The 72089-nt window shown below is 38.3% G+C and overlaps 1 long non-coding RNA gene across 1 annotated transcript; it reads right to left on the bottom strand.

Annotated features, from left to right (window-relative positions):
* Nucleotides 1-42618: 42618 nt before the first annotated feature.
* LOC125696119 (uncharacterized) lies at nt 42619-71261 on the bottom strand. The gene is made up of 3 exons (XR_007378194.1): nt 71189-71261; nt 70341-70428; nt 42619-44381 (listed from the first exon to the last, which is right to left on the bottom strand). It is a non-coding gene; the product is annotated as an uncharacterized LOC125696119 (long non-coding RNA).
* Nucleotides 71262-72089: the final 828 nt, after the last annotated feature.

Raw genomic sequence — 72089 nt, 5'->3', positions numbered from 1 at the left:
TTGTTTTAATTAAAAAATGTATCAGACAACAAAATAGGTTTTGTTGTTTATACACATGAACTATATTATATATTTTACGTGTGGCCCAAGACAATTCTTTTCATTCAGTGGAGACCAGGCATACAAAAAGTGGACACCTATGGACTAGAAGGAAGTGTTAGATGACAGAACCAAGAGCCCATCCTTACAGCAAGTCCTTTTGGCACAAAGAACAATCTTGAGATGTGTCATTTTGTGTTTAGCGAAAAAAAACAAAAAAAAAACAAAAAAAAAAAAAACCAAACAAATCAAGTCTACAGTCTCTGTTGAAAATGAAATTACATCTGAAAAAGTAATAAAATGTGGACTGCCCTGTTGGACACGGGGTATTTGCTTTCTCTGGATTGTCCATTTTTGCAAGGAAGGACTGTTTTGTCATTTAGTTTCACAGAATTTGTCCTTTTCAATTTTGTTATGAATATTAAGAGAACCAGCACCCAAAGTCCTGAGGCTGAGGCAGAGAGAGATTCATTTGTTCATCAGCTTTTGATGGACGCTGAGCAGCCCTGTTTTCACACTGCAGTGACAGCACTACAGCCAGCATTCTCACCAGGAGAGCAGATTGGCAGGCATTTGAAATGAAGGATTATCTTGTGGTTGAGCAGAGGAGTAGGGCTCCAGAGACCTTGATTTCTGTTCTTTGATCAGTCACACAAACCCTGCAGGACACCAGGCAAGCCAATTAATAGCGGTGTCACAGTTCTTCAGCAAAAATTGTAGGGAGGGCTGTTTCCTTCCTTTTACTTCTGCTTTCTTTTCTTCTCACAGATAGCCAGCTCTGCAATTTGTTTCTTATTGATTGGAACTGTAAAGACCTGATTTGCACTATGCCTCACAACGTTGTCACACTCAGGATCTGTTTTTACATGAATACTGAACAGTGACCAAGTACCATTTTTATAAATTTCACTTAGGGATTTCATCATTATTTTTTCACTATTATAATTTTTTTATGCATATCTAACAATGACAGTAAGCCCTGGGGGAAAAAAAAGGGAGGGAAAAATGATTTTACAAACACAATCTATACACACTACACCTATGGATGAGAGAAAGATTAAAAAATAGCATTATCTTTACTGCACCCAAAGGAGTCCAAGGCTATACACAAAGCAAGTGTTCTAGAGAGCCATATCATTCCTAGACCATCCATGTGAACTAGACAGCACAGGGAGGGTACCAAATAAACAAACCCGCATTCAAGTAACTTCAGGCACACACAGTTCTCAGGATGGGAATCTAGAAGTATCTATCGAAAATTGAGAAGTCAAGCCATCTGCCCTCCTGCTCTCATCTCCCACCATAAAAAGCACCAGTACCTGTGCTGAAGTACCAGCAAGCGGGTAGATACCAACCTCCTACAAACACTGCATCTGTGCACATGACATTAATATATGAGTAGCTATTACAGCAGCAGGGGAGAAGAGTTCATTCTCATTTTCTCATCCCCACACCAGAGCTGACAGCTCCTCACTTGAGCTGCAGTGATGGACGGTGATTGTGCCATGCTTTCCTTTCAACTTTGCTTACACAAGATGCTGATTATTTGGACAGTTCAGCATCAGAGAGGAGTAATGTACTGCTTTGCTCCTCAATCCTACTGTATCAACCCTCATTTCACTGCAGCTTACCCTACTGAAAAGAAAACATATTCTAATTTTCTACATGTTTACAGGAGAGAATCATTGTTGCAGTTATGATTTAATAAACACTGCCTTGGGCTTGGGCCAAGATAATAGATGGGTGCCAGGCTTAGCCACAGGAGAAGCATAAGAACTTCTATTTTTCAGGTTTAGAAAAAGCTTAATGCAGCAGGACATCAAACAACGTGTTCCCTTGTTCCCCATTTGCTTCTAATGAGACAACCTCAGAACAGATTTTCATCTGGAATCATACAGGTGCTCAGCTTATCCTACCTGCCATTGTGCTCCTGGCCCCTGCCAGAAGGAGACATCACAGCCTATTTGCTGTTCTTTCCAACAGTATTTCAGAGGACAAAGCCATCTGCAGAGAGTTGTACTAATGGAAAAGAAACCAAGGTATTTCTAATTGGTGGGGAGACATAGCCACTGTTCATGTCTAGATTTGAAGCTAACTTGACAATGACCTTTTGTTTAATGTTGTTAATTTTGCTTCTGGCAGTTTTTCATTAAAGGAGGATAATGAAGATACAAGCCCATAGATGTAAATCATTAAGGGCTCTAACTAGCAGTACAATCGCAAAAGGTAGATCCTTCCCTGCCTATTTTTTTCTTGTTCATATTTATGTGCACAGTTTTGATAGTGGAAGACTCTGTGTCTTAAGAAAATAAACACATCACAAGACACCACACAATAGTTCGTAAGAAGCCACTGTTCTATTGTGTTCTATTGCCAGTGGTGAAATTCAGATTAGTCTGCAGCTGAAGTACTTTTGAATGAAGACCTCATGCACAAGCAGAACGGCACTGTCCGGAAAGCCAATGCTGTCATTCAGGACTGAACCACATCAGCAGTGTTGGACACATACAAGAGCTTTTATCACTACAATGCTCTGAGATGATTGTTACTATCAACTTCCTGACATACTACTGCTGAAGCAGAGCACATACAAGGTATTGCTTGCTAAGGAATCATTTGTGTGCACCCTTTAATGCACTGCAGACCAACCTGCTGTCAAGAAAATGCATTTCACAGGTGCCTTATAAGCAATCTGTATACACATTAGATGAGAAAATTGCAATGATTTTGAATCAGGAGGAGCTTCATGCTGCATTATCACTATCAGATATACTTTGAAGACCACATATTCCTTCACCAATATTAGAAAACGTTTTCTCACTCAGTCTTCACTGAGAGACCAACACCCCCAGGTTTGTTTCTTCCACACAGTCTTCCAGCTGCTCTGTCCCAAGCCTGTAGTATTACCTGGAGTTGTTGTAGCCAAAGTGCGGGACCCAACACTTGGACTTGTTGAACTTCATCCCATCTATCCACACTGTCCAGATTGCTCTGTAGGGCCTTCCTACTGCCAGGCAGATCAGCACTTCCTGCCAACTTGGTGTATTCCGCAGACTTACTGAGGGTGAACTCAAGCCCTCATCCAGATGACCCAAAGAGACACTGAACAGGACAGGCCCCAGTACTGACCCCTGAGGAGCACCACTTGTTACCAGCTCACCACCAAGCTCTTAGCCTGGCCACCCAGCCAGTTTTTCATTCAGTAAAGAGTGTAACTGTCCAAACCATGGGCTGTCCAAGCTTTTCCAGGAAAACGTCAAACTTTGTTTCACTGTTTTGTTATTTCAGGATTCTCGTTGCCTGTAGCAATGGAACTGCTACCTCAGATATTCTGTGGGTGAAGTAGGCTAACCTAAGTATACCTGTGAGAAACAAATAAATAGAACAGGAACTGTAACCTTAAGCTGTCCTTTTGTGACATTGTAAAGTTTCCATCAGGAAGGAATTTGTCAATCTCTAATATCTGTAAGCCAATTCTAATAAATAATTACAAAATACCAAAATGTTTTCAGGAAAAAAACAAATCTACAGACAACTGACACTTCCAGTTTGTTCAATAATCTGGATATTGCCCTGAAATTTATTAAAAATACAGCAGGTTAGAAGTGGCTGAAGATGTGCAAATTGAGCCCAAAGGAGAGCTGTGTCCTTCAAGAATCATTTTAAATGACAAGGGTGAGTTAGCATTCAAACACACAGCACAAAACCATTCAGGGTGCAGAGTGCAGAAGCATTTTGCATGATCTAACTATTCCTATTGCAACTAGCAATAAAACTGGCAAACTTAGAGCAAAGTTTCAGCAGTTGCTAATCTTGATCTTGCCTACCATCTTCCTATGGTCTACTATTGATTTTGTGTTTTGTTGATTGCTTTTTTTTCCCTGTATGAAGGCCTTAAGATTTTGGTATGATGTTGTGGAGTGTTTTGTAGCTTTTGTGGTCTTCAGTGTCACCCTATGGTATGTCTGTTCCATGGTTTTCAGTGAAGTAAGAGAGAAGACCCTATGACACAGCACATATTTCCAGCTCAGTGCTCCTAGATACACAGGGAAATGCCAATAAAATTCTCTCCCCAGATGTTATGAACAGAAAGCAATAAGCAACACTGTTGGATGTCTGTGAATTCTTAAATATCATATATGGGCAAAAGGCTGGACTAACTTTCCTGATGTTCACACCCTACTTAGGCAATGCTTTTGCTGAAACCCATGGCAGCTTTGACTGAATAAGAGCAGCAAGATTTGGTCCCATGACAATAAAAATCTAAATTTAAAATGAGGTGTGTGCTAACAAAGCTCACAAAAATCACTTGTAGGAGAAGTTTGTCATCTTTTTTTATAAAGAAAGAACAACATGGCAGAGAAACAGACTGTCAGACACTTTCAGAGCCAGTATTTCTAGTACAACAAATACTTGTTTTATACAGTCGAGTACAAAGCTATGAATCATCTTGCATATGAAGTGCAAAATCAAGAAAAAGTCATGAATATAGTTACTTGCTTTAATCTCAAGTCATTCCAGTCTTAGTGGTAATAACTCCTGGGTTAGTTTCATATTCAATGGGATAACAATTTTTAAAGGGATTTTTAGATGAATAATATTGTTGGTTTTTTAGCTCCGATTTCATTTTTTCTATCTGACTTCAAGTGTTACAGAAGTTACTAGCCACATAAAGCAAGAATGAAGACATTGCTATAACAGATCAACTTGCAGTGCTTTATCTGCACCTTATTACCAGCAAATAGCAGTTTCTGTAATGGCGGAAGGCACAGGAAGGCTTAATTATGGAACAACTATAGAAAGATCATTTCAGTTTTTACTTGGACAAAGCAACAAAGCTATTCTGTAGGCTGCACTGGCTATAAGGTGGGAGAAAGTGGCAGAGGCCACAATCAAGACAGTTCAAGATGAGGAACTAAAAAGTCACAAAGACATCAGTCCAAAGAGTGAAATTGTTAGTAACTTGAACTATAACAATATTGAACTGCCCAGAGGCAGCTACTTGGGTGTTACTCTGCAACACCAGCAATGATGGATAGTAACCAATACAAAGCACAGAGCTTCCAGCTCTTCTGCAAACTGCCAGAAAGACTTTGCATACACTGCCAGTTACTGGTATCTAACTTCAACGTCCAGACCTGTGCAGAGTAACACCCAAGTAGCTGCCTCTGGGCAGTTCAATTTCTTCATGTCTTAGAGTTTTCCCTGGTATTTCCTACAGCACCATGCTGAGAGTCCCTAAGTCCCTAAGGCAGCCACATCAGAAACAGTAATGCTCGTAAGGGCAGCATGTGCACATCCAGAGATGTAAGAAAACAGACTCTGAAGGCTCCTAGACAGCTAATACACATCAAGATCTCTAGCCTGTAACTGAGGCAGTGTTTTATTAAATTAAGATTATAATCCAAATGTAATTTTTAGGATGAACTTGTTTTTCTGTCGATTGCAGTGTTTAACAATCAGCTGAGCATTAGATGTGCCCAGAATGTGTTCCTGAGACTGGTAAAATCTTTGGGCTGGATAGACAGGTGCCAAATCAGGATCCGAATTTTAATCTTTAATTAGTAGGGAAATACAAATAAAATAACAATTTTCTCTTCTCTCAGAACGGGTGTGCACACATATGCGTTCCCCTTCTGGTGAGTAAATATCACACCCTGACTTTGGGCCATCATCTGCCATATGATGTGTGAGAACATTTTGTTGCTCTCTTTTAGGATTTATTCCTATTTGGAAGAAAATGGAGGTGCAGCACTGCTGACAAATCTGCTAAGCCAAGTGTTTTGTTCCTCATGAGCAAGTAAGATGAAGTGAAATGTGCAGAGTGGGAGCAGCAGGCTGAGGCCCTGAATAGATGGCTATTAGGAAAACTACTTGAATTTTTGGAGGCATTTTGAATGGGCACTGCTCTGTGATTCATTACTTCTCTTTTAGTCTCTCTCACCTGTAAGTCACCAATCTGTCTGGCTGACAGCAAACTGAACTGTAAATCTCATAGTAGCACAGCTCTTGTATTCCCTGTTTTGCCTTGAAGTTGCTTTAAAACATACATTTAGAGTTTTTTGGAAAGCATTAAAGACAACATACTAAATCATAAGTGGAAAAATTAAAAAAAAAAAAAGTGGGAGGGGGGCAGACCACTCAATTTTGATAAATTTGACAATTATATGCAGGTTTTCTTACTTTCTGTTATATCATACTGGTGGTGCTCAAAGTCCAGTGAAGAAACCACTGTGGTAATGGATTTCAAGGATTTCTCCAGGCTCTGTGAGGACTCTGCATTGCCCTGGAAGCCTGAGCGGAAGCAATGTTTTTGCTTTAGGAAAGCTTCGTAGTTCTCTTGTGCTTCTGCTGAGGGTGAGCACTACATACTTCCTACTGATACTCATCTCATTCCACTCAGATTCCTCCAGGGGAAAATACCTCATTGGGTAGTTGATGTTTGAGCATTTCCACAGCATATCTGCATTTCCCACAGCCAGGTCAAACAGTGTACTCTGCCTTCTCTGCTATTCAGGTAAATCTATCATATTTAATAGGGAGTCTATTGCTGGTCATTCAGAAACAAAAGTTAAATATGCATCTTTTTTATTCCTGCAGCCAGAATATGCTACTTCACTACAGATCAGAGTCAGCAACAGAAGAGAACAAACATTTCTGGTGAATAATAACATCATTTCAGTTTGTGAAATGTTATGCAACAAAGTAATAATCACGGCCTTCCTTGAAGGACAGTTAGGTAACACATTCATTAGAGCTTAGTGGAAGAAGCCTCTCAAAGATCAAAGACTTCATCTGCAGCATTCAGTAATTCCTGCAAAAGTGACATTCAGAACTTCTAGATATTTTTATATATTGTACTTAGTAATTTTCCTTGCAGAAAAAGGAGACATACACAGCAAAACCCAGTCAAGTTTCCCTACATTTCATCTTCAAATGATCTCAAATTAAGCATGCAAATATTCATACAAAAACACATAAAGCTACATACACAAACTGAACAAGTAAAAAACAAATGATAAACAATATTGAAGCATACGTCTGACACCTATCACCATGGCAAATATTTCCTGTACAGTTCAAAGACCTGTGAGTCTGCACACCTAAGCTCTTTTCAAAGGAACCTAATGTCATTACATGCCAGAAGTCACTGATCCTCTTTTTAAGGATTTATTCCTGCCTGAATAAGAAGCAAAAAAAAAAAAAAAAGAAAAATCTTTTTTTTTTTGCTTCCAGAACAGCCATTTTCTGTTGTAACTTAAAAGACAGAAAATGGTATGGGGTTGATTCATTCAGTAGTGAATATGTCTTCCAATCTTCCTCCTGACAATGGTATGGGAATACTTCAGATATAGGACAAATGTGATTTATCACTAAGTGCATCCACTTGTCATAGGACAAGGGTATGAGTACACACATGATGGAGACCACTGTTATCTCTTCCACTGTCTCACTATTCTCTTTGTTTCACACAGACAGGGCAGCAGGAAGGAATGTGCAAAGAAAGGCTCCTACCCCACTGCTCCTCACACCATCACCAGGCAGTTGGTGAGAACACACAGCTCTCATTAACATACAATCATTAAGGTTGGAAGAGACGACTAAGATTGTCTAGTGCAACTATCAACCCATCATCACCACATCCACAAACCCATGTCACTCAGTGCCATATCTACATGTTTCTTGTAAACAACATCTTTCCATATTCTCATATCCAGGGTGACAAAGGGGATCAAAAGTTGTAAGGATGGCCTCTTTCCAGCTTGCCAAAGATTATGGATGCATGAACTACCCCAGATTATCATTCATCTGCTTTTTCTGCCTGCTAAGAGTAGAATTTATGAATGAAACCCCTGGAGGAGGAACTTCGCCTGTTATTCAAGTATATTTTTCTGAGGAAAAAAAAAAATTATTTAAGCTAAACCAATCAGTATATGCCACAGCACCAAACACAGATGGCACAAGGGGACTTTTGACAGATAGCCACTAATGAGCTCCCTGATGGATATCATGCTAGTTAGGTTATCAGGGACTAGAGTGTCTTGGTAGTTTTATCAGCATCACTCACACAGGGAAAGGAAGAAAAAGGGGAGAAAAGCTGAATGGGAGTAAGAGAATGAGAACATAACCAGGTGGTTGGAATTGAACATTTAATAATACAGTCATTGCATTAGATGTTGCTCCAGGAAGCACTTCAAGAAAAGGGAAAAGGGAAAAGGGAAAAGGGAAAAGGGAAAAGGGAAAAGGGAAAAGGGAAAAGGAAAAGGAGGGGAGAGAAGAAGAGAAGTAATGCAAAAGAACGACAGAGCCTTGTGAACAACAAAAATCTTTCTTTTTCCATTACTTGAATGAGCAAAATAAAGTCTATCTGGCAGCTTTACTGCTATCTGGCAACACATCCTTTTCTTGCAACACACAATACAGTACTACGGTAGTTCAGTTTTTCCCAGAAATTATAAGACAGATCAGTATTTCATTATTCTAGTGCAGTAAAAACACAAAGAAATACTGTTGCAACACAGTGTTAATGGTATGAGGAAGATAAAGGGTGAAAGAAAAGAATCACCACTTATAAGAGAGAGAAATGAGGGAGCGGTATACTGTAATCATGATTGCAAGTGGTAAGTGTATGTACTGTTCTGTCTGCTACTTGGGGAGAAAAAGAGCACTAACCCCATACCTTTGATCAGCCAAACCTAATGGAGAGACAAAAATGCTGAAAGAAAATAAAATCTTCCTGAAATCACTGACACAATTCTAAAATTTATCTTTCAAAGAAATACTAAAGGTAAAATGAAATGCCTCTGAGAACACTGCATCAGTATGGCAAAAAGAAACAAAAAAATCACACGCAGATAAAATCTGAGAGTTAATCTAGAAATGACTTTTCAGCGCAGAATTGTTTTCCAGTGGAAGACACATCAGCAGTTTCTAAAAATCTGCTTTACCTTCACATTCAAAAGACCAGAAGAGAAGTATTTAATCTCCTGACCTGAGGGCACTTACCTCAAAAACCAACACTTGCAACCAGTTTATCTTCACAGCAGCTTGAAAACATAACATGCCTCAGCACTTCAGTACCTGCTGGGCATTCCAGGGATGAATGCTATATGCCGAAATAATGCCCTGAGGATGGTCGCGGCACTGTTAGTTAATTTTCTCTAAGGTAATGCTAGCACTTCCTCTCTGGTACAATCATTCACAGAATAGCTTGAGAAACCTACACTGCAGGAAACGTATCTGTTACCTTCTGACAATAAGAGAAAGCTATAACCACTTTGTTTCTCTTGCCATATTTCAAAATGTTACACAGTAGTAATCAGGCTGAAGTGTCATAGGAACTGCCATCCTGGTATTGTAATACTGAGGAGTTGTCTCTCCAAAGCCATCCCTTCAGGACATTTCAGTACCGGCGCTGTTTTAAAGTGGCTGAATGAAAAACATCTGGCATATGCTCTTCAGGGCCTTCAGGTTTTTTGATTTTTTTATAGCATAAAACAAACTGTTAGAAGGATCCCTGCCATAGAATAGAATCATAGAATTGTTTGAGTTTTAAGGAACCCTTAAAGGTCATCTAGTCCAACTCCCCTGTAATGAACAGGGTCACCTACAGCTACATCACGTAGCTCAGAGCCCCATTCAGCCTGACCTTGAATGTCTCCAGGAATGAGGCATCCATCACCTTTGTGGGCAACTTCTTCCACTGCCTCACCATCCTCACTGTAAAAAACTTTTTTTTTAATATCCAGTCTAAATCTCCCGTTTTAGTTTGAAATCATTTCCCTTTATCCTATCACCACAGACCCTGCTAAAGAGTCTGTCTCCTTTCTTGTAGCTCTTCTTTCAATACTGAAAGATCATTTTCAGGTCTCACTGGAGCCTTCTCTTCTCCAGGCTGAACAGCTCCAGCTTTCTCAGCCTGTCCTTGTAGAGGAGGTGTTCCACCCCGGGATCATTTTTGTGGCCTTCTTCTGGATGTGCTTCAACAGGTCCATGTCTCTCCTGTACTGAGGACTCCACATCTGGACACAGTACTACAGGTGAGGCCTCACCAGCACAGAGTAGAGGGGCAGGATCACCTCCCTCAACCTGCTGGACATGATTCTTTTGATGCAGCCCAGGATACAGTTGGCTTTCTGGGCTGAGGACACACTGCTGGCTCATGTCCAGCTTGCCATCCACCAGCATCCCCAAGTCCATTTCATCAGGGCTGCACTCAATCCTTTCATCCTCCAGCTTGCGTTGATAGTGGGGTTTGCTGCATCTCAGTTGGAAAACCTTGCACTTGTCTTTGTTGAACCTCATGAGGTTCTCCTTGGCTTACTGTATGCAAATACTCTTATTAGGATAAACCAGTATTTCCCAGTGCAGCACACACAGAACATGCATATATGCCTGTGTATCTGGTGAAAAAATGTAGGAAGAGTCTAAAATTAGATAATAGTACAGAGCAATAAAAACTGTTGATGAAGGTGGGAAAGGAAATCCTCACTGAGAAGATACAGAATGTATCAATAAACTAAAGAAACATAGTTCTGATTGTTGTCACTTATACAGTAAAAACAGGACCAAGAAATATCCCAGCATATCTGAGATGTTTCTGAGTACATCTTTCTTATGATAAGCACTCATTCGATGTTAGTGGAACTCAGTCGCAGGCTGCACATTAGGAATTAAGCTATAGGAGAGGTATGAGGTGTGAATCATTCTCCACGCACATATTCTCTTTCAAAAGACAGAGCTTTTCCATAGTTGTTTTTTTTTTTCCCCACCTAACATGACACATTTGCTTGAAGTCTACTTCAGTACTATATATATAGTTCATGCTCCTTTAATAGTCCAGAGAAAGGCGTAGGTTTCCCAAACATGTAACTAAATTCTGCAGACACCTAGGAGGATTTACAACAAAACTTATGGCAAATATGGTTGCATCTCAAAGGCAAACACTGAGCATGGCACAACATGCCTGGTCATCCTGACTACCTAGATGAAAAGAACTGTTTGGTAGCTCAGATTGGTTTCCCACTTAGGTATCGCTGTACCATAACATAAGAGAAGTGCATGTGTAGGTGTTACCTGAGTAAAAAGGGATGCAGCCTGACTTCTTCAGACTTGCTGTGCAGAGGCATACTATGCACCTTACCTAGTGTAAAAACCAAAATTTTGCCAGCCAAAAATGAGCCTTTGAGTATAATCTGTATCTAGAGCAGTTCTAGCACTGCACTGCTCCCACCAACATCCATTTTGCCTGCCTTACGTAAAGATGTCTACCTACATATGCATACAGAGACAGAAACTGAAGTGATTAAATGCATACACAGTGGAAAAGCAAAAGCAAAATACATAAATAAAGTACATTGCCTTTCAAAACCTGTTTTAAAATCCATGTGGGTTTCCTCTGATCTTCTCTCTGCCTCACCTTTTTCCCCTGTTAGTACAATCGAATGAAGAATGAAAAACAACACCAAATTTCAAACGTGTCATTTTAACTGCCTGAAGCACTTTTAACTTTGTGTGTAGATGGTACAGCTAAAACAGAATCTGATAATGCCAAGCAGTCTATCATCATAGGTTGCACCAAAGGATTAACTGAAGATTTATGCTGTAGATTGCTATGCTATTCTTATAAACAAAACTTGTTACCTCAGTTACTGAGGCTGTAAGTTTTGAGTTCAGGGATTTGCATTTTTCATACAGTCTTAATGAGTAAGGAGGGTAGAACAAGCTTCAGGGCACTGCTGTGCTGGAAACACTTTACATTTCATTACAGATTGTTTTTCCTTCTTAAAAAAAAATACAGGTAAGACTGAAGGGAAAAACCAAAATCAGTATCAGTGCCGTGTTCATTTTGTTCCCTGTTTCCTCTTCCCACAGACCTCTTGGCAACCAGTCTTATCTTAATTCACAAAATATATTCCCTCTAATCCCTTCTAAATTTTTCTAGAAGTCTTGTTTCACTTTTCTTCACACAGATTTTTCTCCTTCTGTCAAGAAGCCTCAAGATCTCAAGGACAGGATTCTCTTAGTTTCAGGCTACTATGCTCCCAAAATATCGCCATCAGTGAACACAGACTGATTATGCAGGTTAATAGTGAGTATAATGCAGAAAATTGCTGAAATCATGTTGAAATGTAATTCTATGTTTACACTTATCTGGCAACAACTTTGGAGAAGTCTGAACCATTTTGTTGTTTTTGCTGTGGTTGCTTGCTTCCTTTTTTGATTGCAGACATGACTCAAAGAAGGGAAACATGGCTTGAAGAGAAAAGCGCTACAGAATATTTGTTCTTTTGTCTAATCAGACCCAGACTACAGAAAGGCAAATAAAAATGACTTTGTATGAGGAGCTACAAATTACTGCTGTTGCATGCACTTGAAAGTATACAGTTCTGCATCAAAACTTCTGCTCTAGGAAAAGTTTGTTAATGTTTGAGTGAGCGATCATAGAATGGTTTGAGTTGGAAGGGACATCTAAAGGTCAGTCTCGTCCAACTCTCCTGAAACAAACAGGGACTTAATGTACACATGATGCACACTTCAGGAGAGGGAGGGAAAAATACACAAAGCTGTCTGCATTTTGTGGTGTTTTAGCTTCAGCCCTTGCACCATTCTGTACTTGTGTCTGGTGTAGGACTGTGACAGTGAAATTTACATCTTGGGCTTCACTGCATGACATTGAGATTGCTTGAAATAAGGACTCAGACAATATTTATCTTCATAAAACTAAATGGGAGAGAGCAAGCTCTTCACTTTGTGGTTTGGCAAAGTGCTAGTGAGTATTAGAGAGGGTGTTGAACATCATCACATCTCTGACCTCTCTTCACACCACTCTGGCAGTCTAATCAAAACTTGTCTCTTCTTTGTCTAATGTCTCAGTGGGTACAAATCCTGTGACAAGACTGACATAATCTTTTTTAAACACATTAGATCATAGGATAGGAGAGCACAGTCTGCTGCAAGTCATGCTGTATATGAGCCAGCTCAGGCCAAGCTCAACCAAAAGCAAGCTTCTTCCTTCCTCCAGGGCCAAGTTTTCTTGCAAAGGGGCTCAGTTAACTTTAAAGAGTTCAGCAGCAGATCACCAGATTAACTCTGGAGGACTCAGCAAGAGAGATGTCAAGCCACTGCAGCAATGCTTGGCTCACAGGAAGATGCAGTTGTAAAGTATTTGTTTATGCCTTAACATCTAAACAATTTCATGCTTTGCCTCTACTCCTGCCACGCAGCAGAAGAAAGTGGTGTGACCAATCTTTGATGACAAAAATTAGCATCCTCCCACATCACAGTAGTACTAAGCCACAGAATATAGCCCTGTTCCTGCCAGTCTGTCACTAGCAATCATTGTGCTAAGGAAAACATAATTTTGTATTGTTCAGAGCGTTCCAAACAAAACATATGCCATTCTTATGCAATAAACCCTGAACTGCTTAGTTTCAATTATGTCACTGTTGTACAGAAGAATGGGGTGCAAATACCTGACGGTAGATTATTGTATAACTGAGGTACAGTGGGGATTTCCCAACCATTTAGCATTCCAGCAGTGCACCTTCCTTGCTATGTTACAATAGGTCAAACAAAAGACCTGTCTTGAACACTGCCAACTTGCAGATATATAATTGAGGATTTTCTTATAAAACCTATGTGTAGGACTGTCATTCACACAGTAAATTGTGTAAGTGATGATACATCTGCCAACAGGGATAACCATTCTGTGTGGAGGTTCTCCTACAGAACCAGTACTCAATGATAGCTGAAGAAGAACAAAAGGTTTGGGGGCTTTGAGAAGCGCTTCCAAATCAATCACCACAAAACTTATGAAAGCCACTTCCTTTAACATCCATGGCTACTCTGCCATTGGCTTGTTTCATTTCAAGGGAGATCATCAAACCTAACATAGTTGTTGCCTTGTAGGACAAAAACTAGTTACAAATTCCCCCTCTGGGGATTTTTTTTTTTTTTTTTTTTTTTTAAATCAGTGAAGGGTTGTGAGCACACCTTGATTACTATATCCTTAAGGAAACTGCTCCTACACAGTGGATGAAAATTAATTTATTTTAGCCACTGTCCATTTTTCTAGTTCCTTATATTATAAAAAGAAACTGTTTTGTTAAAGGAAAGGAAAATCGAGGGATTTAAAATTATAAGTTACTTAAAGAACAGTCGTACTAAGGAGAACAGCAATGGATGCATGAGATCCATGGCAAATGCATGCAATGCTGTTCTTGTACTTCCAAAAATCTTCTTAAAGTAATATGATCAACAATGCTAACACAAGATATTCCTGATACTGTGTATTCAAGGGAAAAGATGACATTAAACACATGGGTTCTGGGGAGAAGAAGGAAAAGAGAAGAGGGAAAGTTGTAAAGAGATAAGACAGTAATGCCGGAGCCAAAATCCTTTTGATATCTATATAGCTAAAAAAAAAGTTGGGACTGTCATTACATAGAGAACAGGTTGTAGAAAACCATTACATAGAGAACAGGCTGTAGCACTCTGCATGAGGACAAAATTGGATGGGTTAACTCAAATTGAAAAGGGGGAGCAACCCGTTTTAACACCATTCCTAGGAGAAGAGAAAGTGCAAACCTAAGCCAATGTTTCATAATGCCTTCTGCCAGCTATTTCACTCTAAAATATGATGAAAAAGCTTTTCAATGTTTTCTTTTATTATGTTATTCAGACTGATGGCAACGTAAAGAAGTATGAGTTGATATGAAATTCGGTTGCTGTTGTTAATTTACCATGTGATGCATTTTTTCTCAGTTTCAGATAATAACATAAGCAAAGGAGATAATAAATAATTGAAATACCAAATACCCATGAAAGTAATATTTTCAACTTTATGATCACCTAGTACAAAAATATTCTTTAATGTATTCTGCAATTGTATTTTAAAAGGTTGAAGACTAATGAGGTGAACTGAGCAATTCTTTGATGTTTAAAGTTCAAGACTCCTTCTAGAATCCCATTATTATTGTCAGGGCAAAATGAAATGTCAATCAATGTATTCAAAAGAAGACTGAAGTCATCTGGCAAGCTAATTAATTCAAGTATAATGCCACAGTCTACATTCAGAGCATTATTACGGAATATACAATAGCTACTGTAAAGTTATCTGAGCTTTACTGAGCTAATTCACAAAATCCTTGCTGAATCACAGGATCATAGAATGGCTTGGGTTGGAAGGGACATCAGACATCATCTAGTTCCAAACCCCCTGCATGAATGCATATAGAAACCTTTTTTTCATAAATGTCTTGTAAGATTAAATCACAGTGACATTTTCCCATTGGAAATTGTCTCATTGGCTCATGCTACAGAGTCAGATCGAGAATTGGTAGGATGGAAGAAACCAAATATCACTGTGTCTGGGAAGACCTATGAGTTGATATACCAGCTACCCAGATCTGTTTATTTGATGGACTTGTATGGTGTCAAATGAAAAAACATCTCTATCCTTGAATATCACATCTTTGCAAAAGCAAGCTCCATTCAGGCACCTTGTAGTTCTCACAGTGCTTTAAATGTCCAGGGTGTTATTTGCAAAAGTTCACAAGCAGGTCAATAGTTATCTTTAACTTCCATTCAAACCTAATATGAATTGTATGTATGTATGCATGTAACTCAAGTTCTATGCTCTTTTTATAACATACTAAATGTTACTCTGAGAGAGATATTTCCTTTATTGTGTTGTTTCTTACAAAACCTCAAAAAGGCACCAACTTTTTCATATGTAGAACTCTAAATACCTTTATAAACCTAATTTTATCAACTTATTTTATAAAAAAGTCTATCTTGTCACCTTTCGTGATTTGAAAGACTATGAAAAATTATTATTCAAAAAATATTGAAGGTGTAAGACTTGCCATAAGATAGCTCATTACCATACATGATCTGTGTTTAAATCCCTGTCTGCTGTTCTTAAAATGACATGTAATTCTCAACAGTAGAGTCACTTTCTTCTAAGGAGATCTGCAGTTAGCCAAGCACGATCCTTTTTTCTGCAGGTGAGTCCTTGTCTCAAAGGAGTTTGCAGGTCAAGGCAAATAGAAGTGGAAAACATATTCCTTATATGCAGAATGAATAATCCAGTAGTGCCAAATCCCATTTTCTTCCACACTGTTTTTTTCTTTTTGCTTGTGTCTATTTATACAATAATACAGAGGTGAGCTTGTTCAGCAAGAGAGCAGGAGCTCAGGCATGAAGGTTTGCGAAAAGTTGGGGCAAAAAGTGCATGAGAACTCAAAGGAGATGAGATTTCCTTCTTAGTGACACTGCAGAAGTAATTTCTCTCTTTGTAGCACAGCATGGGAGCCCTAACTCACCTCCAAAGAGTTTACTGTGCCATGGTAGCCTGATGCAATACTAAGAATTTTGTGGAGAATATAAGTAAATTCTGTCATAATTTTTTGTATTGGCATATTTTGGAAGAACCACTGGTAATCACAACTAAGGCAGTATAGAATAAATTCTTCTTGCAAAATAAAAAGGAACGCATCAAAAAATCAGGTTTTCACCTTCTGAGAATACTTTTTTCCTTCTTGTAATAGACTACATGTGCACTACTGGCTATTAGTAGGGCCTTGTCCGACTGAAAAATAGAAATTTCATTCATATGATTTAGGTCGAACAGTATTCATGTGTCTACTGCTATTTTTCCTTCTATGTTTGTCAGATTGAGCATATATATCAATAGAATATTACAGCAGGTAGAAACAGTGCAGAGCAGTTTTGTATAGACCTGTTAATATTTGCAAAGTTGGTCCTTTTCTCCTATTAAATGAGTCCTGATGATTGTGCTTCACAAGATTATTTTTCTTTTACATTTTAAACTCATTAAATTTAATGAATGTTTTAAAGGTCAGATGCACAAAGTAAGCACTACAGAACAATGTGACAAACCTGAAAAATACCAGCAGTAATGAATGCAGGCAAGAGACTTCTAATGACATTATGTTATTTAAGGCCATTTTTTCTCGATTTGAACTATGTATTTTGCTGAAAATAATACTAAGTCTAAAATGAGGCAACATAGCACAGACTGCAAATAAACCATAATTAGGGGAAATCTAGAAGGAATAATTCAAAAGTCTAAAATAAAATGTACCATCAGCCAACACTAAGAGAAACAACTGATTATCAATATATATTACTACACAATTATTTTTCCTTTTTTTAAAATTATTGCTTACTTGCTTCCTATTCAGGACATATCTCAGTATGCAAAGATAAAAGAAAGTTCAGAGCACAATAATGATGTTATTTTCCAAAGAAAATTTGTAACACCTTGGAGATTTTCTTGAGCTTCTGAACTTGATCCAACGTGGTCTTTCACATATGGATGTTATAAAATTGCACTCTGCACTTTGAATGTGGGGCTGGTTATATTCACCACTATGTTTTGCCTTCCTATAGAACTTGAGCCCATTGAAGAGCATGAAAAATATTTTTGCTTAGCACAAAGCTACTTAAAACATAGAACACTTGTAATCACCTCTTGGTTGTACAGAAATGTTGCCTGATGGCAAATCATCCACTCAATAGGAACATCAAGTTCAGCAATTACTAGATGAGAAATGAATAAGAAAGAGAGACTCAAAAGATATGTGGGGAAGACAGAGAAATTAGGATATCATTTTTAAAGCTCTGGTGTAGAAGTTGTGTGCAGGAAGGGAACATGGGGTACACCTTGAACTATTGTGTGAATCTTGTATCAACGCCTTATTGATAGCACAGCATCCCACCTGACCTGCTGTGTTGTGAACATGCCACAGAATACAATTAGAAAGGATGGAGCATGCCAGGACACACCAAGAGCATCGATGGCAGAAAACTTTTTTTAGTTCATAAAGACAGAATAGACCTTGTCTGTCTTCAGTCAGGTAGAAGTCAGTTGGCTAATCTAAGCCATAAATCACACAGCAGTCCTTAGTATATTACATAGAACGAAATGCAAAAATATGTAGTAAAAAATAACACTATTATTTAGTGTTTTGGCTTTTAAAAGGCCATAATCCAGAACACAAGACTGACTGGAAGATCTTAGCAGATACGTTTTTGTCATTACACAGATTAGGATAACTGTCATTAACAGTCATTAGTAGTATTTGGATTAAACATCTCAACGTTAGAAATGAATAAGAGAAAGGATGTGCTCTGCAATGCAATTTCATTTGCTCGGATATCATGTCTGAACAAATCCTCCAATTTACAAACGCTCCGTGGTTTTCCCTGCAGAGTCAGTCTCTCAGTTAAGGTAACAATTATGAAGAGATTAGTTAAGTGAGATAAGTTGAGCCATAAATTAACAAGGTACATAATTTCTAGTTAATATTCCTTCTGGCAGATTAGTAAATTATTGCTGAATTTTGATGTTGAACAGCAAGCTTCCATGAGTCATTTTTGTAAAATCAGACCCATCAGGTAATGGCAAATAAAACAGATCTAATCCTCAGAGTGCAATCTCTCAGGCCAAATACATTTTAATCTTCTTGATTCTAATTAGAATCAAACTTTTCCTCCTCTCTAAATAGCCAAAGGTTTGCTTATCAACAAAAATACTTCTTCCCATTCATAAAGCAAGTTCTGATATTCGTAAAGCCTAACTTCAAGAACATAAGCAATTGCAAAAAGCATAATATGGCAGGAAGCGATGAATGTAAGCCCTTCATTTCTGAAGCTCTCGGTACTTAGAAATGGAACCCTTTCTTTGTTCTGTAATGATATTTTCTGTTTTTTATCACTGAGATAACCATGCTTGGTTCCAAATTGAAAATCTCTTTTTTGATATTAAACCAGCAAATTAGAAGATACAAAAGAAAAGGACTATTGCACAGAGCACCCTGGACTCTGAAAGTGACTTCATACAGTCTAAGGCATTCCAAAAGCCCTCCTCAACTATTTTTAATTGCTAGACATAAATTGATCCGTTAAATGAAGCATCTCTGCCTGACAATGGAGGCAAGGAAATCCCTAACATATTTCTTTCCTTCTAGCTCAGACACAAGACTCTGAAGTCCTAGAAATTCCGCTGACTCAAAATAAAGTTACTAATACTGGTGAGAAACTACTTTGCTGAATATTTGTTTCTTAAAAAGACTTGTTCTCCTATATTTCATGAGTCACCTATGCCATAGTTAAGTGAAGCTAAAAACCAGTGTAGAAAGAGTACACATCTATAGCTAAACCAAAGCACTTCTGACAAAACTGAAAACCAGGATGGTGTATTGGAGATTATATTAGCATCTACAGAATTCTGGTAGATATCCAAGGTGATAAACTGCCCCTTACACTCCCTTTATTGTGGTTTTGAGCAATCAATTACATATGCAGTTAAAGCTATTCTCAAAATTTCATTATGAAAGATCTAAATGATTGCTTATTATTAATGGATTTAATATTCAACAGATTATTATGGACAGTAGTACGGAGAAAACAAGAAATAAGTCAACTTCTTTCCTGAAGACTTCAAAAACCTTCAGTGACAAGCTTATCTGTAAGAATGATGTAACCTTTTAAACTGATAAAAACTCAGAATGCCAAGAATTTAAATAAATTTGAATGTTCTAATTAAAATTCTGTCACAGCTGTCCTTTACAACTTCTCAAAAGCTGTAAAAACTCTCCTATATTAGAGCATATGCAGAACGTCAGCTCTGTGTGACAGTAAGGGCAGCGTGGCTTCTTCACACATTGATGATGATGAACCTGCTACAAAATATTACTTTATGTGCAGAAAGTTTTCTAAGCCGGCAGGATGCTCTGCATCAGAAACTACCATTTTTGTGTTCCATCTCAGATGGAAATCACTACCATCAGTAGAAGCTGGGAGATGTAAGAACTGAGTGCAGCCCTGTTGAAAAGAACTTGGGAATACTGGTCAAGAGCCAGCAATCCTCAGCCCAGAAAGCCAATTACATGCTGGGCTGCACCAAAAGAAGCGTGGCCAGTAGGGCAAGAGAGGTGATCCTACCCCTCTACTTTGTGTTCGTGAGGTCTCACCTGGAGTCCTCAGTACATAAGAGATACGGACCTGATGGAGCACATCCAGAGGAGGACTACAGAAATGATCCCAGGGATGGAGTACCTCCCCTACAAAGACAGGCTGAGAGACCTGGAGCTGTTCAGAGTGGAGAAGAGAAGGCTTCAGAGAGACCTGAAAGTGACATTGCATTATATAAGGGGAGCTATAAGAAAAAAAGGGGTCAGATTCTTTAGCAGAGTCTTATATGATAGGACAAGGGGAAATGGTTTCAGACCTAAAGAAGGTAAATTTAGGTTGGATATAAGGAAAAAGCCTAGAGACATTCAAGGTCAGGCTGAATGGGGTTCTGAGCAACGTAATGTAGCTGTAGATGACCCTGTTAATTGCAGGGGAGTTGGACTAGATGACCTTTAAGCACCGCTTTCAATTCTTTGATTGTATTACATGGAATACCTATGGAAAAACATGACACCTGTTCAGCCTTCAGTGTTTTAAATGAAAAGAGCTAAATCTTTCCTGGAAGCATATCTAGGGATACAAACTTTTATTTTTCCTGAGGATGATCTCTTTTTATTTATAGTGACTTGGTGAATATCTGCAAAGTATCCAGCTTTTGAAAATGTTACCATCTTCTCATGCATCTGCTGATAGGGCTGTGGTTGCTCGACCTGACTCTATTTGTCTTAAAGATTGAATCTTCCTACACTTCCTTCTTATCCACACTTCAAGGGTTTTCAGTGCTGAGCTAGTCCTCTATGACTAATACATGAACTGATTCACTTTCCTTATCCACTCAGACACTCACCTCTTTTTTGGCAAGATTTGATATTAAAGAAGGTCCTTAGGCTATCCCAGTGGCAAACATTTGGATTTTCAAAGTACAGAAGATGATGCTAAATGTCCAAAGCATGAAACTGTGTCACTGTTGATCAAAAGGTATTATCTGAGGAAGGAAAAGAATGAGAAAGCAGACGGATTTTTTTTCTCTTTTGTCCCTTCAGTGCATGACTGCAGTGCAGCTGCAGAACTGCACTTCACAGACAGTGTAGTATGGAACTCTGACTCTCTTATGTGACTCACTTATGTGTCATAAGTTTGACAGACTCTCACTTAAGATTTGACCATGTAGTGCTTCAAGTATGTTCTGAAGTATGGTGAAATCCTGACTGGAAAAGAAATCTTACAAGGAAGAGATAGCTTCTATTTTAGAGTGTCCTCTTACCCTACTCTTCAAATTCTCTTAAGATCTATTTTTTCCACTTGTGTTTCTTTCCCCCTTTGGAAATCCTTTTTTTTTTTTTTTTTTTTTTTTTTTTTAAGCTCTAGACATGTATTGAAATGTCCCTTTCACAGTCAGTCTGAAAATTCATATTTAACAAGGAGTAACAGGAAGTTTTAGCATGTCTTATATCAAGCACTAACAAGCTCCTAGTAAGGTGTAAAGAATGATCTGAGGGCATGGGTTTAGATGGGAAGACATCAACATAGTGAAAGTGTTTTTACAGCTACATATGTGTCTCTTTTGGGACTCCACTGGGAATTCCATGTCTACTCCAACCACGCAAGATGTAATCTTTTCTCTTTACTAAGTTAAAGGCAAACACTGTGTGGCAATGACCAACATTATTCTGAGGACATGTATGTCTGCAATCAGGACGTGCTTCTGGTCATCACACTACTGATCAGGTGTTAAGTTGTAACATATGATAGATGCTGGTCATCTATCACTAGTCAGTCTGAAAAAATACTCTTTCCAGCATCCTTACATTTCCCATATCATCAGTCTCGTAGAGCAGAATTCTTATTGATAATAAAACTTTTACACACTTCTACGCACTTAAGAAAGAACATGCCATCTTTCCCTCTATACCTCTACAGCACACCAAGAGGAGTGATTGTGTACCCAGGGGACAAATCCAGGTCTCACTTCTGTGCATCAGTATTTGATGCACAGAAACACAAGGGGCCAGGCAGGATCCAATCTTCTAATTAGAAAAAAAAACACAAAACACAATGAATTGTTCTTTCAATACAGAGGAGGAAGACAAATGAAAATCACCCACAAACTCAAAAAAACATCATTTCACAGTCTCTTTGCTAGGAAATCTTTTCCCTAAACCCCCTCTTGTTTCATCCTTGCTGTCCTGCAGGTGTGGGTTACGCAGGAAAACAAGTTCATCAGTGAATTAGGAAGTTGGTACATGACCTAGCCGCTCATTCAATCCACCTTAATGCCACTGAACCCTTTCTCCATGGACTAGAAGTGCAAAACACTATAGAAACTCAAATATATATTTTATTCTACAGCACAGTAGGTTGGAGGCAGAGATTTCCTCTGCCATACTTTTGCACACTGTTTCCATGAACAGGAAGAAAAACTTAGTACCAGATACTTTTTCTGAATAAAAACCATCTGAGGGGATGTAGAAAAACAAAAGAGCTCAATAAAGCCTGTTAATTCATTCTAATCTATATAAACAAAGAAAAGAAGAAAAGTTCTAAGAATGAGTTAAAGCTTCAGTATTTCTAACGCTCAATGCAATGTTCAGGAGCAGAGATTTATCTCAGGAAATTTAAAACATTATTTCCAAGCCCATTCTTCACTGGTTGTGGATCCATTTGTTTCTACCAGGGATGACAAACAGCTGCTATTCAAGGTCTGGAAAGTTTTCAAGTGAGGAGATGAGCCAAAGGATGTATGCAATCTCAGTTACTCCTATTAACAGCTTTCGTATCCAATACACAGTATTGGATTGTGGTTAGGTACTTGGTTTCTTAATGTAACATATTTTAGATATTTTTTTCATTACTAGAGAAGAACACTTAGACCCCTGAGAAGTTAGAGTAACTAAACATAGTCTTTAACCACAAAACAATAGGCTATGATTTTCCTCATTAAAAATGTCATCTTCAAAATAGCATTACCTTGCATTTAATGATTTTTTTTTTTTTTTAATATGAGGGAGGGAAAAACGCTTACATTAAAAAAGCCTAAAAACATGACCTTCAGAGGCAAGTAACACATGAAAGAGTACAAACATAAATGTATTCGTAGGAAAAAAAATGTATATAAAAAATGAGAGAAAAGATTACAAGAAGCATAGATCTTAAATAAGGATGGATGCACAGACGTGCTGAAATATTTATAAGATTTTATGGCGTCAGACTTTTACTCACTAAGCCTTGAAAAGTATGAAGCTATGAAAAGTGGAGTCTTACGATATATGCTTGAAGAGGATGAAAGCATTCATTTTCACTGCAAGACAAATACTGGTGACATCATTCCATAGGGCTCTGAGGTCATTTTACATTTTTGTCACTATTCCTGAAATGCTTTTGTCCTCTGTTTCCATGAGAACATTTACCTTGCAGTAATTTCAGTTTAGTAACAGATAATGGGAAATCCGAACAAATAATTCCTGTGAAATCCTAAATCAACAGTCTCTATACCCTTTATTTGCAGGGTGGGTTACACTGCTGTTTTGTTGTTGTTGTTGTTGTTTTGGATTGGTTTTTATTTGTTTGTTTTTGTTGTTCCTCCCCACTTTCAAAAAACAGTTGAATCACAGTCTAATATCACACAAAAATTTTCCAGTCTGAAAGTTAATGTATGGAGAAGAATAGAGGTGATGCTTTCATGTAGACCAGCTTACAGCTCGTCTGAAAACTTGTCAAAAGGCAGAAATCTTGCAGCTTGTCTGGCCAGTCCCAGCCAGCATGTGCTTCCTCAGATGAGAAAATTAGAGAATGATGTTTCAAGCAGATATTTAGAAAGACATTCCGAGGAAGAAATCTCCAGGAATACAGAGGGTATACCAACAGCCTAGACACGTATTTTACCAAAAAGAACACTGCTTCATGCTGTGGAAATAGTGTATGTAGAAAGACAGGGAACTTTAATTAAGGCTGAAATGCTGTCAATGCAAGGATAAGAAAGTAAAGTGGCAGCAGGAATGAGGAAATTAAACTGTACCTCTCCTTTTCATCTACAGCTATCGGTGCCTAACAAATCCAATCTGTACTTTACATAACGGGGCATTGTTAACTAACTCAACAGGCTTTCTCACATGGATTCAAGACCAGGAGACTTTCTTTTCCTAGTTTACTGACAGAAGTCTAAGGCACAGCAGGATCTTGGAGTACGGCCTTCTCATCACGTGCTGCCTGCAATCAAGCATTCCTCCTCCCCAAGATCCTAAAATTACATCACTACATGCACTGCCACTACGCTAATGCATATGTACATCTTCTGTGTGAATTCAGCAGCATGTTCATGAAAGATATCAGAATTCCATATAAGTTCCAGTGAATTTCAGAACTCTCAGTTCTCCTGTTTGGGGTACTTAAAATAAGAAAGCAGTGTGGAATAATAAGAAATAAGTTAGTGCAAACTTGATACCCTAGAAAGTAATTCACTGTCCAAACTTTGTAAAGAAAAAGTGAACTGTGGGTTGAAAAAAACATTAACGTGCATATTTCTCTTATAGACATTGAAAATCTTAGGAGTAAAATATCATGACTAGAAAAAGCTCTGGACATTATTGATAGGACTCAGGCGTCTAGTACCATCATAGACACACGTAGGAATATCAGCAGCCATCCAGATGCCTCTACAGCACTGTGCAGTTGCCCAAAAGTATCAGTGCCAGATACCTGTCATCAGACAGCTGAATTCCCTGTTTAGGAATGGAAGTTTCAAATTCCAGGATACAGTGCGGTCTGATTGATTTTAAACTCTTCTTCAAAAGGGGAAAGATAGTGATTGCTATAGGACAAATGACTTAGAAAAGGCACTCTCAGGACCTTTAGTGTCACATCAAATCTCTTCAAGCAACCTTTCAGGCACTGCATGCAGGTATCATCAGCAGGTCCTCATTTCTATCTTCATGTTGCAAGCACTGTGTTTGAAGGAACTGGGACACGAATAAGCTGGAAAATTTGATACTAAGATTGAGCCATGTAACGAGAAATCTACAAATGAGGAAAGTATTGAGGCAAGGAAGGTTGGGAATTTTGCCTCTAAAATATGCAATAAATCAACTAGCAGACAACAAAACATTGGTACCTGTGACTTAAGAAGGTATTTCCACTAAAGTCAACAAAGGCTTCAGCCCAGTGTGACTCACTGCAGACTAGAGCAGAATTGAAATCAATCAATTATGCATCAATTTATGCTCTAAGGTAATAATGAAAATAAACTTTTCTTCCAGTGGCATTACCAGTACTTAAGCTCAAGCAAAAATTGTTGCGGTAATCAAACATCTACATTTTTAATACCAGAAATATACAGAAGGAATGTTTTCATTAATATAATTTCATTCTCTTCAGGAGGAATTTCACATAGTATTTGGGAAGGATATTCTCCTTCTTCCAACAAGAACTCGGTACTATTTATAGTACCTCAGTTTTACATTTCAGTTTGATCACAAACACTTTTTCCAGCCACTGCTGGAGGCTAAGAAATGACTCAAAGGAAATTTTTGATGCTGATCCTTCACAAGCTGTCAGTACATACTGCTGTGTTTTGAAAAACGCATGTGTGAGCACAAATGGACATGTGGTTGTGGGTGTGAATATCACTCCCTGCAGTGCCTCTCTTCCAAAACTATCTGACAAAGGACAGGCACTCTTAATAATAACTCTCATTGCCAACATCATTTTACACCTCTTCTATTTCAGGTTACGTACATGTTACTATTACACTGCCTGATGCATTTCAGAGTATTTGTACTTTGGAAAAGAGGTAAAAGAAACAAAATCATTTTACTACCTTTCATTTGGCTGCCAGAGGATATTTTGAGACATTTTGTAACTGGATATCTGAGGGGTTTCAATGAAGGAAAAAAAGAAAATAGATGTTCAATGAAAACTAAGGACTGAAATACCATTCAGGGTACTTTTGTGCATTGACTGAACTCATACGTATCGGTCACTGAAAAAAATCCATTAAGGGATTGGCTTGAACTGCTTCATAAAATCTTTTTTTATACATATCTGAAGATAGTAACAGGATTTTCACTGTGGCTTCAATTCTCTTCAGCTGGGTAATTTGTATAGCACTCTTTCAAAGCACCCACCAGCTAAATAGCTGTAACTTCTGGTTTTAATGTGTCTCAAAACACAATTGCACTCATCACAGTTCATGTGCTAGAAAGCAAGAAAAAAATGTTTTAATTTGACAAAGTAGGCACTGCCTCCTCAAGACAATCTAATATTTATAGACATTCTGACAGGCTAATGAATAGATAGGTACATTAGAAAGAAGGGCAAGTACTAGTTTCTAAATGAAAGAACAGAACAATATGATAAAACACCAAAAGAAAGAAAAATATGCATGCAAGTTCTGATCATACAACCTGAGTATATGGAGAAAAGGAAGTAATTCATTAGCCATGTCTTAAGGAGACAATTCAACGATCAAAATGCTGTGAAAGTGTCACCACATCTTGAACAATTTTTGGACTCTGCTGGGGCTAGTAATATTTTTTTGTTGCCAGTGGAAAGGTAACTTTAAATTGAAAAAAAATTGTACGCCTTCAAAAATCCAGCATCCCCCTGGGTGAGGTGCTTTAATTTTAAATAGCAGCTAAAGATATCCAATATTTAATTTGTGATTATATTCTCACGTAGGAAAAATCTGACCTTATTGTTATGCAGTCCCCAGCAGAATCATTATTCTATCCTCCTTTCATGCAAACTTATACTGTCATCATCAATGGGAAAATTGGTATAATGGAGACTGTAAGGAGAGACCATTTAATTAAAAAAAAAAAATCTGTCATCTAATCAGAAGTAAATAAATAATGGAATGTTCAAAATCTGGCAGGGTAATTAAAGCATTGGTATGCTTATGTGAGAAGTGAGCTGGAACAACTTCTTTATTGGTAGGTCTTTTATGAGCTTTAACAAAATACAACAAAGTGAAAAGTACTTCATAAAGAATATGTTTATAAGATGCCTTGGAGACTCTGGCTGTGAATAAACAGACTTGCTAGGAAAGCCATAGAGATAGTAGCCTAGGTATTTGGTCTGCAGGGATCCTGATGGGTTTTGATTAGCACCATAAATAGGAGTTTCTGTCAGAGAAGTTATTAAAGTGTGTAAAGACTTTTAAAGAACTTTGTTTATCAAAGACAGAAATTACAACTTTATAAGGATGACTAGCCATTATCAGGACAGAAATAAAAATATAACAGGAAAGGGTCTTCAAGGAGTGTTCTGCAACCCTTACTTGCTCTAAGTTGCAATCATTCTTTCAAGGAGGTCACACTTAATATGAAGGAGGGACAAACTGAATATGAAAACTGTTATAGAAGTGTGCTTAATAGCACAATAAATTCAATAGGTGTCTCCCTCTTGGTTTAGGGCAACCAGCTTCAGTTTCCTTCAAAATTGAGAGAATGAACTAGGAGAGTTACTCCCCAGATGAGGCAGAACTATTTACTTCTTGCTCTTGATTTTCACACAGGGACTGAATAACATACTAAAACCCACGCTTAGTTTTCAGCATGTAAGGAGTCACAAAGGAGAAAACAGGACTCAGAAGCACAGCACTTATTAAATACTTTGCTGCGTGTGGGGACTATGGAGATACAGCTAATGAGGGTGACAGTGTTGACCGGACATGCTAATGTGATTTGGTTTCACTCATGGAGTAGTAGGGAGACGTATGTGATGCAGGAATGCCTCAGAGTAGAGCAGACTTTACCACAGTCCTGATAGAAGCCTTCTGCTTGGAGGATAGTAAGTATTTTATCTCAACAGCAAGACAGGAGATTATACCACACACATACTCACATACCACACACAAGCATAAGAAAATAATACAGCAACTTTTTAATATCAATTAGCAAGACTAGTACTGCAAGAAGCAGTGTTTTCCCCATGAGTATCTTGGACCAGAAGACCATGAGGTGACATAGGAGAAATAGGAGCTAATGATAAACCACCCCTTCCTCAAACTCATTCTTATCATGGGTTCACTATATGAATAGCCCCATCACAACTTCTGAGTCACCAAAGTCCTAAGCTCCTTTGTTTCTACTCTTTTTACTCTTTGTTTTCATCGTAGTTTCCTGAAAATCATACAAACATTTCTTATAGGATTATTATATTAGTATGCCATCTGATATTGCCCATTTAGTCATTTTCCCATAATTTATTCTCTGTTCCTGGTTAATCTAACATATCTTCCACAAGACATTCACTTTCATAAGCACAGGCTCTACCACTAGAGCTCCTTAAATTAGACCTTATCGGTTAACTGAGACATACCTGAGTGACCCAAACATCTCTATAGATGACAGAGATGCATTACTGACTTACACTTCCATTAGCTCTAGAACAGAGTTATCTTATGAAATTAAATTTCTAGGGTAAATGGATCTTGGAATGAGCACCTCTGAGATTTTATCAACTTAAAACTCAAGTGAAAAAGAAAAGGCATTTCTAAAAAGGAGCGACCTTTCCTAGGAACAGCACCCCCACCTGGCAGTACAAGTTTCCAGGAACACAAGCTGATATCAGCATCTTCCTCTAGCACTTGGTCTTTGTGTATGATATCCAAGAACAAGAATAGACTCCACCTATTTCTACTGTTCTCGATATAGCTCTGTAGCACAACAGACTTCATGCTTACATAAATATTACAGCCAGTAAGTCATGGATATTACTGAGAGTTTCAAGATTAGCAAATGCTGGAGACATAAGGAAGAGATAGGGCATTGTTCTGGACATAGCTGGATTCTGCTGCTATAGTTAGTCATTACAAAAACACCACAGACATATAAAAGCAAAACATGGCACCAGGTTAAGGGTGATGGAAGTGTGGGCTTCCTTCCAGGTGCTAAAGCTGAAAACTTCCTCCAAAGTTAGCCTTACAGTTTGTATATAATTACTTTTCTATATTTTGAAAATCCAAATCTGAACTCTTATTATCCAAATAATTTATTTTTTTTTTTCAGCTTGATAAATAATTTTACTACATCCTTTTAAAGTCTGTAAAATTGTTCAGAAGCCCAACTCAGACAAAGGAAATGGTGACAGTGAGTCTTCTTGTTCTGTGGACAAATGAGTTGGCCTTACTCCAGAGGAAGGAAGAAAAACAAAAAAGGATTTAGTTCACCTAGGCTACATAAGTGAAAAACAAGGGTAGTGTCTATGGTAATATGTACTGCTGGTAGGGAAAGAAGGGGGCAAGTCAGTCATCTTTCCACCCAAAACCTCATTAGTTCCCAGAACATCAAGTTGCAGAACTGCTTCCACCAGTCCAAAATATTGCCTGTCTGAAGCTATTCTTCCAACCTCATCAGCTACTCTCAATCATCATTTCACATGAAAGTGGATGAATAGAGCTAGAAATTAACTGTGAATCTTTTCCTTCCCTGTATATTTGAGGATTTTCATGTTCTGTTTTCACCCTTTCTCTTGAAACCCAGAAAATAATTAGTATAATAACAAACATAGTGCAAATTCAAATCATTTCACTTGAAATTTGACACATAGTAACACCCTCATAGAAGACTTACACAATAGTAGATGAGTTTATCCTCAGGATAAACATCAGTTAAAAGAACTGTCACTTTCCCTTAGGCCTAAAGGTACTGTCACCTGGACCACAATCCTTGCCATCACGGGACTGTTCTGGAAGAAAAGCATACTTTCCATACCTGTGCCTTTACACCCTGAAGTTATTCCATTTCACTGAAATTTCTAAATTCAAGACAATTTGGGCAACCAGTGGCACCATGTGAATTTGCATCTCTGGTACAAAGCAAAAGTATGTTTGTTGCTCTCTTTAGATGAACATTTCACATCCCACCTGAAACACAACGGGTTTGAGACTATAGGACTAAGATCAAATGTCATGTTCTGATTACAAAAATACAGGCAGTGACTAATTAGTTTTTTTCACTTTTAATGAATCATCTAGTATGAAAGGTTAAGCTTGTGAACATTATGTTTTCATTGAGTACTTGGGTACAGATTTCTAAGAGGAACCTCAAGTGCCAAAGTTAAGCTTTATGTCATCATCTGCTTTTCCAGTTCTCCTGCTGACCTTCAGTAATTCATCTCCTTTAATAATACCAAAATATATACAAGCAATGAGCACCAAAAAAGAATCTGTATGCTTATTTCTATAAAAATTTCCAGCAAATGGATTTTTAAAAATACTTCGAAAGTTCAAATATACATCTTGGCAAAATACATAAGCAAAAAAAAAGAAGACAGTATCTTCCTCAACTTTTATCTTAAAACTTGAACGTTTCTGAAACTAGCCTTTTCTGTTTCTGCATATATCTCATCTACAGATATAAGAAAGACAGGTTACCTCATTCAGAAACCAGCTTAATGACCATAATTATATACATAAAGTGCTCCAAAGTTAACTGAACTATAATTCTGGATCAAACACTCCTATTGCTTACATGCACGTGGTATCCTGTTTTATCAGGATACTAATTATCAAGGGAGCTGCCAGTCACCGGCAGTATTTTATATCATTTTATTAAGTTTGGAAGGAAATGAGTTTGCCAAGTTTGCCTTTCCCTGCATGAAACAACAATTTCAAGCAAAGATGAGAAAGACATTCTTCTTTTGTTGTTTTAAGCTAATTTTACTATATTTATACAAATTTATTGTTGGTTAAGAATTGTGATCACTGCCTTCCATGCAGCAGCTTCAGCTGCTGGCAGGTTTATTCCTAGATCTAGACATATTTGGAGAATTGACCTGGTTATTGTGAACTTCACCTTGACCTTGCATATTTTGCATGAATTCTTATCATTTAGGGTTTCTGTTAATCTCTGCATCTGAAACAAGACACAGTGGAAACTCATGAGGCTATGTATGTTACTCTTCAATTTCAAGCAAGCAAGCAAGAACAAAAAGATTCCATTATGAGCAGCATACTATACAGTTTCATATACGTTACTCCATCTGAATAAAAATAGCACACACACATTTGTAGAGAGATGCTGGTGACGGCTATTAGTGATACAGCCAATTGACACCTAATCTGACTGTCTCCCCTGGTTTCATCAGCATCCAGAAGCAATAAGACAAACAAACAAGCTCTTTGGATACTGTAAGTATTTAATATCATTGTTTAAACAAAGAATTAAGAATTGTTGACTGGATAGATAGAACACATGGAAAGCCTTGGTTCATTTTCCAGGTTGTACCTTACTGACAACCCCTACAGAAGTCAAATACTACAGATGGAAATGGTGAGGAAAAAAAGTAAAGATTCACAGGAATGTATCAGAAATTAGGCAATTAAATAGAATGTCAGCCTGTTGAGGAAGAAAGCAGGTGAAAAACAAATTAAGAAATAAGGAGATGAGATTCATAACAAAGCTGCAAGCAGAAAGTATAGTGGAGAAAAAGAGGAAATTATAATGGTTCCTACAATAGGAGCATAAGAGAATAACTTGAACATTTATCTTTGGAGTCTATTGTTAAATATACTGGAGGCTAGCTGTACAGATAATTAGCAAGAATCCAACTCAGAATGCCATCAGATCTGCCTGCATACAGACTCTGTTGATTTCTGTAGAGCTGTTTGTGGAAAAGGAATCAAAGCTATATAGAGTTCTATCTTTGCATTAAGTTTACTAAAATAGAAAATATAAAACCTCTGCAACTTCATAGATATCTGTTGCTTTAAACCAATAAACAAACAAACAAAAAACAAAAACAACCATTACAGTCCTAATGATGAAAATAATAAAGTGACTTTCATATGTATGAAAGCCCTAGCGAAGACAGCAGAAAAATGATGCCCATTGCTAACACCAACTGATGCATGCCACACATCAGAAAGAGGATGACAAACATTAGATGACAATAACTTCTAATTCTTACATATTTTTCATTCCTCAAAATGATACACTGCTGTCTGCTCGTATTCCACAGTGGCCTCATACCAACACACTACTCGTTTTCCAACTGCTTTCAAATCCCGTGGAATTCTAGCCAGCAGCACTGATACCCCAACGGACTTATTCAACAATACTGCATTTTCAAACTGTACTTTTCATTTTTTTCCTTTGCACTGTCCTTTTTCCCTCTCAGAAATCAGACACAAGAGCCTGCACCTTATAGTCTGAATGAAGGACTCTATTACCATGCAAAACCTTTTTCAGGCTGAAGTTCTTAATCACTTCAGTAGCTGCACTAAGTATGAAACAGAAGATCAAAGTGAGAGGGCCAGCTAAGCAAGCTAGAGTAGTACATCTGAGTTCAGTTCAAAGGGATGGTACTACAAGCTTTCAACCAACCCACTCAGAAAATCAGTGTTCCTGCCCTGTGACCATAATGCTACAGTGAAATATTTTAACAAGCACCTGAGGCAATTTCAGAAGGTGCTCAGCTACATCAGAACGGACTGGTGAGAGCCAGAACACACGCTAGAAGGCTCCTACATTGAACGGGATTCATAGGGATTTGCTTTGCAAAGGTACAAGACTGTGCTTCTCTCAATAAAGGAATAAAAGAAGGAAAAAAGGAAGAAACAATAGAAAATAAATGTGGAACAATGCTATTTTGTGCTTTCTCTTGCTCCAAGACAAAATCAACTGCATCAGTGTCAGCCTGACTGGTTGGGTGCAGACAGTGATACTAGTCAACTTTTATGAATAAGTCTATAAGTCTTTTACTCCAACAAGTGAAAAATCACCTTACTTGTAATTGAATGAATTCAGTTATAGCTTTTAAAACTTATGCTTTCTCTTGATGAATAATGCAACAATCTGTATTTTGTTATCAACTACTTCTATATTTATTTAGATAAACCAAAAAGTTGGAGACTAATTTCCTGCTATGTAACTTGTCAGGAGGACAAGCATTCTTGTAGCTCTTTGTATGCTTTCTCCTTCTCCAAAATCCTTCGTGAAGCAAGGCTGCATCTTTCCAATATTGCTCTACAGTCCCACAAACCAAGGGCAGTTACCCACTCTTATTCAAGCCAGCGACCTCCTTGCCACTCTTGGCATATCTGAAGAGAGCAAAAAATATATATATTCTAGCTACAACTTAGTAACAGAAATAGATGTTTTGTTATTACCTTTTCATACAACATTTCCTGTAAATCAAAGTCCTTCTATACGTGCTATGGCTACAGCAGAATTAAGTAATGAACTTGATGCACAAATTAATTGAGAGGTGTATTAGTTGGTATTTTTCAGGTCAGCCTGACCTTTTGCAAAGAGACATGATGCTCAACTTGATGTCAGCCCTTGAGAAAGCAGTGTAGTAGTTTCACCTGTAGCATACTTGTTCAGAGAAATATTTCTTTTGAAAGTCCATGATTCAGACACTTAACCTTGCTTCCTCTCAAGAGAAAACCACACATTACTGCCACTTGTACAGCTTAAATCTGACACACAGAGCAGCACAGTTCCCCTGTATCTGCGGTGAGCGGTGCTCCAAGTGACTCAGTGACACAGAGGCACAGCAAACTGCTGTGAGCAGAATGAGCAGAACTCACCTGGGAAAGCACGAAAGAAAGGCTCAGAGGCTAAAACTGTGTCATTCCCTGGGACACCACTTAGTGAAACAGTGAAGCCTCTAGTTCCTCAGCCTAAGCAATACTCTTGGGACAAGCGACATCACTCCCTTTCAAGTTTTGTGCCCATCACAGTTGCTATTAGATGAAATGCCTCTCCGGGTCATCCTTTGCCTCCCTCAGTCAAGTGTTAGAGTGGTTCCCTGATGGCATCTGAGGCCACAATGAATGACTCCTGCCATTAAAGGGAGGGGAAGCAGAAGTCTGCTCTTTCTCTCTCCAATTTCTTTTATCCTCCTGTACTTTCTTGAGCTCACTATGGCTTCCAAGCTGGAAATTGCCTTCCCCATTGCCTGACATGAATTGAGTCCACTCACCTCTGAAATAGAAACAAAATTAACTTCTCAAAATTTTAGGGATTATTTGGAGCTCTTGAGGCCATAGAAAATAACCTTTTCGGAAACAGGGCTTATGAGTCCATGAGCTCTCCGCTGGGAACAGTAAATGTCTTGAAGTCTGGATACCATTGCCAGAGCTAACTAAATCTGACTGTCAGCTAAATGCTCTCCACTGATCTGGAGATGCATGAGTATAACATAAAAATGAAGTATTCTTTGTGCTTCCCTTATTTGCCTCCTCTGGGAAGAAGCAGAATGAGCTTGGCCAGTTCAGTCCAGTTTCACAGGACACATATGAATACGTCATCAACTTTTGCTGAAAGGCACATACCACAGGGGGCTTTCAGGTCTCTGTAATGCTGAAGTTACTGTTAAATTGTTTTATGTGAGATGAATCCCAAAATGAAAGTGGAATGACTTGTGACTTCTCATGGAAGACACTATCCAGCCCTTTCCAGTCAGCCTGCCACTGAACATTTTCCTCAGACTGACCCTACATCACAACCTGTGATTTCTTCAAGGCACTTTTGTCAGAAGTTTTTTCCCAAGGGCTTTGTAAGTACAATTTAACTGCAAATCTACATATGAACAACACCTGCCTGTCAGACTCCAGCTGCAAACACAGCTTGTTGGTGCAAAAGGTGGGCAAAATATTAAACAGAGGGCACTACACCCACACACAAATTACAAAAATCTTCAGCACCAAACTCAAATTAACCCATAGCATCAGCTGGCTACTCTCCATTGGTGCTGCTGTTGCTACATCAGTAGCAGCTGAGTGAAGAAGAGGTCTGAATAAATCATTTTCTTGCTTCAGAAAAGCTAATTAAGATCATATTGCAGAATACCTTTATGTGTTAGGAATTATTTCTTGTGGGAGGAGCCAAGTATACTATATGTTTGCTGTCCTTCATAGCTGCAACGCTGATGTACAAAAAGTAGCAATGTAAATTTTGAACTACAACTCAGATTTCCTTCCTCACACAGCATAGTTTCAAAATGTAAGGTTTCAATTTCCTGGAGAAACTTGAAGAATGAAAATGATACCTACATAATTAAAATAAAGTACTAATAAAAAAAAATCATTTCAATGATGTTTGAATCAAATAGGGACAGTAAATAAACATTTGAATATATAACTGAAATTTTGGCATCCTCGTTTTTTCAGTCCATGTGTCTCTACAGATATGACCATGCTGACTGCATCTTGTTTCAGCAGCATAAGCAGTACTCAGTGAAAACTACCTCCTTTTAGACATGCAAAGTATGCATCACATGCTCAAACTGTGTTTTATTTTAAAACAGATTTTTGGGGGATGAATGTCCCCTGGATAATGCTTATCTCCAGGCAGATTCCAGCAGAAGCCATAAATAGATGTTTAATGATGTTTTAATATTTAGTTAGCCCAGTAATATGTTCATGTGGCAACCAGCTTTATTACTATTCACAGTAACTAATGAATCAACACACTCTGGAATAGAGTTGTATAGTGAATTGTTATCCTAGCAATTCAGACCATGCCTTTAGCTGTACTAGTCACCCGAGAACATATGCAACATTGTGTGATCTGCGGCTCACCTCACCTTGCCCAACCTACAAAATAACTACAGCGAGCAACGGAGCATGATGCCGAGATCCCTATGCATGCACTAGCAGAGCTCCTTCAAGCTGGAAGGAGATAGCTGCAGAATAGGTAATGTGAATACACGGCTTCAGGGACCTGCACTAGCTTTGTTTCATGACGTTGTACTTTGCCATATTGACACAGCTGACTGCTTGAAGGCAGCTTGGGAATTTCTTACACGATGCTTCACTGTGCCATGGAATCATGATTGTACTGTGTACTATGACTCAAAAAGAGATAGGAGAGAATATTTGTACTGACATTTTACTTTCAATGGTTATTTTAGTTTATAAACGCACACATACACAATACCTTAAACCTGGCCATTTAAATGTCAAAATCTAAAGCAAGCAATTAAGATACATCAATGTCACCAATTCCTGACATGAAAACATATATATACATTTCTTATTTAGAGGGATATAAACCTGTAAATTGTTACTTATTTCACCTCTGAGAAAATTCATAGGTTATCATCTGCTTTAAGATCTCTGTTTTCCAGAGATATTTTCCATTCACGGCTTAACAGCAGCTCTGATTTTTGTAGGTACAATGGAACAGACTCATTGGTTTTGTCAGACGTCACTTAGTTATGAATTATAGAGCTCCATATTGACTATTTACAGTTGCAGATTGAAGACAGTGACCTTTCCTGCTCACAAGAAATGCACTGTTCCTCTGAGAAGATCATGAAGAGTGGCTGGATTTTTAAAGGGAAGCAGCAGGTATACAGGAGAGAATCATTACTAGAAGACAATTTATTGCCTTGTGCAATTTCCTCAACTCAGAAGCCTTCCATGACTCAGTAAAGACACGCAACAAATAAGTAATTCTTTCAAATATTACATGTACTTAATCTGTGCTTTCAATTAAAACTAGATGAAGTTCAAAGCTGAAAGTTCACTTCTTATTGTACACTGATTTGAATCTGAAATCACCTGTGTTTTCCACACACGAAGATAACTTTTATCCTAGAGGGGCTCTAGTGTCTTAGTTTCAGCTGGAATGGAATTGTTTTCTTCAGCGTGTTTGCTATGATGTCCTGTTTTGGATCTAAGAGAAAAACAATGTTCATAACACACCAATGTTTATAGTTGCTGCTTAGCAGTGTTGTACAGAGCCAAAGCCCTTCTCAGTGAAGGGCCCAAGGAGCTGGGAGGGAACAGAATTAGGATAGCTGACTTAAACTAGTCAAAGGGATATTCCATACCACGTGGTAGCATGCAGAAGGAGTTTTGAACGAGTTGGGAGTTCATCTGGCTCTCTTCCATTGGTCATGGGGCTAGCTGGGCATCAGTAGGGGGTGGTAAGCAATTTTACATTGCTTATTATGTACATTCATATACATGTATATACACACATAGTCATAACTATTATCCTTTTCCTTTATTCTCAATCCATGAGTTCTACTTTGTTTTTTGTATTCTCTCCCCCATCCCACTAGAAAGGGGGGCGGGGGGGGAGACTGTGTGGTACTCAGTGACCTGTTGAGTTAAACCACAACATTCTAGTCCTGGAATACAGCTTTGTAGTAATCTCAAACACTGCATGAAATCCAAGTTACTCACTTCCAAAGTACCCTCCTGCTCAGCAATACTCATTTCAAGCCACATGGGAGTGGTAGATAGGATGCAATTACATTAATCCACCAGAAAGTGTGCTCTATTTCTTATTAGAATATTAAGGGCACACTTAACTGTTGAAAGAGTAAAAAAGTTACATTTTATTTCTTACACTGCCAACTTTGAAGATGTTTTCATGAGTATTAGTTTATCATCTTTGCACAGTTGATTTTTGTATTAAATGTGCAGCATGGCTGTTGCAGGTCGTGTGTTCATCTGGTTGAAGTGCCATTGTTGAGGACTTTGTAGGAAGGAGGATCAGTTCTTTCTAGTTCTGAAATTCCTATTTAATGCAGATAGGAAACATGGCTTTGAGGATCAGGACTTTGGAGAACTTCTTTGTTTTCCTTTCTTCTTTTTAAGCATAACAGTAAGATTTTACATTGCATTTGTCTGGCTTTTTTTTTTTTTTCCAGCCTAATTTACTGTTGTTTTATATAGCATAGTTCATCTAAGTGCATCCATTAAATAAAACAATTCATATTTAAAAACAACAAACCTGGCAGTTGAAACCACAACAGGGGTACAATTCCTGTCTCATAACCTGACATGCCTAAATGAAGACTGCTCGTCTAAGCCTTGTATAACCAAGTTACTTTGCTCCCTCTGTAGTAAATGCCAGTGATAGAGCCTTACAGAAGGAAAATCATTCACCTATCTGAGGTGCCCACCTTGGGAAAGAATGACTTGCTTTCCAGAGGAAAAAAAAATGATTGGTTAAAATCCATTGCTTAAAACTGGGAAAGATAAATCCTACCCCAACTGTTCACAGACAGCCAGAATCATTTATGTCTTAAGCTATAATCAACATCAACAGTCAACCACGACCAACAGTCTGTGACTGCAAGATAGAATGAAGCAAGGCAAAATGTGACCATGAGGTAAGAATGAACTGACACATGAGCAAATCATAAATAAAGATTTCTGCATCTAATTTTTTAAAGGAAATATTGATTTCTGATGACTAATGTAAGTAGTGGGGTAGGGGAAGGGAAAACATTAGCTGGGCTTTTCTGGACTAATCTCTGCTGCAGATTTAGGTTGTCTAGGGTTCATCTTTTTGGCACACAAAAGTTAAATTACTTAAGAAAGAAGAATCATGGGTAAAACGAAAATGTACTGAAGTAACATCCTTGAAGGCAATAATAGCAATCAGACACCAGCATGAGACCCCCTTTGCTACCTGTTCTGATGGAGAACATGCTTCTCCCACTGACAGAAAAAATCCAAATTATGACAGTGTGACAAGGCCTTTGACCACATCAATAGGTTGGGCTGCAATTGCTGTTCATTTTCCTTTCAAGATAGCTTCTCACCAGCTTCTTGGCAGACAATCAAAACACTGTGTAAATGATGCTTCAAGGGACAAATGTGAGGCACCCAGGAGCTTATGGAAGGGAAAAAAATAAAACCAACCAACTCATTTGTTCATCAGTGGGGAAGGGAGAAACACTCCTCTGCTGATCCATATAGATATCACACTTCTTTATATAGAGAAATTCTATTCCTATCTTTCATAATTCTTGTCCTTCAGAAGACAAATGCTTATGGGATAAGATTTCTACCAATTAGTTTCAGCCCTTAAGCTACTTGTTGTTGGGTTGTTGTTTTCAAGTTTGAGCCAAACAGTGCAAAATATTTTGTTGCCTAGATATTTTCCCCCCTCTGAAAAAGAGCCAGATACAGCACTTGGGGCCCTGCTCTGAAGGTCACTCAACATGAACCCTCCTCAGTAGTAAAACTTGATGGCTAACAGTAACAGTTTGGATTTTACCAACCAACAGTTACACAGCACTTCCTCTGAGCTGCAAGCAATTTAGAATCCAGAAATACATGTAAATTGTTTCATTTATCTTTCCAGAAAAATTATTTTAAAGACTTCCTTTTACTTGTTGCAATCTGTCTTTTCACATAGCTGTTGAGATTTGGTTTGCAAAACAGGAAAAAACAAGCAAACAGAAACAAAAACAAGCAAGGAAAAGGAAATATTCTTGAGAAGGAAGTTTGTCATTTTTATAGTTTTCAACAAAACTTGGACAAAATTTAAAACACAGAAAAGAACTAGCTATTTCCATGTTCAAATACATCACTTCTCTATAGTTCTTCCTGGCTAAGTGTCATGGCTTAACCTGGCTTGTGGCTCAGCACCCTACAGTTGTTTATTCACTTCCCCCTCCTTACCAGTGGGGATGGGGGAGAGAATACAAAATACAAAAACAAGTAGGACTTGTGGATTGAGATAAAACTATTTACTTGATAGAGAAAAGGAAAAGGATAATAAATGACTACGCATGCACGCATGCGCACACACACACACAAATGTATATTACAAGTCAAGAGCAAGCAATTGCTCTCACCCCTGACTAATGCCCAGCTAGCCTCCTGAGCTGTGGAAAAGCACCAGATGAACTCCCACCCCCTTCAAAACTCCTTCTGCATGCTGCCATTTGGTATGGGATATCCCTTTGGCCAGTTTAAGTCAGCTGTCCTAATTCTGTCCCCTCCCATCTCCTTGCTGAGAATGGCCTTGGCTCTGTACAACACTGCTTAGCAGCAACTATAAACAGTATGTTATCAACACTGTTCTTCTAGATCCAAAACACGACATCACACCAGACACACTGCAGAAAACAATTCCATCCCAGCTGAAACTAAGACACTATGCCTTAGCTTATGCTATGTTTTAGCCTCCCTTTTAGGCCAATTTTCCAGATCATTAATGACACTTCAGAATTAGGCCTCATCCAAATTTTCCTCCCTCTTCTCAGCACTTCAATTTGATCTAAAAGTACTGTTAGTTGAAAGTGCTCTAAAAAAGGCTCAATCACAGAGCAATTGGCATTATATTTTTTAAGTGTAAGACTAAGTTCTTTCAGATTTCATCCCTGAAAGGGAACAGCATCTTCATCTGTTGGAAAATACATCTTTCAACACATCTTGAAGCTGTAATACCTAAAGTCTGGACTGATGCTGTTCCAAATAGGCAAAATCCAACAGATTGTTTTAATGAAAGTTTTATCAAATTGTATTTAATTAACATTTTAAATTATTGCCTGCTGACACCCCACAGGTTTAATAATTATTTTGAGGCTTTCAATAGCAGCTATAACGTCCATCCAGGTTGAAAAACAGCCATTTATTCAAATAACTTTGCACATTAGAATTTATCTAGTGCCTCATACAGATTTTGTTCACACTGTATCACTGCTCAATTTCCTTAATAGCCTCCTCCAATGGATTTGCCAATGAAATTAAAGTTAAGAACTTCAGAGCAGGTTTTGTTGCTAATTTTGTAAAAGACCCAGGAACATTTGGACGTTCTTCAGTGTACAGGTGGCCTATGATTGAAATCAGTGATAAAAGAAACACAAATCTGATTTCCTCAGTCTGATTTTTATTATTATTTTCTAATCTAGATATCTGATTTAAATCCTAGCCCTTAATACTCTGAATGTTGACAAGGTGGTAGATGTTAACATCTCTACAACCAAGTTCAGGATCCAAAGAGGCAGTAAACTGTGTTCCCTAAGCATAACACCCACACGTAGAATCATAGAATCTTTAAGGTTGGAAAAGACCTCTAAGATCATCTAGTCCAACTATCCACCTACCACCAACATTGTCCACTAAGCCATGTTTGTAAGCACCACATCTACACATTTCTTCCAAAATCTTCCTAGGGATGGTGACTTCACCACATCCTGGGCAGCCTGCTCTTGTGCCCAACCATTCTCTCTTTGAACCAGAATTTCTTTTAAATTACTTAAATTAATTACTTCTGGGTATATTGACTCAACTTCACTAAAGGTACTTCACTAAAGGTTTGCGAAGCATGGAAACAGGCTGCCCAGAGGAGAAATCTTTCTTAATATCCAATGTAAACTTTTCCTGGTACATCCCGAGGCCATCTTTTCTTTCTCCCTTTCTTGTTTTTTTGAGAGAAGAGACTGATCCCCACTTTGCTACAATGTCCTTTGTGGTAGTGGTAGAGCTCATCAAATTAAGAGGAGCTGCTTACATTCTTGCCATCCGTTTATGCCATCCCTTCAGCATGTTTAAGCTTCATCCATTTTTCATGCCAGACAGTGGTTGATTCATCTACTGAAGTCAGTATAGACTCTTCACATTTGCTATACGCATACTCCTCAAGCTGTAGGAGCAGCTTAGGAGAGATTGGCTTTACAAACTATGATTCTCTAACCTGTCATTGCTATTTTTCTCCAACAAGCAAAAGAAAAGGACAATAAAGAGTCAGAAGTTCTTCAGAATTCAGAGACAAAAGTTCTCTTTGTTCAGAAAATACTTTCATTTCTATTTCTTCTACAGAAAACCTACTTGTGTTAAATGCACTCAAATATATTGGTGAATTGTTTTATCAGAGATGAACCTCTTGACCTTTGAAGTTACAAATAACTGAATCTTGCAATTAGTGAAGACAGTGCCAGCTTACCTACAACTGTTTTATAGCACACATCAGATAAAAGTATTTTTAGATCAAACTGAAACTGCAGTGTAAGACTGAAGCTGACCAGAATCATAATGCAGAGGAAAACCTCACATGGACACCTGTTTTGAAATTATTCCTGGCTCAAGTAGCAGATCAAAGTGTGCCAGCTACTTCTGATAAGCTCTGATAAGCCCTTGGATATTTTGCAGATCCCAAACTCCTTAACATAAGAGTCACACTAATCAAAGTTTCTCTAGGGTCTCCTAAAAGTAACTGATGAAATTTCACAGCATGTAAAAGGGCATAGATTGGGAATGAGCTTTGCATTCCTTTCCCCAGGTCTGCAAGCTCCTTCTCACAGGCTCATCTCACAATTACCGAGTGAAATAAATTTAAGAGCATCTTGAATTGTTTCTCTTCATTTGAGTTTCTCTCAGTTTTCTATTACTTTATCCAATAATTAGTTAGAATACATGTAGACGTGGACAGCTAGAATGAGTAAAATTTATCTGTCAGGTAATTGTTTTCTCTCCCAGTCACATATAAATATATTATTTCCTTCCTGATGACAGGGCTAAATAATGTTGTGATCAGTCACAATGACAATATGGACAATGAAAATTCCCTTTCATAGCTCAGAAGGACCTGAAATTCTCACAAGAAACTGGCAGACTCTCCTTCTTGCCCGCCACTCATCATGAAGGCTGAAAGGCTGATTTAAAATTAAACAGGGGCATTCTGAAATGGAAAAATTCTCACTTAATGGGGAATAAGTCAAGACTATTGAGCACATATTCCTTTTCTTCCTTCAGTTTTAATAAGGATTAAAAAGTCCATGGCAGATATTTCAGGATTACTTTCATTTCCACACATAATATAAGAGTTTAGCTGTTTCATATTGGCCTAAGTAAGAACGGAGAATTAACTACTGGAAATAAAATTTTTGAAATGTAAAAAGTCTCAGCAGAAAAAAAAAAAAAAAAAAAAAAGCAATCATAGCCCTAAATTTTCCAATCCGCATAAACAGATGCATATCAAAAGTTTTGAGAGGAACTTAGAAATCAAAAACAAAACAAAAACATTATTGCAGCAAAAACAACAACATTAAAGAACAACCACTTTCCCTCTTCCCACATCCCCAAACTAGCATCCACATTCACAAGCATATTTTCATTTGACTGTGAGAGTCTTGCTCCTGGTGCAAAGGGCAAGTGGAAAAGGTGTCAAGAAGCAGAAGCTCTCATCTTCCCCGGGTAAGTTTTTGTTGGTAAGAGCCTGAGAAGGGTTTGTGGACTGCACATTTCTCAGAACTAAGTGCACATTGCCTTTCAATAACATCTGGTGCTTTCTAAAGAAGGAAGAAACCATGAAAAAGAACCAAGTTCAATCTCAACCCAAATTCAGTTTTTACTTGCAAAGATATTCAGATAGAGGTGACAGGAAGATAGGAGTTATGTTTTCTGCTCCTATTGTAACAGATTCTGCTTGGCCTTCAGTGTTTTTCACCGTACAGAGGTCCAGAGAACCATTTAAGCATCCCAAGTCTGGGCCAGAGCCTTGGAGTAGCAAGAAGCAATGCTGAATTCCAGTAGATGTGATGTGAACCACTAGCAGCCACAAGCCCATCTCTGCTCAGCTAAAATGAAATGAAAGTGCTGAGCAGTGAAAAAAAGAAAGGGAAAAAGAAAAGCTTGGAAACAACAGTCTGTAGTCGTACAAGGAATTACTATAAACTTGTGGGAGTAATATTTCATTTTAGACAGTAGTTCATGACTGGGTAAAGCTGTCATATGCTGACAGTACCTTAATTAACTCTAGGAGATGACAATGCTGTCAGTGACATTAATATTTACCTCCATGTGCTTTTAGTCTACCACAGTTACCCAAAAGACCCACAAGTAAGAATTGTTCTCTCACTGGTCTCTCTAACAAGTTTAAAGCCATCCCCTAGATCAACCTTGTGTGATCTCAGAGATTAGGTGCCAGAAAAGGTCCATGTCTCTGAAGCATCATTCCAAAACACAGGTGATGCCAAATATTCCATGTCAGACATGATACGCTTACATTTTGTGGGTAAGACTCATTCAAAGAGTAGGAGTTACATTAAAACACAGAGATAACTCACAGGAACATCACCAGTGAATTTCAGTGGGATGAATGTCCAAAAGCATCTAGAAGCAGAACTCTGATCCTTTCAAAGACATAGAGGGTTCCAAATATGTTTGGGACACCTTCACACTTGAGGGCAATCAGTAAATTTGTTTGTCATGGTGAGGCCAGGCACAGCAGATTTGTAGTATCCAATGACATGCTTTGATGCAGGATACTGAATCAAATGCAGAAGTGAGTCTACTCCACTATGACAAGTTCCATATTCCTCTACATTTATCATTTTAATAAGTGAGATTAACTTCTCAAAGCATGCTGTCTAGAATTTATCATGATGACTGATGATGCTTCTGTTGATTTCAGAATAAACTTTGCATTTAAAAAGCATTTTATACTCTGATGTATATAACACCAGAGTTTTCATTTACTTATGCAGGCACAGCTACTCTTTAGGCAGCCCAAGAACTGAGGCTAGCTTCTTAAAGAAACTGAATAGAGTTATTTTGAAAAAAATGTCCCTGCATTTGTGGACAAACCAGATCTACTCCCCACACCATCTTCATGGAGCAAGTCATTCTTGTGAAGTTCAAGTTGGTTCAAGCCTTCCTTAGAATAAGAGGAAGGATGGAGGGAAGTCTCAGTATTAACCTTTCCAGAAAAAAAAGAAAAAAAAAAAAGATTTTTATTTGATTAAACTTCCATTACAAGAACACAGAATATATCCTAATACTCTCAAATATTAAAATCCAACTTACTTCTACGCATTAAGGTTTCACTCCTTAATGATCAGACTACCTACATTTTATGTAATTTTTATTTTCAGTAAGGTAGTATTAAAAAAGTTTACAGTCACAGAAATCAATTTTAAGAATATTGCGCTGAAATCAAAGGGTGAAGACTGAGAAACAAAGAGGAGGTTATGAGACTGTGGAGGAAGATATCTGAAGTAGGAGAGAGAAGAATCTACCCGGTGTAAAAGCACGAGTAATAATTAATATTTACACAGCAGAGGTGGATTCCCTTACACATTCTCCTAATTGTAAATTAATCTGTAAAGCAGGAATTTAGATGATACTGCTGATCTCAGTTGGCCTAAGAAATCCCAATACAGCTAGGTAACAACTCTTAGATTGCTCATTATACATGATGCTGGCAAAAGCTTAAGCTCTGAAAAAACACAGACATGACACCCTGATCTCCCAGCACAGTTGCACAGGTGTTTATCTATCATGTGCTCCCAGTAAAAATATAATTAACCTAAATGTTAGCAGGAGATGTTTGGAAGCTTCAGCACATTGTCTGTTCTCCTCAGGATGGACAATTTCCAGTTGAAAAAAAATGGGTGGCTTGTCCTACTTAAAAATATTAACATAATTATATAATCAGCATGAGATATCTATTTCTCATGTCAAGATCTGATGCCCCTAGGTCTTTCTACTAACCAATGAAGGCAGTATGAGAAGAAACCTGCTGCAGAAATCAAAAACAGATCTGGAAAAAACAATTTGCTGTCAGACTGATTAATAGAGGAGCTATTGAATGAACAGAGACTCTCAAGAAATAAACTGCCATCAAGGCATGGCTCCCTAGCAGCACCTCTCTGCTACAAGCCATGGTTTCCCAATGGTACCTCTCTACCACAGCTATTCATATCCCATGCTTCTGTAAGGCCAGATACAAGAAAGCTAAATCAATTTGACTTGAAGCTCTTCTTGAGTCTAGGATCACACTTCTTACTTTAAAATGAAAAAAAAAAAAAAGCTAGTAAATCATCTGCTAGAATAAAATGTTCTTAATTCACTGTTCCTTAGAATGTTTTAACAAAAATGGGAAGCTGAAATAAGCCACATTCTATACACAAAACACACCCTAAGTCAGAAAGGTAAATGACCTACAGGTTTAATAGCTCCAGGGTTTCTCGTACCTAATGAAAGATGCTCCTGACCTCACCTTCAGAGTTTTGGACAGCTGCTACTGAAGGGCATATTCACAGGACCAGAGCCAACCTTCCTAACCCCAGAGCACCGTTCTAGTCACTCAGGCACACTGCCTCCAAAAATTAGGTGTTATTTTTCTCTGCCAGCAGTCCTGACTTCTGCCTTGCCAACACATTATTCATGCCAATTTCCATTGCAAATTCATGACAGTATTGACTTTTTCCTATTATTAGAACAGAAACATTAAGGTAAAGCACAGGCTACCCAAAATCCTTAATAGATTATTAAAGTCAGCAGCCGTGCCATAGAATTTCTCAGATTATTTAGCCTTTTTTGTAAAGAAACAGCTAATATATGACCCAAACAATTACTGAATGTGAACTTTTGCAGATAGCCTGAAGGCAGCTGTAGAAGACAGGACAGAGCAACAATTTCCAAAGAGCAGCAGGCAGTCAAGCACTGTCTGCCAGGATAAAGCTTCTCTTAGTTCATTAGCATCAAGAGGGAATCAGTTAATAGGAATGCACTTTCACATACGTTCAGCTTTTTAAAATGCCTTTGAGCTAGGGGATTTTCTTTGGGCATAGTGTTGTGCTGCTAAAATAAATCTTTTCTTAGTAAGAGGGAAAGGGAAATTTTCCTTGTTAAACATCAGTCCGTCTGCACTGAGAACGGCCCTAAGAATCACCAATGTAAGTGTCAGAGTTTTGGCTTACCTCTGCTCAACACTTCCAAAATAATTAACATAAATAATGAATAAATTGAAAAGAACAGCAACGAGGGAAGGGCAAGTGAGCAAATGGAAACTGGGACATAGGAGAGGGTGGGAAGAATCACTTCAGACTTTAGTGTTTCTGATGTAGTATAATGGCTTGTTTAAAACAGAGTCCTTGAAGGGCTTTATGGAAAACCTACCATTATCATTTCCTCAACAGAGGAACTAAGTAAATAAAAATCAAGCAAACAACAACAACAAAAAAAAATCAGCTGTCTTTATAATCACATGAAGCCAGACCTAAATAAACAAGTCCAATAATACAGTGAACCCTTCAAAAGAAAATTGAATGTCTTTTCATCCTCCTTGTGCTGCTTATCAGAGATTTAGGAAAAATAGAAAGTTGAACGCTAATCTGTTAGGTTTCAATGAAAATCTGCAGGACAAAGAAGGGATTTCTGATGTTGTCCTAGAAGAGCAGGCAGGCAGTGCAGGCTGGAGAATACTAGCAAGGGCAAGAGAAATGTTAATCTAGGCAAACCAAATGTAAGAAGCTTCATGAAGAGCTAGTTAATCCATTCCAGAAATCCAGTGCTGGCAAATAGGGCATGCACTGACCTATACCGAACCAGATGAGATAAACTGAGGAAGACAATGTGGAGAAAGAAGAAAAAAAGAAATAAAAAAAGAAAAAAGCATTGTTTCCGTTTGGGGCTATTTACTTCCTCTACTACATGCTTGTACTCTTCAGAAGCAGGATTCAAGATGGAGGTGTCCCAAAGAAAGCCTACCACAGTTGTATTTGCATCTAGAGATGCAGTCAGTGATCCAGAAGAGAGATAAAACACTGAATCAGACTGAAATCCCAGACTAAAATCCTTCTTCACTGTAACTGTTTCTACTCAATTAAGCTAAACTTCCGAAAGGCCAAGGAAAATTTTGTTTATATATACACACACTGTAAACACACATGGATATATATACAGAGCAGCTGGTTTCATCTCACTATGACCTGTTCCTAATGTGGTATTTTATGATAACCATTGCACACTTCTTCAGAATATATCAGTGGCACACTATGATGTCACTGTCACAACCAGAACGCAACATTCACTGAAATTTCTTCTCTCCTACTTATTTTCCTCACAAAATAGCACAATAGCTATAGGCAATAAATGATTCCCACTTCTTCAATACTGAGGAGGTGAAATACTATTCATTTACCTACATGATCTCTAACAAAAAAGCACTCAGTTCTTAAAGGACAAAAAAGTCTGAACATTTTTCAAACAGCTTTAACTAACTAAAATAAGGATGAATACTTCAAACCTTGATAATACAAGCTTTTACCATTCTCTGACAGGTATTTCTGGATAAATCTGTATGTTTTCTGTCCAGAAAAGTCAAGTCAGTACTGGATCATTGCATACAAATGCCTACTTATAGCCGATAAAGCAGCAAATCTACATGATTAGCTCAGAATGTAATTACAAAAGGGAGCCATAGGATAGATCCTGCTATCAGCTACACTGCTTTTAACTGCAGTGGATCTGAATGGAACTCCTCTAGTTTTACACGGGATTAACATAGGCAGGGTATGACTTGTTTTCTTAATTTCTCCATAGCAAAATTATTATAGCGGGAAAGTTTAGGTGAGTGTCTTGTATAACAAATTGAGAAGCCCCAAGAAGGACTTCAGGGTGTTGGCAAGTGGAAAAATTCAACTTGGGCTGGCAACGTATGCTTACAACCAGAAAAGAATCTCTAACTTGGACTACATCAAAAGAAGTGTGGCCAGCAGATTGACAGAGGTGACTCTCCTTCCCCCTCAAGTTCATGAGACCCCACCAGCAACATTGCATTCATCTCCAGGGCTCCAGCATAAGAAACCTGTTGGAGTGGTTCCAGAGAAGGAACATCAGAGACCTGGAGCACCTCACCTATGAAGATACAGAGGTTGGGTTTATTTAGCCTAAGGCTCTGGGAAGACCTTACAGCAGCCTTCCAGTGCTTGAAAAGAACACTAGAGAGTCTTTATCAGGGAGCACAGCAGCAGGACAAGGTATAAGGCCTTTAAACTGCTTGTGGCCAAGAAGGTTGATGGTATCCTGGGGTGCATTAAAAAGAACATAACCAGCAGGTCAAGGGAAGTGATACTTATGTTCACCTCTGGAAAAATGGATGTTCATGAGTCTAACCATCAGGAAATCTATACTGCTTCTTTGTCATGTATAGGTAGCAAGAAGAGAGTTGTGAGGAAGATTTTTTTCAAGCCAAACATAAGAAGAGGGCTGTCTGGCACCTAAACTTTTTCAAATCCTTGTCTCTGATTACAATAACCTAAGATCTTTAATTTGCACACACAAATAACATGTATTTTGCAACAGCTGGGGTAAGACCTGTTTTCCGTCAAGAAAATGATAGAGTTATCTTGCTTTTTAGGTTTTATCTTCTCTACAGTTGGTCATAGACTTAGCCAAACCCACCCCATTTATTTACCTCCTTATTGACCGCTTTTCTTCCACAAGGATGTACATAAGTACTGCCTCAATGTCTTTATACTAGACCCTGGTTAAAATGACATTTGTTTACTATTACAACTAGATTTAGATAATTGAAAGTCTTCCTGTGTGGAAGTTATATAAAATAAATATACAATATAATATTTAATATAATATTTAGTATTTGTGAAGCTAAAAATAGCTTCACAACATCACCTAGAAAGCTACTTAGGGATTTTTCCCTTTCAGTTTCAGAAATTCGGCCTCAACACCTAAGAAACCTCTGTTGTTAGGAGGAGGGAAAAAAATTGCATATCTAGTTTTTATTTCTGGAAAAGGCCTATGCTGAAGTACATTTTTACAATACCTAAGACTACAGAGATTACATGCCCAGTTCAGAACTTATTCAAGAGTAACAATGGTAGTTATACGTCAACAGCAGTTCTAAGCAATTCAGTCCTAAAATCTGCTACCCTGTTGGAGAATACAACTCAGATAATTTCTAGCATCTCTTAACATCTTTAGCGTTCTCAGAGTGGCATATGCAACAGATGCCTGAAACCTGAAAGGATGAGTACCAAGTGGAAGAGTAGATTTGTTTTTTGCACTATTTGGACACTTCTGATAGGGAATTAATAAAAAAGGCTGTTATGCAGGCTTCTTTTGAGATTATTCTACTGTGGAAGCCTGCCTACCAAAAGCCTTTTAAAGAATACTATGAATTTTCTTTACAACACAGGCCATTGTCAAGATGAAAGCCTTAAGGGAGAAAGACATTTTCTTACTTGGTTCATTCACATTTAGATAGTTAAAACCGGGCAGTAATTAATTCTGAATTCTTTTGCACACTGTCAAGGAAGAAAGAAGCAATACATTTATTATTTAAACTCAAGGCAGTAAAGCAATGCAGATGTATTTAGGAGTTTCATAAACTATTATTTTGTCAAGAGGGATCTAGAAAAGGCATTGTGGGAAAAAATCCCATGAACTGCAGAACTGAGCAATCTTCCCATGATTTAGATTTTTCAGGCCTCTATACAATGAAAAAGATATTCAACAAGAAAAGTATAAAGTTACTTTTATTTCTGCACCCAACTTTCCTAAAATATCACGATTATTCTTCTCTTGTACTGAACTTCTGCTTCAACACAGTACCTTACAGTGAAATTATTCTCTCATGGGGTCTCTATAACTGCTTTTGTTCTGCAGGGAACACCACAATCATTTGCTTTTGTTCTATTACTCCCAGCAAAATTTAAAATAAAACATTTTTCCTTCTTTAGTAAAAGAAGAAATACTATGAATAAATCTTCGAAATATTAATATGATTATCTGATGTTGTATTACATATCATTCATATATTTAAAAGTACTGAAGTTTTCTTACTTAAACATAATTTGTACAAAAAGATACAGAAAGACATTTTTAGTTTCAATGTAAGATAGAATGAGACCTCTTCGCATATAAGGAACATAGACAACAGTAAGAAAACTTTCACATTGGCAAGTAGATTTAGCTAATGGTATTACGAGTCCAGATTTGTAATACCGGATTAAAACCAACCACTATAATTTAGAAGAACTATGGCTTTCTTTTTGAAGTATATCAGGCTGATTTTAGTCATTGTGTTGTTTTCACTGTGTTCTGAACCAGAATGCTTAGGAAGGTCCAGTTTGCCCAAATATCTATCACAGAATCATAGAATTGCTCAGGCTGGAGAAGACCTTAAAGTTCATCAAGTCCAACTGCAACCTAGCCACAGTACCCTAACTCTAACAACTGTCTGCTCAGTCATGTCCCTGAGCACCAAATCCAAATGGTTTTTAGACACATCCACAGTTGGTGACTCAACCACCTCCCTGGGCAGCCTATTCCAGTGCTTAACAACCCTTTCTGTAAAGAAGTTTTTCCTGATATCCAACCTAAACTTACCCTGGCACAACTTGAGGCCATTTCCCCTCATCCTGTCACTGTCACCAGAGAGAAGAGACCAATCCCACTCTCACTGTAAGCACCGTTCAGATACCAGAAGAGAGCAATAACGTCTCCCCTCAGCCTCTTTTCCCCCAGACTAAACAGCCCCAGTTCCTTCAGTCTCTCCTTGTAGGGCATATTCTCCAAGCCCTTCACAAGCCTTGCTGCCCTTCTTTGGACCTGCTGCTGTACCTCAATGTCCTTTCTGTACTGAGGTGCCCAAAACTGAACACTGTACTTGTGGTAGGACCTCACCAACGCTGAGTGCAGGGGCAGGATTACTTCCCTCGTCCTGCTCAGCACACCATTCCTGATACAAGCCAGGAAGCTATTGGCTTTCTTGACAACCTGGACACACTACTGGCTCATATTCAGCCAGCTGTCCATCACTACACCAAGGTCCCTTTCCATCAGGAAACTTTCCAGCCACTCCTCCCCAAGCCTGTAGGGTTGCCTGGGGTTGTTGTAAAGAGAAACGATTTGGCCCTAGTGAAACTCATATAGTTTGCCTTGGCCAATCGATCCATTCTATCCAGGTCCCTCTGTAGTGACTTTCTCCCCTCAGGCAGATCAACATTCCCTCCCAACTTGGTGTCATCTGCAAACTTACTGAGGATGCACTCAATATCCTCATCAAGATCATTAATAAAGAAGTTAAATAGAAGCGGCTCCAGTACCGAGCCCTGGGGGACACCACTTGTGACTGGCCGCCAACTGGATTTAACTCTGCACTTTCTGAGGATGGTCCCTCACCAAAGAGCTTGGATCTGTTTGAAAAATGACACAAACATTTCCTAGAACAACCCTAAACTGCAGGAGGTGGCACCACCAGATCTGGTGCAGAGCAGCCTCTCACAGGTGCTTCACTTGCATTCTAAGGTTGATAGAATAGAGTGAAAACCAATATAGGTTGAGTTTTAGTATTGAAGTATAACTACATTTTGCTTAAAAAAAAAAAAATAATAATAAAATCAGTAGAGTTTGCATGTTTTGTAAGCAGTCTCATTTAACCTCTGAAAAGAGCTGTATTCATTACACACATTTATCACTATCTTTACTATTAATGCTCCAGGGCAAACACCATATAAACATGTTTATCATCCATTTGTTAATAAAGGTCATTACAATAAAATGATGCACTTGTGCTCCATTAAGCCATTAGTTAATGTTTCATCAACATTCTCTTACATGCACTTTTAAATCAAGCTATTGAAAGCAGCTGCAATAAATTCCTAAACCACAAGTAGTCATAAAAACGTTTACACACACCAAGCCTATTCCACTATTCCTGGTCTTTTAAATCATTCAGCTTGTATCTCCCAATCCCTAGGAGGAAAACAAACAAACAGACACGACTGCTAGCACTAAAGTATGCCCAATGGATACATGTCATTTAAGCTTTAAAATATTCTAATCCATTATATGGGCAACTTATATTTTATTTCTAATGGGCTCCAAGTGAATCTTAAAGAGACTGAATTCACTAGAGGCATCTGAATTAAAACATCAGAAGCATACTAAGACTGAAAGTCACTGTGGTTTACATAAATCCTGGATAACAATATGGAAGAAGTCCTTTATTTGGGACATGCATAGATAATGAGAACATTAAGAAAGCTTCCCTTGCCTGTTTTCAAACATCATCAAAAATGTTTCCCAAATAGGATAAAAAGCCAAAAAAATAATTAAAATTGAAATTCAGTCGAAATGTTCTGTTTACTTTTAATTACAAAAGTTTTGCACTATAAAGACATATAGTCAACCATAACCAAAAGCCAACAGCTTTAAAATTTATAGATGTGAGGTGAGAATAGGCAGATACAGTCCAAACATTGTGTTAGAGATTTATTGCTATAATTAAATGATACAAACAAATGATATGGTGTTCAAACCACCCAAGGGGTAGTTTGCAATTCAGTGCACTGCGTCTTAAGCAATAAATAATCATGGTCAGAAGGACATAATTCTCATGTGAACAGCCACTGCTGGATTCCAGGGAGCAGCTTTCCTTCACGGACACCAAACACCATAAAAAGCAGGAAACATGGAGAGTCACAGTGGGAATGTTTTACCCTGCTGCTTTGAGAGGAGGCTTTAACTGGCAGAAAAAGAAATGTAAAAATCTATATTGTTTCCCAATAAGTTTTAATTTTCAGTTTGAAATGGATTTAAACTATTGCAGAAGAAAAATAAAATTAAATCCTCTTTGTTTTCCCTTACTACATCGTGCCACTCTAAGCAGTGTCCCATACACAGACTATATGCAAACTAGGGAACTGCTCAAGGAATAATTTACTTTTGTTGGGTGGTAAAGTAGTGGTATTTGACCACTGCACGTGTTTTGTGCTGCACCAATCTTTGTCTTCAAACACTTCAATGCCAAGAAGGGGTTAGCCTTGCCTCTGTTAAATAGAAATAAAGCAATCCCAGAAATGGAGAAATCACCTGTGCATCCAGGCACAGCCTTGAATATAACATTCTCTTACATAGGAAAACAACTCCCAGAGCAAAACTTTCCTCAGGGGATTCTTACAGCAACCTCCCAGAAAGTTGTTCTGCTTATTTCATTCAACCCCAATCATCTGAAATAGATAGTTCTGCCTTCTTAGCAGGGTTGCCATGGCAGCCCTAAGCTCCCTGCAGTCCCAAAACCTACTCAGGAAAATGGGATGTGCTTAAGGAGCTAACAGGGACTATAATACAGGCTACTGCAGCACATTTCCTCTCACTTTGCCAAGGCACCCACTATAACAATACCCAAACTTGCTTTTGCTAAGGCACTGTGGAAACCCTGCTCCAAACCAAAACTGGATTCAGCCATCAACCTCTTCTCTGCAAATGTTGGAGGCACAGAGACAGCCTGGGAACAGCAGGATCAAATACAAGCACGACAGCAGGCTGAAGGTACTGCACACCACAGAAGTCCTCACCTCACTGATGCTGGTGGCAAAGCTGCACCAGAGCCACATTTCATACAAAGCCCCACTGGCACTCATAGATGAGTGGTGGTAAGACTGAAGAGGGCTGGGGGCAGATGAATAAGTTACCAACAGTTTCTCTCCGGGCCTCCCACGCAAAGAAGCAGCAAAGCTGCTGGAAGGAGACTCCATCTGCTCTTGGTAGGGAGCACAAACATAAACAACGCCGTATGGCCCATGTTATCCAAGGCAGCTGCTAGATCTAAAAGAATCCTGATATTACAGAATGCTGCAATCTGCATTTGAGCAGAAGATGATCCTAAAGAGATTCTAAAATTAGTTTTCAAGCTAATGTAAACCTGAATATTTTATCAGCAAATATAGGGGAGGAAGATACTGCAGTGCTTGGGAGGAAAAGAAAGAAATAAAAGCTGTTTGATATCACCATGTAGTAGTATTTTAGCAGAAAGGATCCACATAAGAATAAGTAGCAGGGGGCATTTCCCTCATGCACTTCAGATTCAGTATCATCACTCAATAATCTGTTTGCACAGGTTGTTTTGAATAGAGTTGCGAGGGCTCTCTGTGATGTTGTGAATATACAATCAGCTTTATTAAGCTCCGAGCTTCCAAACAAGAGGAAAAATAAACATGCAACACTGTGGTATGCAAATACTGTATCCTCTGAACCACATTTACTTTGCTGATGACGAGCAAGAAGAGAAATGGCCAATTTTTCCTGTGTTTCCTCATGAGGTAGCAAAAATCCTGCACTGCAGTTCTCCCATAACTTGCAGAGTACTGTGCCAAATGCTGGGGTGACTGTTGACTCCAAAGACAAAGGATGCAAGAGCTGAAAAAGCCTTCAGATACAAGTTTCATATACATACACACAAAAGATTCTTAAAACAAAGATTGTTATTTATGCTTTACAAAAGGCAGATAGATACTGCTTTGTGTTCTCCCATCCAGATAAACACAGTGTGTCTACAAACATCACTTTGAAAGACCTCATAACATAAGCTTTGATTTTGATTTAGCAGAGCAGTTAAGCATGCAAGAGCCCTTAGGTACATACATAAGCAGTGGGCTTGTTATTGAAGATGAAAAGGATATACAAGTGCTTTGCTGAACTACAGCTGTAGTGAATTCTTTTCAGAAACTGCTGCCTAATAAGAACAAGGAGTGATCTTTTTCTCTCCATTTCACCCCCCACCTTAGTCAGGATTTATCACTTACATTACAGCTTAGTTACTGGTATGTCTCTGACAGATTTAAACTTTTTGCTTTATATGACTAATTTGTACATAACTTCTACTATTGTCCTTTTCTAAATGACATCAGGTTTTTTTTTGTTTGTTTGTTTTGTTTTTTTAATCATCTCTACATATGGAAGGGGAGGAAATAAATGGTCACAATCTTCTGGCTTTACTGACTTCTTCCTTAACTGCAGTTATCAGAAAGGTTTGCAAAAATAATTATTCAGGCCACTGGTGGTTCAGAACTTCTTTGCTCTAGCTGTGGTTTGACATATGCTATGCTGCACAGCATAAAGGTATATTCTTCTTCCAGACTGTGTGATTGAAGCCCATGGACAATCAAAGAACCATCACAGTTTCTGAACAGTAACCATTAAGGAAGCACCATTGTTTCTATTCTCACACCAGAAGATGACAGTAAAATAAGGTGTTCTATACAGTACATCCAAAAGTTCTGGAATGCATGACTTGCTCTTAGATGGTCTAAGCAACGCACAGAATCTGCAAGGGCTGCAGTACAGGTTTGCTGACTTACAGGGAGGAGGATTGGAGTATATCACTGGGATGATTTTAGACTCACATGCTCAGTGTTCTATGAGAACATTTATACCCATTACGGATAACTCATTCTTTTTTTATTATTTAATTAAAACACAGATTTAAGGTAAATAGGAGCTTTCACCACCATCCTGTTAGACATTTCTGATGAAATTTTACCCCAGAACTGCTACATCCAAATACAAACCTATTTAGGAGAAGAGCTTCACTTGCACATTAGTAGTTCACTTTGAGGTATTTTTGGTTGGAGATATGCTGTATCAGTACTGTTTTCTCACTTTCTTCCTTTCCCAGGTTTGTGATTTTCCTTCTTCACTGTAAAGACTAAAGGATAGCAGTGTTGTTTCTTACGATCTTTTTCATTTTCTCCCTGGAAATTACCAGGTGAATTTCAGTAATTCACCTTGCGGAATCCTCACAAGATTTTATTTTTGGTGCCGACCACTCTAGTACAAGAACATTTGCTAAGGCACAATCAAGAAAAAGCAGCTGATGATACATCTGCAATGGAAATATCTGCTTATGCACTGACACAATGTGATTTAAAGATTGAGAGTGATGTGTGACTCAAAGTCTCTCACACTACAATAGTGCAGCTGGTGAAATGCAAGGGCTAAAGCTACACTATGAGACCACAAAGGAAGTGTTCCCAATAAAAACAAAACACAAAACAAAACAGAAAGACTGACAGACAAGTCATTGTATTGTCTGATTTGGATCCCTAGGAGCATTATAAGTGGAATCAGCACTAACAGAAGTAGCAGACATTTCATTATCTACAGACACCAGAATCAGAAAAGGAAGGTGTATTTGGAAGGAAACCAACAGTTAATCAGTTCTCCCAATTTAGACAGAGCTTTTGAATAAATACTTAATGAGAAGAAGAATGAACTTTCAAAAGAGACAGCAAAGTTGACATTAATATCAACTGCCAAAACTGCTTTCTAAAGTTCTCTGACCCAATGAAGCAGCTCAGTTATGCCTCAGTGTAAAATAACCCAGCCTTCCCCCAGACCACCTGTCATTCTGTTTCTAAGTTCATTAGCATGAGCAAGGGAAATCTGTGCTTCATTTCAGCAACGAGTCTCTGCATGACTGAGATAGAACCACCAGCAGGTGCAACAGGACAGGCTCATGGCTCCTAAAAGCTGTGCTGACTATACATCACTGAAATGTTTACACAGCCACAGCACAGAAAGTCTTACTGAATTACTTATAACCACTTGAATATCTTTATAAGTTAAATAATCAGATGTCATCAAAGTGCAAACAAAGGAAATGATGGACGCTCACTAGGGTCTGCATCTTACCTTTTCCTTCCTCTCAAACCTCTTGAAAAATACTTGACGAGTTCTGATGCGATACAAATCATCTTCCTCCCAAAAATGTCATCAAAAAGATTAAAACCCAAAAATAACTGTCCAATTTTATCTCTTTTAAATTATTAAAGCTGAGACCAATTGTGGCTTCAGTCGATTGTGTGAAAAGATACTTTCAGGAAGCCTTGAGTGAGGGATGCTCTATCTGAAATATTCAGTAAGAGACTGATATTTTTGTTTCTCTCAATATCTTTTCTCACCTACAGTGATGACTTAGATGAATCTAAATGAATTCCACAGGAATCATTCCACATTCTCAATCAGGCTTTATCTGGCGAGGCTACTGCATACCTTTACCTCTTGGACACAATTTTTTTTTCCATCCTTTTATCCCAGCTCTGCTTTCCCAGTGAAATAGGGGTGGGCAAAAGATTGGTAAGCGTAGCCTAGCAGATCTCAAATTCCTGTCTGGGATGGGATATTGAAAAGAAAATTGAAAATAAAGGATCATAGAAGTTTCATTCCCAGCACCCCATTTTGATGCTTTTTCTCATCTTCACCTGGGACTGGAGGAAGGTTGTGGTGGTCAGTTTGGGGAACCAGGCTCCAGCCCTATCAAGCAAAGACCTCTGAAGGACTTTCACAGCACCAAGATGCTGCATCCCACTGCCACTGGTGCTGGCTCCCACCTCACCTCTACTGCAGGCAACTGCAGGATGAGGAGTGCACAGCGCCTGAATTTTCCCCTTTCACATTCACCAAAACTGCAAAGAAAAATCACACATTCCCTTTGACCAGCTTGATGATAGTTGCAGAAATCTACAGGAAAGGCACAGTAAAACATAGACCGTGGGTGACAACTTTTCAAAGCACCACACCATGAACACAGACCTGTGTAGGTCTGAACCTACACAGTTTGCCAATCAGCTAACAGCTTTCTGTAGCAGCTTTCAACCCATTTTGGTAAAGTGCAGCTTTTCATTCAGGAGAATGCATACAGAATAACATGTTGACTTGCATATATCCACCTCCTAAAATACACACATCAAATATTCAAGAGGATTTCCCAGAACTTTCACAGTTCCTCTGCTTCTGTTCTGTGCCAGAGCGCAAATGGCAAAATGAGAATAGCATAGAGAAAGAAGGTCAAGACTTGCATCGAGTTCAAGAGTACACTTTTGCAACTGGTTGAAGTAATTTCTCTTTTCCATTTGAATCTGTTCATCCATGCTAAAGCTTACTAAACAATTACACTGGAAATTAACTTTATGAAATCTTTTATACTTTAAGTATTAGAACATCAATTCAATTAAATAATGACAGTCAATACATAATCATAGAGTATTCCTAGTTGGAAGAGATCCACAAAGGTCTACCTCCTGGCTTTTCTCTACATCTTCTTAAGGGAAGAGGAAAAAAACCTCTGCTTAATGATGTAAACCTAAAATATATTTATATACAATCAGCCAGTTGATTTTTACCTAAAGACAAAGTTTTTGCCCAGTTATCTTCTCAGCAAGTCTTACTGTTTTTTTTTTCCCTACTAAAAAATAGATAGGTTACAGAGGAAAAAAGTGAAAAGCGTAATTTTCAGTGACAGAGCCAAAGCCTTAGTGACAGATCTCTGGGAACCCTTAGTCTGAAATTCTGTGAAGTGCTGATAAAGAATAGAAAGGATTGTATTCAGAAAAGATTTCTTAAGACGTTATCAGACAGTACAAAAGTGTAATAATAAGAAGGAAAATATCTTGGCTTTTTTCCAACTTTTTTTTTTTTTTTTACTTTTAGTATATAAAAATGCAGATTTCAGAAGATAAAAGTAGAGAATTATTTAAAAGCAAATCAAATTAATATTTTTGATACTTTTACACCATGCATTATGTTGATATTCTTTTTTCTGCCTAAGCGAAATGAAGAAATGAAAAAGAATGTGTTTATTCATAGCAAACATTTTTTCCTTGCCCCTGATACCTATGCACAATCACTTCACATTAGGCTTGTATAATTAAAGTCCTAGCCTCTCATTAATGTGCAAGTGGTAACTCCAGTGTCCAGATCCTCTGCAGAGATATTCAAATGAGGAAAACCAAGCACTTCTTAATTTCCTTCCTCAGAAGCACCTCATTTAAATAGTAAGTAGGGCATGCTCAAAGATGGTGTCCTCAATTACAAAGCATTTAACATATATCAACAAATTCCTACTCAGAAAATGATTTGAGTCTACCAGTATAGAAGTTCTTTCTAACATAATTTATAGTAGCAGCTGCGAAGACATGCATTTAGGGGAGACGATAGCATAGGTCCTTCAAGCTGAATGCACTTATTTCATCATTCACTGCAAAAACAAACATTTAATTCACTGAAGGATGGGGTTTTGCTTTACTCTTGCCAGCCATCGTTGAAACAGCTGGCACCTTGAATTATTTGCTCATACACAAATAAACGAAACTGCCAAGCCATCAATTTGAAAACGTTTCTCCTGAGCCAGCCAAACTGTTCAAACATTTACTACTGGTGGATATTTATGAGCCTTTTACACTCACTTCAGATTTAAGTTTGCTCATTATGGTGGTTGGAGTTGTCCTTAACACGTGTCTTCTAAGTACAGAGAATTAAATGAAAAGAAACTATTACAAAAATTGCCATTATTAAATTATGAATGAAAAACAAGGTGATACAGGGAAGGGAACAAGTTGGTCTGCTATCAGTGTTGTACCTTTTTAAAGTGTACTCTGCTAATCTTTCAGGATGCTATTTTTAAGTCCTGGATGCAGAACTGAGTAAATATCACCAATGAACTCTACAGTGATGACATAATTTACACTTATAACCACAAGCCTCCTCTAGTGGCAGAGAGCTAGTTTATGAGCCAAACCAGTGTTGTTTTAAATCTGTAAAACACTCCAAATTCACAGTCTGACCACAGTAATTATAGGTCTTTTCTGCGTCATACAGATGTAATGCAAAATTGTCACTATCTGGCCTCAGCTAATGCATTCAGAGTGCAGCTGAGCCTGGGCTCAAACCATTAGATTTAAATTCTTGCTCCTGCACCAGATCAAACAGTCTGTTATTTAACCTTCATGTCTTAGTTATATTGTGCACCAAAAGAATCCAATTCCTAGAGAATCATAAAGAATTCTGCTCTCCTGTCCCTCTCCCCATGTATCACTGCATTATCAAGTCAGCCCTGCAGAGGAGGGACTAATGTTATGGATGCACTGCTACACACCAATTACACTCTAGGCTCATAGAGCAAACCCTGGAAAAATACTGTAAATTCCATTCATCACAAACTAAAATTTGAAAGCAGCAGAAGCCTCCATATGCTTTTCAGGGATCAGGGGAAATGAATCTGAATATCAGATCTCTTAAGTTCTTTCGAGTAATCAGAGATGAAAATTATGCATTCATTCTGCAGCATTGCCATGTGCATTTTGATGCAGGGTAAATTAATTGTCTTCACTAATTTTCTCCATTTACTTCACAATCTTGTTAATTAGGCAGATCTGTGCCTTAGTATGATCCTGTTTCCTTCAGAATAAATTTCCTTTGTTTTTAAAAAGAACTCATTGAGCATACAAATATGTACGAGATGCTGAGAAGTAAATCTAGACATCCCAAAGGGGGAAAAAAAAAACCACCACCACAATAAGAGGCAATATTTTCACCCTGTCACTGGCACAGCCCTATTGACAGCATGGAAAGTGCTGCCTGCACCAGTGCTGCATGGTGCCTCCTGCCTTCATGCACATCTCTCTCATGCACATCTTCCAGCCTGTAGGTGGATTCAGAAGCCCAGCAGGGCTATTGCTCCTCCTGCCCTCTCCAACTGGGGAGGAAGAAGGAACTCTAAATCCAAGCCTGTACCTCAGACAGAAGGGAAGGGGATGAGCCAAGTGTAGGCTCAGAGCCAGCAAGTGAGAAGAGCCCACTGTGACAGTGGATTTAAGTGAGCAGCCTCCAGAACAACCTCCTGTAACCAAAGACAGTTCCACAAGCCTCACAGGTTTGTGCCTCAGCTTATGCCTGTGGTTCAGCTCCCAATTTTTTTTTTTTATTTCAATAAACAGCAGGGGATAAAGATATTGCTCAAATCTCAGCATCCATTCAGAACAAAGACAAATAAAGATATGGACAAGTCAAACCAGTTTTAAGGAGCGACTAGTCTTGCCAACCAGTCTTCAGGAAAACCTTTAAGCAGAAGGAGAGGGGGGGGACAAAAAGAAAACCCCAAAACTCTGACAAACCCACTAATTTCACTCTGTTCTTGGCAAGCTTTACCTCACCTTGCAAAAGGCAATACAAGAAAAAGAAAACAAAAATATAGCAGCTTTCCTACCCAGCTCAGAAGCACCCAGAGGGCAAGACAGTACTTCACAATAGAGATTGCCCTCTACGAACTGACTTCTTCCATCAACTAAGCTGAATGAGGGCATGCAGGCCCTAGTTAAAGTGATGTAAGGGGTCTGCCACAGGCAAACCCAGCAAATCATAGTTTCCTTACAGAGAGGACACAGCTGAAGTGAGGAACGCTTGGGGTAATTTTACATAGAGTACATTCAGAAGTATACCTCAAATGTTTGGAGCCTACCACCAAAAAGACCATTGTATAGAGAAGCTTTCTAACATTATAAAGAAAAGCATAAGAGGTTGCTGGGAAGTATTTTATGCTTGAGGCATGTTACACCTTCCTTTTGCATGCAGACATAAAAACACATGAGAATGCTGTAATGTATTGAAGCATTAGTTTTGTGTATCTGGGCATATTGTTTCATGGTTGTTTTTTTTGGGGTTTTTTTTTTTTTTCCTTTTAGTTATAGCTATTTTATAAGACCTAAATATCATCACGTATTTATCCAAACATTACTCTACACTGCAGCTGTAGCAAATCTGTGTTTAGGAGGGAAAAAACTTGCATTGTACAGCTGTTTAATTAGAGGTGGCATTGCCCGTTACAAAATTATAATTCAATAATTATAATATTATATGTTAGAATAGAATGGATTGTCCTATTTCTCAGGTCAGAAGTTAGTTAGGATTTGTTAGCTAGTTCTTAAAAAAACCTATAAGTGCTGTCCCAGGAGGATGGAATAGCTGCCATGCAAGTTCCATGCAGAGGATAAGCAGGTTGTTCCAAATGTAATGCAGGGACAGACCACGAGCTGCAGCAACACAGAAGGCATGCTGATACAGACTGGCTTAGTAATAGGTATCAATACATTAGCTTAAAGATAAATATATTAATTTAGTAAAAGGAATCAACACATACTAATTCTAAAACTTTCCATTTCAGCTTTGCTTGATGAGTGAACAGCCTTGCTTATCTCAATGATCCCGTTTCACAAAACCACTGGAGTCAGGCACACTAAGGCTACTTTTATCTTTGCATCCACCAGGTACAAGGGCTTTTTCTTGAGTTCCACATAAACTGTTTTGAATTACAGTACACCAAGACAGAAATTTGTTCGTTTTGGCATAACAAGTAATAGAAATTTGCCAAACCACAGGAAAACAGCTACAGGTTGGCCAGAAGTCACTGTCATGAAGGTGAAGGAAAAATAAAGGAGAGGAAGCAGGTGGTCATACAGCCACCTTAGATGCAACCACGTGTGCCCAGGGAGACATCAGCATGTACTGAGTTCTTGGAAAACAATGAACTTGTATGTCAGTGTACTGCATATGTATGTATTAACTTCTTAAACGCAGAACCTGAACTCTGAAACCATGCATTTGATTTGTTGAGTCACCCGGTACTTAATGAGGAATAAAGGAACGTCGGCTTTCTAACACCACATTGGCCTTAAGATGATTTCAGATGATAATACAAGGGGGAGTCTGTGCTTGAGGACAACATACATATGTATCTGAAATGAGTGGAGGAAATGCAGCATAGACTGATCATCTACCTGATCTTGGGTATTTCAGGAGCAGAAGATAACAAGGCCATGATCTCTCCAGCCTGCTTCCATAGGAGCATAATAGTAACATCACAGATTAGCTTGGGAGAGTTTCCCAGACTCACGTTGCTCCCAGCTCCATGGAGATTAAGAACAGTCTAACTGTGCAGAAAGAAGCAGACCTTCATTCAACATCCCAAGACTATCCTTTCTTTCACCTTAAAAATACAACTCTGAATACAGTGAGATAATTCACTACCTCCTGCTTTTGTTTTTAAGGGATGAGCTTGAAACAGGTGATAATAGCCATGAAGATTGAAATAATCTGAGGATTTAAGGTCTGAATAACAGCAGAGAATTTTATTCACATTAGTATTTCTCACCCAACAGCTGGAAAATCTTTGTGATGGTCTTCTGCAGCTTGCTGTGCATGCATATTTCTTAAAACCAGTTTGGTTTCTCAGTTATTTCTAAAGTAGAATATCTGAACATACTGACTACTTCTTTCTGTTTTGCCTTTCTAATGCCACATCGTGTATGTATACAAAGGTTTTTACTCTTCTCCAAAAGGATTCTAAGTATTTCTAGCAGTTGGGTTGCATAGACTGAAATCTTAGCATGAAAAGATCTTAATTCCCTCTTTGTTTGCCTAATGAAGACTTTGGTAAATCCAGGTCCTACTTCAAAGTTACAGAGCCATAATAAGTTCATAATACATAGATGCAGACAATGTATTCTATGCCAAATAAAACCAAGCAGTCTGTTGTATAAAATATAGTCCCGTTTAAGATGATGTTAAAAAATACCCAAAGAATAAAAGTAGAATTAGACTTCACTGCATTCATTCTGAATATGCCTAAATGCTTAACCATTGAAATACTGGTTTAAAAAAAAAAAAAAAGAAAGAAAGAAAGAAACACTCTGTAGCCACCTTATCCCTTCTTCTTCATGGAGAGACGGGTCATGTATCCAAACACAGAATTAGCAATTCCCTTTCTCATGTTCCAACTCTCCTGTAGACAGCAGAGCTGACCATTCCTGTCTTTGTTTATGAAGAGCTAAGTGAGCGAGACTTGGGTTTAAACATTGATTCTGGTGCAACTATGCCTCCTGAAGAAAGATAAAAAAGTCAAGTCCCCAGTTAGACCAGGGAGCAGAGTCAACATTAGTGCGGAATGTGTTGTCTCAATATTCTTATCACAGTGCCATCCCACAGCCTTGGCCAGACGACTTTCCAGTTGCACTAGGTGTCCATATTGGTGGCTTTATCAATGAGTTGTTCGCAGCCCAGAGAGATACCATTCGGTACATTCTCAAAGACATTAAAATGTTGAGAAGAGTCAGAGACAGACTAGAGGAAGCAAAAGAAAAATTTAGGAACAGCGAAGCAAAACTGCAAAATAGAGAACTACGCCCTTTGCAAATGTATTTAGCCTAACGCAAGTGCCTTGGGACATAGTCCTGTTCAAGATGACAGGAATGCTTACACTGTTGATGCTGAACATGTCCCTTCCCAGCCCCATTTGTGAGGAAGCAGGTTCAGCCACTGTTCAGAGCTCAAGATATACATTGTCTGCAAGCTCGTTTCGGGCACTGAAACCCACTAGAGTGTCAGTATTTATGGCAGATCCACATATTTATGATCTCCAGCTGTATGGCAACCTGAGTAAAGTCACTGCATTGATGCATGAATAAGTCATTTCATAATCAATCTAAAGTTTCTCATTATGTACTAATCAGACTTCTAATCCCTCAGCCCTTTCTTTACTCCCCTTTTTAGGGAAGCCACACAGAATTATCAAATATACCACCTTTTTCTAAACATTCTTATAAGAAGTCATCAGATAAGAGGCACTCTGACATCAGAAAAATTAAGCTATTTGCAGTGAATATATCCACAAATGAAGATAGCACTAATCTGATTATAATCTATATTAAAAGATCTATTTTTGAATTAAAAAACTGCTTTCTTGATCCTTTTAAAATCAAGGCATTACACATTCAGTGTAGAAGTCAAATTTGCATTGCTTCCTTGGATATAACTAAGAAAGCAAATTTCCTGCTTCTTCATGAATATGAACTCCATAGTAGGTTTAAATCAAACATCTTTTCTCTCTGATGAGACTGGTTGGTTCTAGATGTATCATTTCACTTATGATGCTCAGTATCTCAGGAGCTTTGTAAGATGGGTGATTTGCCAAGGTTCATCAGCTGCTGATTTTACAATACTCAGTAAATAATGTAGCAGTAGTTCTCATCCCTCACCATCTTCCATTAAGAATGTATTTGTTTAATTAATTTGAAAAACAGAAGCATAGGTCACAACACCCACGTAAGTCTAAGCATCTTAATCAGTCAGACATGGAAAGAAGAGTAAACTTGGCTCTAGCAGAAGACAGTGGCTTGTGGATAACATTTCAGCTTTTCTGGTTAATTATAGGAAGTGCCAGGCAACATTATATGAGGGAAGAAAGAGTGTGAGAACAATAATTACCATGAAATTCACTACCAAAAACTGTCAGACAAAGTAATAACTAGGATTTTTTGTGTGAGGAGAATGGGTAAATGGGTGCATGAGCAAATACTTTATGAGACTTCTAAGGTCCAAGTAGTATATTAGTCAAATATAAAACTTTAGTGTTTCAATATAGTGAGGTTATGAATTCTGGGTTTTACTGCATTACTTTCAGCCAAAAGGCACACTGAAACTTAGAGCAGGGCAGTTTGAAAGTTCAAACCTGCTCATACATACCTGGATAGGCACACCACAAAACAAAGCAGAATTTGACAAGTCTAAGTTGCAGTTACATACGTAAACCAAAGATGAAAAATAAATAATATCTTCCAGCTTTAAAGGCTAACTTGTATAAATTAGCCAGTCTGGAGTAAGTACCAAAGTACAAAATCATTCAGCCTCTCCTCACCTCTCAGCAGCATTAGCAAATGGGCTGTAATAACATAGAACATATGGCAGTATTAAAGATCTAAACTTCTCTGAATTGAAGAAAATCTTTCATGAAGACCTTGAAAGACATGGTGACATCCATTTTGACATACCTGAGACTCAAATACTGTTTTGTATGTCCCTTCAAAAATACACCTCAGATGAACAAGAGCTGCTCATTTCCTGCAGAACAGAGGTTGCCTAGTCCCTGGGAAACCCTCTGCAGATACCCACAGAGACAATAAGCAAGATAAAGAAGAGATGGACTAGTTCATGATGGCAGAGGACAAGAGAACTTTAAGAAATGAAACCACTGATACTGTGGCTCTCATTTAAAAAAAAAAAAAAAAAAAAAAAAAACCACAAGAAAGATGCTTGATATCTTGAGATTGGAGAGGGACTCAACATTCAATGTTCTGAGGTTTCTAGCTTCACACTTTTCCTTTGTCTGCTGTATCTGTCTCCAAAAGGCCAGTGCCTACAGATAATGAACACAATGACTTTTAAGATTAAAAAGAGACTGTGTGCTTCAACAGAACACAACAACCTTCAAGATTAAAAAGATGACATGTTGTAACAGGTATCAGAAAGATCTCTTCCACATGACAATATTGTTTTGACTTCAGACAGCATTTTTGACAAAGTCTCATAGTCAAGGTCAATAACAAGAATCTAAGGTGTGGGAATTACAAAATGAATAGAAAGATGGTCTAGTAAGTTTAAAACATTTGCATGAAAAATATGTAAAGGGCTGAAAAGTCAGCTGCATCTTGCAAGAATGATGGAAATGATGAAAGGATGAGTAACAGAAAACAAAAAAACAAAAGCTTAAGCAGAAAACAAAAAAAGCTTAAAACTGACAATGTTTAATGCTGATGGACAAGTATGAAATCAGATTGGTAAGAAGAAAAGGATGTAAGTAATAACATACAGCTTCATGAAGAATGGAAAGTGAGAAGGGACAAAAAGTCAAAATATTGAAGACAAACAATCAAGCAAAATTAATTTTCTCTGGTACAAACATGTCTGGTACAAGCCCATGGAAATGAACTTCAAAAATGAAAAGACAGGATTGAGAAGGGTAGGAAACAGCCTAAACAAAAAAAAATTGCATCTTATTCTATTGGGATATTGCAGACTATGATCACTGAGAAGAAAACAATTCCTGAGTCTGCATCCAGATCATGACAATGTAAAAGAATTTGATTCTCAGCTGTTCCCTATCTGATGCGTACTAAGACTCCCGTTGCTCTTCCCAGCAACACACCAAAAGACCAGCCCTGGAGATGTAATGTTATTGCTGCATTGCATTTCCTTCCACATTATTCCTATATCTGCACGAAATCTGTCACAGTGATTATAAATCTCAAATTTTGGTAGATTTATAACAGCAAGGGTTTGTTGTAAATAGAAATTTTTGATGGACAGGCTCGCCATCTTTCTTTCCTCAATTCAATGTTGGAGAAAGCACCAGACTTTTTTCCTGAAGGCTGATTGTGGAAAAAAACTGAGTTTTTTATTGTTTCTTAATATTCTTGCAAAGAACCACCCCTTCTCTGAGCACAAAGAGGTAACTCCCATGGTCAGGTTCTATTAGAAGATATTGCAGTGATTTTAGAAGTTCACAATTTGCTGTTTCCAGGTACATTTCTGCCAGTAGATTCATTGTTTGAATATTCATAAACAAGAAAAAATGAAAGTGCACACATGCAAAAAGCATAATTTTTTGAAGTGCAGCCACAGTCTCAGAAGCTGGAACACATACATGAGCAATGCTTGGCAAGAAATGCTAACATGCTGCTGAGAGGACATATATTAACAGTATGGAAGTCTTACCATGTGTCATCCACATGGTATGTGGATGGTGATATCAGCTCTCACAACCTGCTGAAAACTCAGCTTGCCTGAACTGCGTAAGAGCTAACAACTAAAGAAGTCTGTTTTACATCACATAATGCACAGTTTTCCATGTAATTACACTGTAAGGCTCTGAATTTGATCATTAGACTAATTCAGAGTCAGATAAATCATCATTTCATCAGCCTAAAGCTCATTGCCAGGATTCAGTTCCACCAAACCATCAAAATGCAGGAATCACTACTCCTTTCTGGCCTGACAGGTTAAGCTTATTATAATGAAGTTCAAAATAATTAGCCTGTCTTTAATTTTGAGCATGAACATAGACAACTGGAGCTTAATTATTGACCTGCTTACTCAGCAGCTGAGCCAAGTGCACTCAAGGCCACTCTCAGTACAGAGCTCAGGTAATCTGCTCAGGTAATCCCCACTCCGAAATTCAGTATCCTGTGTTTAAAATTAGGCTGGGGCTCAGTTCACCAAATTAGTACAGAGAGCAGCTGCAGTCAAGAAGTTTGCCTTAATGACTCCATCAAAAAAAAACAAACAAACCCACATGATTTAAAGAAGCCAGACTTCATTTTCTGTTCTTAAAAGAATCTACACCCTGCGGCATAAATTCTGGATTGGAACATAGAGGTTACATGCTGCAATTGATCCAGGCATTCTCTTTCAGGTGTGAAACTGAAGCCTTTTTACTGCTTAAGGCTAATTAATTGGAGCTAGAATTAATTTTCCTAAGCTTTTTATTGCTGTTGCTCTCATCATAACCTTTCAATTTCAGTAAAATTAATCTGAACAAAAAAAAAAAAAAATCAGGAAAAAAATTGCTGCTGTTTGGCAATGTAGAGGATTACTCATTTCTGTAGCTAGAAAAAGGGCAGAAAACTGTCATCCAATGAAAGAACCATGCTCTAGCCATGATAGCAGAAATAATACTGTAAAATAAGCCATCCTTAACTTCAGTTAAGCTTTTCTAGGAGTTGGGATAGGCAGATTCATGTTAGTTCTGAAAGTAATTTACCAGCAGCTAGCAAAAGTTTATCCCGACACCAAAACTCTGGTATTTTACTTGTTAATCTCCCAAGTTACTCTCTGGAACAGACAACCAGACGTGAAACATCTGTATCATTTAAAATCCCAGGACAAAAGGACAAAGTGTAAGTAACATTTTCCCATGCACACACAGAGTTCCATCACAGTGAAAGTATTCATTTCTTCACATAAATAAGCTTCAGGGAAGACATGCAGAGTGCTCCAATTAACAGCCCTTTAAGGAAACTGATGGTGAAATTAGTTTACCCACAGACTATCTTGCAGGCTCACACCAAACAAAACATATGGAAAAAATACTGAGCTGCTCTGAATTTACTCTCCAGCAAAAACAAAAGTCAAGCCTTTTTTGCATATTGACTTATTTCATACTAGTTACCCTCCCAAGGGCTCAGTTTCTTTTCAGTTTAATAGCCATAATGTACCACAAATGCTGAGGGTAAAGAAATCCTTGCAGTAACCTAGCAATAGAACACGTTCATAGCAGAAGTAAGTGAGACTTAGAGACTTGTTTAATAACTAAATTGTGATAGCTCTATCAGCCCTCAAAAACATCAGATATTCCTGGCAGTGCAGTTAGAACTCCCTTGGAGATCACAGCTGTCCCCAGTATTGCCTGTATGCCTGCTAACACTGGCTTCCAGAATGTGCTTTTTCCTCTCAGACTTTGTGTAAACAGCTCTTGGGCCAACTTGCACAACTAAGCAAAAATTCCTCTTTTTACTCTGTGGACACTAGGAGAAAGTGTACATTACAGTACAGAACAAAGACAAAACATTTCAACAGCCTGAATTAAGGACTGCTGCTACCATAAAGAGGGAAGGTTTTCTTATATCAGGTTGAGAAGACCGGCTTTACAACTAGGCAAAAAAATTAAGGACAAACTAGTACCTAAATCTGCTCTGATGAAATACATACTCAAAAGAAAGAGCAACAAATGCATTAAAAAAGATTCAGAGGAGAAAAAAAAGGTTCCTTATGTGCTTCAGCCTCTCAGCTAGTTTCTGAGGTCAGTTCAATGCCCAGTAGAATGAGTGGGCTGGATAGCTTAGCTTCTCTGCTTTAAGGATCGCTCCTTTTTCATTTCACCTGCCTGCTCTTCCTTACAACTTGGCATTGAGAAGCCAGGACCTTCAGAGACTGTTTCTTTCTCCCTGCTTTGTGTTATTTTTCTACTGTGTGCCTTTGTTGCTACAGAATTCAAGCTGCCTTTGCTGGCTTCTCGCCACCCCAGAACACAGTGGTACAGCCGTAGGAATAGCATCTTTTGGGAAGTAAGCACTGATATGTCTGGAGTGATCATGCTTGTTAGGTTTTTCACTTACAGTCAGGCAGGCTGTAAGTGTAAAATTAAGCGTAAACTTAACAAAATATTGACATGAAGATGAGGTACGGGCTCTACCTTACTTCCTCAGTAAATTTTGGGGAATCACATCACAGCAGATTTTCTATGTTCTGATAACCCTTTCCATGGAAGTAGTAAGAAAACTCACGTTACATACCTTGCTGGGCATTTCATGCTTAATTTTTAAAAATGGACAGTGTTTCCAAGGAGAATATCTGCTCTGCCCTGAGGTCATGACAGCAACTCCCCCAGTGCCACGAACTGCAGACTGAAATACGCACAGATGCACTGAAACATAGGAATTACAAAGAAAAAGCTGGTGCCTACCTGGCTACTGGACATCAACACTGTCTGCCACTTTTCCTCATTTGAGCAGCTCTTTCTCCTTCTCTCCATAATTAGCAAGTACGCATCACTGACAGAACAATGTCAGATTCCTTTGTTTGAGAAATATGCACATACAGACCACACACATCTATGCCCACCTAACTATTCAAGCTCAAAAACTCAGGTGAAATATATATATATTATATATATATATATATATATATATAAAATGAAGTCCTAACTATGTATGTATTTCTCAGAACTATTTATTGTAAGACCAGCCTTATAAGAATTTTACACACGTTTTGAAAATTTGAAGTGCTTATTTTTCTCATAATTATGGACTTGAAACTGCAACCACAGTTCCATTGCCATCAAAAACCTCTGTCTGAAAAGCAGGTCATAAGTCCTGTTTGTACAATTAGCAAATGCACAGTAAAAAGAGTGGCACAATTAGGACGGTATTTTACATGTTTATAGTTAGAAAGATTCATAGAATGGCCTGGGTGAAAAGGACCACAGTGATCATCTAGTTTCAATGCCTTGCTATGTGCAGGGCCAACAACCACCAGACCTGGCTGCCCAGAGCCACATCCAGCCTGGCCTTGAAAAAAACAACACAATACCTGCTGTCACTGCAGTAGAAATTCAAGCTTTTTCTTTTTAAAAGTGTAAAAAAAACAAAAAACAAAAACAAAAAAAAACAAAAAAAAAAAACACCAAAATACTCCCAAATTGAAAGAAAGGAAAGCCAGGAGCAAACGGACAATTTTGTTCCATTAAATCTGTACTGCAAAAGCCCTCAGATTATCATGGTGGAATGAGACAATCAGAAACAAAATACTCACCCATGTCCTAGGCTCGCAGCAGAAAACTCCAGAATGAGAGAGCTCTAGAAAGAAATCCTTCCCTAGTGGCAGTCAGCCCTTAAATGGGGTCTAGGAGAGGTGCAGCCAGGCTCCATCCCTTCTGGTCACACAGCTCAATCGCCTTCACCTGTGCTCCATGGCTGACTCAGTGCTTGCCTCAGGTGATCAATCAGTGCTTCAGGCCCTGACTCAACAGTTCCCATACACCTGTCCCACCTTGTGTTCTGACACAAGCAATCTGGAGTACAATCCAGCATCCACTTTTGACTAAAGAAATGCTATGATTTCAGAAGCAGATATTTTTGGGCAACTTCAAAATGTGATCCTATTTGTATGTGAGACACACGAGCACAGTGTTCTCAAGGTTAGCCAAGAAAATTACACCAAAATTACAAGAAAAAAAATTACAAGAAAATTACTAAAACTGATTGAAGGAGTGAAAGGATGTAAGGCCACACTAGTAATAAGTCACTGTTTAACAATGCTGTGTTCATTATCAAGGACTGCAGTTGCCTCAACTTAAGTCATGTTTTAGATGCATTTCCTACAAGACATGCCATTGCAACCAAAGCAGCCAGAGGCCTGAAATCATCACAGAAGTTTCTCTTAGCTCCAAATCCAAGTTGAGGATGATAGGCTTTTCCTACTGTTACTCAAGCAAAAATAGAATTACTCTGTGGGGTGAACCAAGGAACTTGGAAAGGGTAGTAGGATCTCTGAGGAAACCTGAAAACAAAATCCAAACAAGTCAGAGTTCCTCCAATACCTCCTGCAGCCACCCAGTTGTGTGTGCTGAAACTTAAAGAGCTCTCCACTATGCTGCTTCTGCTGTCATGCTGTATGCGGGGCATTGCAGCTAAATACTTGTACATATTTCTCT

Source organism: Lagopus muta, chromosome 7 (genome assembly GCF_023343835.1).
Source record: "Lagopus muta isolate bLagMut1 chromosome 7, bLagMut1 primary, whole genome shotgun sequence".
Taxonomy (NCBI): Eukaryota; Metazoa; Chordata; class Aves; order Galliformes; family Phasianidae; genus Lagopus; species Lagopus muta.
Note: the sequence above shows the minus strand (reverse complement) of the source record. Positions and strands in the feature narration are given on the sequence as shown.